Source organism: Giraffa tippelskirchi, chromosome 2 (genome assembly GCF_054371585.1).
Source record: "Giraffa tippelskirchi isolate mGirTip1 chromosome 2, T2T-mGirTip1v1.2.pri, whole genome shotgun sequence".
In the NCBI taxonomy this organism is placed as follows: Eukaryota; Metazoa; Chordata; class Mammalia; order Artiodactyla; family Giraffidae; genus Giraffa; species Giraffa tippelskirchi.
The window spans coordinates 48,146,732-48,218,820 of record NC_137276.1 but is presented as its reverse complement, the minus strand read 5'-3'; the positions used below and the strand labels follow the sequence as shown (position 1 = coordinate 48,218,820).

General features: G+C 41.7%; 1 long non-coding RNA gene across 1 annotated transcript; it reads right to left on the bottom strand.

Annotated features, from left to right (window-relative positions):
- Positions 1-15,970: 15,970 nt before the first annotated feature.
- On the bottom strand, positions 15,971-24,147 carry LOC145533264 (uncharacterized). Its single transcript, XR_014073956.1, has 2 exons — positions 23,218-24,147; positions 15,971-17,872 (listed from the first exon to the last, which is right to left on the bottom strand). It is a non-coding gene; the product is annotated as an uncharacterized LOC145533264 (long non-coding RNA).
- Between the last annotated feature and the right edge of the window lie 47,942 nt (positions 24,148-72,089).

Genomic DNA, 72,089 nt, shown 5'->3' with positions numbered 1-72,089 from the left:
ATGTAAAATAGATAACCAGTGGGAATTTGCTATACAACTCAGAGAACTCAGACCGGGGCTCTGTGACAACCTAGAAGGGTAGGATGGGGTGGGAGGTGGGAGGGTAGTTGTAGAGGAAGGGACATATGTATATCTACGTCTGATTCACACTGATAAATGGTAGAAACCAACACAATATTGTAAAGCAATTATCCTTCAATTAAAAATAAATAAATTATTAAAACAAAGAAATAGTGCTTGACAACAGTATACTCAATGTAAAAGAATAATTTCAGACCCCTAACTCACACTGTATGCAAAAATTAACTTATAGTGGAATAAAGAGCCAAATATAAGACACAATCCTATAAAATCTTGGAAGAAAACATAGGTACAAATATTTGTGACCTTTTATCAGGCAATGGTTCATTAGATAAATTACCTAAAGCACATGTAACAGAAGAAAAATAGGTAAATTGGACTCTAATAAAACTAAAAACAATTTGTTTCAGAGTGTTACTAGAAAGTGAAAATGCAATTCACAGAATGGAAGAAAATATTTGAAAATCACATATCTGATAGGTGACTTTTATCTAGAATATATAAAGAACTCTTACAAGTGAATAATGAAAAGACAAGCCAATTTTAAAGTGAGCAAAGTATCTAAATAAACGTTTCTCCAAGGGAGATCTAGAAATGGTCCATAACCTTATGAAAGCATGTGAAACATGATTAACTATCAGGAAAATGCAAGTCAAAACCACAGTGAGATACCACTTTACATTTATTAGGATAGCTGTAGCCAAAAAGTCAGAGAAAAATAAAAGTCAGACAAGGATGTAAAGAGTTTGAAACCTTCATACATTGCTGGTAGGAATGAATGTAAAATGTTACAACCACTTTGCAAAACAGTCTGGCAGTTCCTCAAATGGTTAAACACAATTACTATCTGACTCGGAAATTTCATTCCGAAGAGTATACCCAAAAGAAAGAAAAGCATATGTCCACACAAAAACTTGAATGTTCACAGCAGCATTATTCATAATAGCCAGAAAGTACAATCAACCAAACATCCATCAGTTCATAAATGAACATATGATATATACTATATCCTTACAATGGAATGTGACTTGACAATAAAGAGTAATAAAGTATTGATACATGCTATAATATGAATGATTTTTAAAAACATGACATGAATGGGAAAGCCAGTCACAAAATACCACATATTGTATAATTCCACTTAAATGAAATTTCCAGAACTCACAAATAAAAAAAAAAGTAAATAAGTGGAAGGAAGAAGGAAGGCAATGGAAAGTGACTGTTAACAGGTGTGGTATCTCTTACTGTGGTAAAGAAAACATTCTAAATTTGATTGTGGTGCTAAGTGCATAATTCTGTGAATACACTAAAACCCACTGAACTGTACACTTTAAATGGGTGAATTTTCTGATGTGCAAGCTATATCTGAATAAAACTGATATAAAGTTTTTCAATTGATTAAAAAATGGTGCCCCTAATACAACTGTGCTTTGGGGACTATATTCACAATTAAAGGATATGCTAACTCTCATTTAGCAAAAATGATGGCATACATCTATTTTTTCCCATCAGATTCACTGAATTCAGTTCAAGATTCACTGCTTCAGAAGAATGGTTCTCAAACTCTAGTTGTACATCAAGGGCTTCTTATAATGCAGATTTCTGGGCTCCATACCCAGAGTTTCTAATTCAGTATGTCTGGGATGGAACACAGTAATCTGTATTTCCAACAAGTTCCAGATGATCCTGATGCTGCTGGTTAAAGATCCACACTTCAAAAACCAATCCTCTAAAGGAAAGGCGAGGAGGAAAAATATTTAACCTTCATTTGCTATAGAAAGCTTTTCAAAGGAGACCATCCCATTTTGAAATACTGGCTTTGTCTGGCTTTCATCTCTCAAGAACCACCCACTCCCACCCTCACCACTTTTTTTTTTTTTCTGTGAGTCTATTTTATCTAAAGGATCATGAACACAGACTGCCAGAAGGGGTGAAATTAGCCAATCAGCCTTTCTGTGAAGTCAGTGAAAATTAACAACCTCCCTTAAACATTGAGAAGTATACCAGTACTATGAAATTTCCATAGTTTAGTTCACACAGTTAGATATGAATTTTCATATTCAGCCAAGACTTAAAGGATTTTTAGGCTTCACTTATCCTGCTTTGATCAAGGAAAATACGCACACACACACACACACATACACACATGCACAAACACACAACTTGTCATTCCAAATGACTTCTGCCAAAGAGCTTCTCTCATCAATTACACAGGTGTATCCTGCTGTCTGAATCTCCCTCGCCTCTTCATACTCCCCCACCCCAATCCACACACACAAAGCAGGAGTGATATGATAAAGGAGATGGCAGAGAGGGTTTGCATCATCCAACCCCAACATGATGAAACAAACACAACTGGACACTTCTCCTTGCCCTGTTTTGGATCTGTTCTCATCTCCAGAGCCCTTAACCATCTCCCCCAATGGAGTCAATATTTCTTTTTCTCTCTTGCTCCTTCATCTTCCCTCCTGGTTTTGTCTCTGTAGGAACATCAGATTCCTCTCTCTCCCATTTATTAGGCAGAGATTTTTTTTTTTTTCCTTATGGAAACTAGGCACCAGCCCAAGACCCAGGTCCTAGAAGCTTGTTTTTATCCCCTCAATAGGCTTATAAAGCAAATTTCCCAAAAAGGCCAAGTCCCTACTGAGTAACGAATTCTTGTAATAAGCTCTAAGAAGAGAAAACATTTCTTCACTTTATGACATGTGAGTCTCAGAAGAGACATCTGTTTTCAGGTTCTAGGGACATTTTACTTTAGTCCTCAGTGTTCTATCAGAAGTGAAAACCCAATACAGCAAATTCCACTGGGAGTGTGGAGTTTATTGTAAGCATTGTTTCCTCTAATAGATTTTTGGGGTTCCCTGTGGTCTGTCTTCCCTCTACTCACTAAGAAGAACACATTGCACTATGTGGATTGTGCAGAGTCCCAGGCTAGTTTCTCCTTTCCCAGCTTCTCCAGTAAAACATCCGTGGGAGCAGTCAGTCCTACCCCTTTAACTGAGATGAACAAATTGCAGGCTTGCACAATTTCAGCCAACTTCCATACTCAACAATTTGAAAGGTTTCACCCTAAAGTTACTCAATGCCAGTAGGTTGAGGGTACAAAGCACCTGTATCTCAAGTGAATTCATCAAGTAGCCCCAGGAAAACCATGGCGGGCCTGGAAAGAACTATGGCAGTGGAAATTCCCTGTGCCTTGTTACCGATCTCACAAGCCTTGTCCCTACAGTACTCTATCTTGTTTAAATGGCTTCCCTACTATATTCTCAAGTGTGACTCTGACCTCCTACTCCCACCCCCAATCCCTGTGGCTTCAGTTCATAAAACGGGGCATAGGTCTTCAGTCTTTTCCGATTTCTTCTATTAATTCCCTGGTTCTTTAGCCCATGTGAGGACTAATGTCCTGTTCCACTCTTACTGGACTAAATGGCTGGGAGGAGGCATTGACTGGGAGGTTTTTCTATCCCCAGATGTTAACAAATGGTGTAAGCATTACAGTGGAGAACAGGGGTATTCAAGGCTATGTTCAAGGCAGTCCTGGTCCTTGACCTGAGACTACCACTGTCATTCACTTGTCACCTATTGTATGCTACAATTACCAAATAATTATTACTATTATTACCTTACACAATTGTATTTTAGATAAATTGAAAATAAGAAAAATTAAAGATTCTATTCTACCTCTATTTATTCCCTCTGCAACACTCTTCTTTATGTAGATCAGTTTCTTACCTGAATCATATTTCCTTTTACCTGAAGAATGAACATTGTTTGCAGGACAGATCTGCCAGTGAAGAATTTCTCAGATTTTTGTTTTTTCTGAGAAAATTTTTATTTCTCCTTCTCTTTTGGAGCATGATTTTGCAGGATATGGATGGTAGGAGACAGCTTTTTCACTAGCGGAGTGTCAGTTAACAGACTTTCTAGAGAAAGAGATCAAACTGTTCCATGCTGTAATGGATTAGAGTTGGGTAAATAGTAGAAATTCATGTTTAGATTAATATAAATATAGATCACTATACATAAGTATATGTGGAACATATATGTATGCATATGTACATGCATACATATATATGGGTCCATATATACACATATATTTCCTTCCTCTATTCCCTGAGAGGACCTGGAAGCAAGGGCATTTGAAATATGTCGATGAGGTCATCCCATGGAGTATAAACAAATATATTTTATTATTTCTAATAACTATATAAGTATATAACACAAACTTGCCTAAATGTACCTTTTTTTCTGCTATTTTCAATTAAATATTATTTGAAACACTTTTTGTTATTCAACATAGTTTTATAATTTTAGAGGTTAGACAAAATTTCATTGCACTGAAGTACCATAGTTTATTAAACTCTAATGTTGGGTATTTAAGTTATTTCCAATTTCCCTTGGATTTAAGTACAAATTTGTGGCATTGTGCACCATCTAGAACTGGCAACAAAATAAAGTCCAAATTTTCAGATTCAAATGAAAGGACATACTAATATCACTCAATGGTGAATTTTCCATATATGGCTCTTTGTTAGACCCCAAAGCTCAAGTCCCACAGCAAAGAGCTGGTGTATAATGATTTTTTCATCTACTTCTTTATCACCTATATATTCAGTTTATCTGAATTTTTATTCCAAGTATACTGTGTTCTATGCACTCTTCTGGGTTCCAGTGATATGGGTAGAATACCTCCTCTGACCTCGTGCAACATAATATAGTAAGGGATACAGACAGCACAGCAGTAAAACAAGAATACATGAGGGAGAGAACACATGTGGAAGGAGACTCCAGCTATATTTAAGTTACTTACTATGTATTTACTCTGAGAAAGTTATTTAACCTCTCTGTAATTTGGTTTCCTCATCTGTAAAATAGAGAATAGTTAATGTGTAAAATACTTAAAAAAAGTCCTTGGTGGATGTTAAGGACTCAACACATTTTAGCTATTATTGCTGTTTGTATTAATTGTTCATTGTTACATAACAAATTACCCCAAAGTTTAACAGATAAAATCCACAAGCATTTATCGTCTCATATAGCTTCTGATCAGGGATCTAGAAACAGTTTAGCTGGGTGGTTCTAACTGAGGGTCACTCATGCTGCTGCTGCTAAGTCGCTTCAGTCGTGTCCGACTCCGTGCGACTCCATAGACGGCAGCCCACCAGGCTCTGCCGTCCCTGGGATTCTCCAGGCAAGAACACTGGAGTGGGTTGCCATTTCCTTCTCCAACGCACGAAAGTGAAAAGTGAAAGTGAAGACGCTCAGTCGTGTCTGACTCTTCGCGACCCCATGGACTGCAGCCTACCAGACTCCTCCTTCCATGGGATTTTCCAGGCAAGAGTACTGGAGTGGAGTGCCATTGCCTTCTCCGGGTCACTCATGAGGCTGCAGTTATTTGACAGCTTGCCTGGAGCTGGAGGAGATCTTTCAGGATATTCCTGCACAGGGTTCTTGGCAGGAAGCCTCAGTTCCTCATCGTGTGGATTTCTCTACAGGGCTGCTTATTAGTCCTAACACTATGACTGCCAGCTTTCCTTGGAGCAAGTGATCTCAGAGAGAGGAAAAGGATGCAATGCCTTTCATGACCTAGTCTTGGAAGTCCTACACACCACCAACTCTACCCAAATCTGCTTCTTAAAGGTGAGTCATCAAGTCTGCTTTCACTGAAGGAGAATAGAAATAGAGTCCACTTTTTGAACAGGGCCAAAGAGTTTGTGGAAACACCACGCATATGCAGAAGGAACACTTGGTGCTGGACAGGCAGAAAGGGTCCTCTCTCTTGACTCTGGTGACTCAGTACGATGGTGTAGTTGGCTCAGCCACTCCATAATTTTCACTTACTGAGATGGGTTTTGTAAATCTTTTTCTATTTCTACAAGCCAGATCATCTTCATCACCATTTATACATAGTAACTCTTTTGGTCTGATTTTATGTTACATCAAAACAATGGCTCTTTCAAATCCAAGTAAGCTTCAATTTCTTTCAATACATTTCTCTTAAATTTCTTTATTTTAGTAAAGTAGCATCTGTAATGTCCTGAGAGAGGTAGAGTCAGTAAAAATCCACAGCAGCAGACAAAAGGCAACTTCCAAATACCCTGGGACAGGTCAGGCTACACCCAGAAAACATCTAGTTCTCTCCACAGCTGTAGGTTTCCCTCAGCCTTTGGTTTGCTAACAGATCTATTCTCTTCGATCTTATCAGTCTTCTCTTGAGATTTTGACCAGTATTACTGGATTACTCCTTATTGCCAAATTCAGACTTAAATTGAAGAAAGTAGGGAAAACCATTAGACCATTCAGGTATGATCTAAATCAAATCCCTTATGATTATACAGTAGAAGTGACAAATAGATTCAAGGGATTAGATCCAATAGACAGAGTGCCTGAAGAACTATGGATAGAGGTTTGTGACATTGGACAGGAGGCAGGGAGCAAGACCATCCCCAAGGAAAAGAAATGCAAAAAAGGCAAAATGGCTGTCTGAGGAGGCCTTAAAAATAGCTGTGAAAAGAAGAGAAGCAAAAGGCAATGGAGAAAAGGAAAGATATTTGAATTATTTGAATGCAGAATTTGAATGCAGAATTCCAAAGAATAGCAAGGAGAGATAAGAAAGCCTTCCTCAGTGATCAATGCAAAGAAAGAGAGGAAAACAATAGAATGGGAAAGACTAGAGATCTCTTCCAGAAAATTTGAGATGCCAAGGGAACATTTCATGCAAAGATGGGCACAATAAAGGACAGAAACGGTATGGACCTAAGAGAAGCAGAAGATATTAAGAAGAAGTGACAAGAATACACAGAAGATATGTACAAAAAAGACCTTCATGACCCAGATAATCATGATGGTGTGATCACTCACCTAGAGCCAGACATCCTGGAATGCGAAATCTAGTGGGCCTTAGGAAGCACCACTACGAAAAAAGCTAGTGGAGGTGACAGAATTCCAGTTGAGCTTTCAAATCCTAAAAGATGATGCTGTGAAAGTGTTGCACTCAACATGCCAGCAAATATGGAAAATTCAGCAGTGGCCACAGGACTGGAAAAGGTCAGTTTTCATTCCAATCCCAAAGAAAGGCAATGCCAAAGAATGCTCAAACTACCACACAGTTGCACTCATCTCACAAGCTAGTAAAGTAATGCTCAAAATTGTCCAAGCCAGGCTTCAACAGTACGTGAACCATGAACTTCCAGATGTTCAAGCTGGTTTTAGAAAAGGCAGAGGAACCAGAGATCAAATTGCCAACAACCACTAGATCATCGAAAAAGCAAGAGAGTTCCAGAAAAACATCTCTTTCTGCTTTATTGACTATGCCAAAGCCTTTGACTGTGTGGATCACAATAAACTGTGGGAAATTCTGAAAGAGATGGGAATACCAGACCACCTGATCGGCCTCCTGAGAAACCTGTCTGCAAGGTCAGGAGGCAACAGTTAGAACTGGACATGGAACAACAGACTAGTTCCAAATAGGAAGAGGAGAACGTCAAGCCTGTATATTGTCACCCTACTTATTTAACTTATATGCAGAGTACATCATGAGAAACGCTGGACTGGATGAAGCACAAGCTGAAATCAAGATTGCCGGGAGAAATATCAATAACCTCAGATTTGCAGATGATACCACCCTTATGGCAGAAAGCAAAGAACTAAAGAGCCTCTTGATGAACGTGAAAGAGAAGAGTGAAAAAGTTGGCTTAAAACTCAGCATTCAGAAAACTAAGATCATGGCATCTGGTCCCATCATTTCATGGCATATAGATGGAGAAACAGTGAAACAGTGACAGACTTTATTTTCTTGGGCTCCAAAATACTGCAGATGTTGACTACAACCATGAAATTAAAAGATGCTTGCTCCTTGAAAGAAAAGTTATGACCAGCCTAAACAGCATATTAAAAAGCAGGGACATTACTTTATCAACAAAAGTCCATCTAGTCATAGCTATGGTTTTTCCAGTAGTCATGTATGGATGTGAGAGTTGGACTATAAGAAAGCTGAGCACCGAAGAATTGATGCTTTTGAACCGTGGTGTTGGAGAAGACTCTTGAGAGTCCCTTGGACTGCAAGGAGATCCAACCAGTCCATCCTAAAGGAAATCAGTCCTGAATTTTCTCTGGAAGGACTAATGTTGAAGCTGAAACGCCAATACTTTGGCCACCTGATGTGAAGAACTGACTCATTTGAAAAGACTCTGATGCTTGGAAAGATTGAAGGCGGGAGGAGAAGGGATGACAGAGGATAAGACGGTTGGATGGCATCACCGAGTCAATGGACATGAGTTTGAGTAAACTCTGGGAGTTGGCAATGGACAGGGAAGCCTGGTGTGCTGCAGTCCATGGGGTCACAAAGAGTCGGACATGACTGAGTGACTGAACTGAACTGAACTGGATTTTTTAAAATTCATGAATTTACAAGGTGCCACATCCTTAGTATAAATTGTCTTCAATTTTTACTTAAACTTTGAAAAACAAATATTATCAGTCCTGATCGTGGATGAAGTGCCCAAGTCTCAGAAAGTCAAAGTACTTGCATGAGATCACACAATGATAGCACTAAAGTTCAAAGCTAAGCTGACTGGACCTCATATCCGGCTCTTTCTATGGATGCTGCCATTCCTTGGGGTTTTACTTCAGAACCACATGACTACAAAACCCTGCCGTCAATCACATCATCCCCAGATATACCAGTTCATTGGTCAAACATTTTCCAGAAGTTTCTTCCACTCCCATGTATGACAATGAGATGTCACGCACACATGAGGTTGCTGGGTAAAACACAGAATGTCTAGTAAAATGGTATTTTAGAGAAACAGCAAATAATCTTTTAGTGTAAATCTGTCTCATGCAATATTTCTACAAATTTAACTGGGCATGAAGTGATAAGGGACTAAAATGCTTACAATTCTCTCTTTTACCATGCTAGATGTGGAGGTCCAAATAGATTCTAAGGTTTCTGATTTCTCCACAAAGTCAGAATGGGATTGGCACCTGGGTTACTGATGCCTTCAGTTCTTCCATAGGGAAGAACAGAGCAGAATCTTGGGGAAGCTAGAGTATCTGATAACAGATAAAATGCCCTTGAATGCTCCATCTCAAGTAAATGCAAGGCAGGTGTTTCCCCTCTGTTCAGTCAGAGGTGGGTTTGCATGTGGATATCAGATTCTGTGAGGGTTGCTTGTAGCAAAGTTGTCACCATGAATTCATTCATGTTCTTTCATCACCCATGTGCCATTAAAGGGCCCCACTGCCATTTAGTTAAGTAACAATCTTGGGTGTGAGCCACGGCTGGGAAGACTCTCCAGCAACCCCTAATAAGGCAGGCTCTATGGAATTTAAATTCATTCTTATTGTCAAACAAAGTTGGCTAGAACAGATGGACACCAGTGTTGTCCTGCCCTGTCCTTGCCCAAATCCTGGCTGATCTGTGCATTGTCCCAGCATGCGGCCACGGCTGGAGTAGAGGATGTGCTACCTCTCAGATGGCTCTGCACTCTCAGGGCATATGCATGTCTTCAGGAGCAAAGTCCACCAAAAATCCCTTGGGATAAAGTGCCAAAATCTTGGAATGTGCACCGCGCCCTGTGTGACTCTCCCTACCTACAGTGTCTTCATTGTCTCCTGCTTAGAGTCTCATTGGTCAATCAGATCCCCAGATGAAGACAATGCAAGATGAGGGATGTTAGCATAGGATGGGAAGGGTGGTGACCATCTGTTCAAGGGCAGAAAATATGGATTTATGGAAAGAAGGGGGACACATTCCAATATAGCTGAAAGGAAGGAAAAAGACAAGCCAGACAGTTTTTGAATGTTTGGTGGAGATTGAAAGCCATAAATAAATGAGTAGGGGGCACCAGTTTCTGTAGATGGGCGCTCAGAAGCCTGTGTGCAGATGTTGAGAGGCAAATACTTAGACGGGTTGAGATGCAGCATGGTCACACATCTTAACTTATACTGCAACTCCTAGTTTTTATTAATATAGTTAAATTGGCTCTTTCATGACCCTCAACTGCTGGTGAGTGAGGAAAGCAATTATCTATGTATTCAAACTAATTTATTCTGATATTTTACTCAAAACAGTCTTTATGGGGTGGAGGGAAAAGCTGAGCCTCTTAGATACCCTCACACCTCTTCATTCCCTGAAATGACGTTTGGGGTAGGAGGTGAAGTGTATGTGGAGGAGAGGAACCTTAATAAAAACAGCTTTGATCCATAATGCCAACACCCATATTCTCATATTTCAGGCTTCTTTGCATTTTGTTCAAAAGAAATCTCATGATTTGGTTTTTGGTTTGTTGGCTAGTGGATAAATGCTAGACAGCTTTCCATTCTGTGACAAAAGGTAGAGGAGGAATTAAAACTGAGTGTGCTGGAGAGAGGGGTTGCTAGAGGCAGTCAGGGTGCTGAGAGCTTAGGGGTCTCCTGTGAGGACGAGGGGTTCCCGCCTTGGCTGCAGTCTCTTCTGTGACCACATTCTGGTTTTTGGCTCCCCTTTTTCTTTCACAGGCCTAGATGCTGCCATTGCCTTCCCATTGCCTTAAATTTTTCTGCAATCCCACATTAGATGATGACCCGCCCTAACCAAACCCATTCCATCCCCTTCATTTTAAAGGATTTGTTCTCTTTGGGTTTCATTGGTTATGTGGAGAAGAAAAGACAAAAAATATTCTTGCCTTCGATTTTTTGCTATTATTTACTAAAAGCTTTGAAAGTCATAAAATATCCCTGGTAGTGATGTGCAGGCTCCAGCCCACAGATGTAGCTGTGTAATGTTCAATTTTGATTTCTGCTTTAAGCCAAGAATTTGATATAAAGTTGTTTTAGTTTTAAGTTTCTAAATGGTAAAGATTATTTTGTTTTTTATTTGTTTTGTTTTCTGGGTTTTTTTTGGAGATGAATAAGGGTGATGGGAGTGGGTATTTAAAAAAATTTTTTTTTCTACAGATACATAACTGTATAGAATCAATGGATATGGAGTGTGTTCTGCTTTGAGGATTTGCTGCCCTACCTATCAACTGATGGAGGTATCCTCAGTGTCCTAATCATAGTCTGTTTGTGAGTGTTCCTGGGGTATCTGGAAAAATGTGTGCTGAGCTGTATATTTTATGTGTAAAATCTTTCAAAGCTCTCCCTCTGAGGATTCTGCTTTGGCGGTCATGTTTAGAAATTCTATCTCCTTGTCAGGATTATATAAAAACTCATCTATATTGTTTGGGGACATAATGTTTTCAGGTTTTATATTTAAAATTATAGTCAACCTGAATTAAATCTGGCAGGAGATAGGGGTCTACATCAGTTTCTGTTCTTTCCAAGAGATTATCCAGTCAGTCCTGGTTTCTAAATAACCAAGCCATCTTTCACCTCTCACCCAACATCATACTAAACTCCATCAATATGCTTGTGTTTATCTCTGAACCATACTATGTTTTTACATCTGTTAGTAAAATTCTTCCCCATGATTCATCTTATATAACAATTTATCTAGTTAAATTCATGTTTTTCTTTTTTGCTAGGTTTTTAAAAAGTGGGGTCATGTGGTGTATTTGATTGCAATTGTTCTAAATACGGAAAAGTTAGGGGAAATCAACATCTTTCCATAATATCTTCCCGTTGAGGCATTTAATATCAAATCCCTAGTCACTAATGCATGTACATAAAACTGCCCTTGAATATGTCTGAAACAAATATGTTCTATAAGAACATTATCAATGAGGTAATATTGTATGATGTGGTAAAAGAGGAATGTGCTTTGTACTGACTTCTCTTTAAATTTTACCTAAGCTGTTTTTAGATAAACTGTAACTATTCTTTCAAAAATGATCATAAATGTAGCGGGCCCCCAACAGTTCACTAAACCTTGTATCTAATTTCAATCTGAAAGAATGAATTAAGATCTGTTTTTCTAACCTCCACATCAGCCACCTGCCAACATTTAATTGGATCCTATCTGACACTTGTGCTCTGTGGGTCAACTCTGTAGTTACCTGAAGGTATACTTTTGCAACTGATTTATCTTGGAAGTTACATTAGAAATGGCACTGGTTAAAATTAATCATTTTCTGGGTAAATTATTGGAAAGTTTTATGGTCACGGTGGGTGATTGTAAATTCTTGGGCCATTTTCAGAATCACCAAGGCTGCATTTTATGGCTCAGAACTGGAGGCACTGGTCCTGAGTGTCCTGCGTTTCAAGCGTATCAGGACTGTTTTCTTAGCCTTGTGCAAATGTGTTTCTTTTCTACCTATGTGTGAAGACTGAATGGCCTTCTTTTCAGAAACAAGTCTTTTCAGACATTATAGTTTTTCTCAAGATAATTCAGTCTGCCATTTGTGTTTTTGAACATTTGGATCTGATCATCTTTGGGACACATTAATTTCGCTCTACATCTTTTCTTACATAACCCCCACTTGTTATTCAACATTTGTCCAGAACACTATTACGAGACGTGTTCCCTGAGCTACAGCCATCTTCTATGACATCTTTGTGTAAATTAGACAAAGAAGACTCTCTAGGTGGACATAGGTCTCCAAAAGTGTGGCTGGAGAGAAAACTACCTTTTAAAAAAATTGCAGTAAAATGCATAGTGTAACATTTGTCATCTTAAACCATTTTAAGAGTACAGTTGGACTTTCTGGTGGTCCAGTGGTTAAGAATCCTTCTGTCAGAACACTCTTTGACATAAATCACAGCAAGATCCTCTATGACGCACCTCCTAGAGTAATGGAAATAAAAACAAAAATAAACAAATGGGATCTAATTAAATAAAAGCTTTTGCCCAATGATGGAAACTATAAGCAAGGTGAAATAACAACCCTCAGAATGGGAGAAAATCATAGCAAATGAAACAACTGACAAAGGATTAATCTTCAAAATATACAAGCAGCTTATTCAGCTCAGTACCAGAAAAACAAACAACTCAATCAAAAAGTGGGAAGAAGACCTAAATAGACATTTCTTCAAAAAAGACATACTCTTGGCTAATAAACACATGAAAAGATGCTCAACATCACTCATTATTAGAGAAATGCAAATCAAAACTAATATGAGGTAGCATCTCACACTGGTCAGAAAGGCCATCATTAAAAAGTCTACAGATAATAAATGCTGGAGAGGGTGTGGAGAAAAGGGGACCCTCTTGCACTGTTGGTGGGAATGCAAATTGATACAGTCACTATGGATAATAGTATGGAGATTCCTTTAAAAACTAGGAATATAACTATCATATGACCCAGCAATCCCACTACTGGGCATATACCTTGAGCAAACCAGAATTGAAAAAGACACACGTACCCCAATGTTCACTGCAGCACTATTTACAATAGCTAGGACATGGAAGCAACCTATGTGCCCATCAACAGATGAATGGATAAAGAAACTGAGGTACATGTATGCTATGGAATATTACTCAGCTATAAAAAGGAACATATTTAACTCAGTTCTAATGAGGTGGATGAACCTAGAGCCTATTATTCAGAGTGAAGTAAGTCAGAAAGAGAAAGACAAATATCATCTATTAATGCATACATATGGAATCTAGAAACATGGTATGATTAACCTATTTGCAGGGCAGCAAAGAAGATACAGATATAAAGGACAGACTTTTGCACACAGGAGGGGAAGGAGAGGGTGGAATGATTGGAATGAGTAGCATTGAAACATATACAGTACCATATGTAAAATAGCCAGTGGGAATTGCTATGTGACACAGGGAATCCAAAGCCGATGCTCTGTGCCAACCTAGAGGGGTGGGATGGGGAGGGAGGTGAGAGGGAGATTCTAGAGGGAGGGAACACATCCCTATCTATGGCTGACTCATGTTGATGTATGGCAGAAACAATCACAATATTATAATTATCCTCTAATTAAAAATAAAATTTAAAAAGAAGGAAGCCTGCCGATGCAGGGGACACCGGTTAGATCCCTGGTCCTGGAAGATTCCATATGCCACAGAGGAGCTAAGCCCATGTGCCACAATTTCTGATGCCCATGTGCTCGCCTTACGGCAGAAAGTGAAGAAGAACTAAAGAGCCTCTTGATGAAAGTGAAACAGGAGAGTGAAAAAGTTGCTTAAAGCTCAACATTCAGAAAACTAAGATTATGGCATCTGGTCCCATCACTTCATGGGAAATAGATGGGGAAACAGTGGAAACAGTGTCAGACTTCATTTTTTTTGGGCTCCAAAATCACTGCTGATGGTGATTGCAGTCATGAAATTAAAAGATGCTTGCTCCTTGGAAGGAAAGTTATGACCAACTTAGATAGCATATTAAAAAGTAGAGACATTACTTTGCCAACAAAGGTCTGTCTAGTCAAGGCTATGGTTTTTCCAGTAGTCATGTGTGGATGTGAGAGTTGGACTATAAAGAAAGCTGAGAGCTAAAGAATTGATGCTTTTGAACTGTGGTGTTGGAGAAGACTCTTGAGAGTCCCTTGGACTGCAAGAAGATCCAACCAGTCCATCCTAAAGGAGATCAATCCTGGGTGTTCATTGGAAGGACTGATGTTGAAGCTGAAACTCCAATACTTTGGCCACCTCATGCAAAGAGTTGACTCACTTGAAAAGACCCTAATGCTGGGAAGGATTGGGGGCAGGAAGAGAAGGGGACGACAAAGGATGAGATGGCTGGATGGCATCACCGACTCGATGGACACAAGTTTGGGTAAACTCTGGGAGTTGGTGATGGACAGGGAGGCCTGGCGTTTTGTGGTTCATGGGGTTGCAAAGAGTCGGACACGACTGAGTGACTGAACTGAACTGAACTGATGTGCTCTAGGGCCCATGCTCTACAACAAGAGAAGCCACCGCAATTGGAAGCCTGCACACTGCAACGAAGAGTAACCCCTGCTCACCACAACTAGAGAAAACCCAAGTATAGGCGAAGACCCAGTAAAGGCAAAAATAAATAAAAAAAAAATAAAAAATTTTAACAAGTGTACAGTTCACTGATATTAAGTATGTTTACACTGTTGTGTAACCAATTTCCAAAAATTTTTTTTCTTGCAAAATTGTTGTAAAATTCTGTACTACTAAACAATTTCCCATTTTTCCTTCACCAGCCCTTGGCAACCACCATTCTGCTTTCTGTTTCTACGAATTTAACTGCTCTGGATATCTAGTGTAAGTGAAACTATGTGGTATTTATTTTTCTGTGACTGGCTTATTTTACTATGCATAATATTCTCAAGATTCAATCATGTTGTAATGTGTATCAGAATCTCTTCCCTTTTAGGGCTAAATAGTATTTCATAATATGCATATATCACATTACATTTTTCCATTCAATTGAAGTAAAATGCATAGCATAAAATTTGCTCAATTCTTCTCTTTAAAGAAGCCAGCTTGTCAGAACTGTTGACTGTTCCTTCAGTGATTAGATATTGAATGTATAGTGTTGCTTTGATGTTGTACAGATGAGGTCACATCTCCCTTTGCTTTCTGGAGTACTCAGTTTATGGCAAGGGATACTATGAAGAGCTACAGACAGCATTTATTAACTGCTCTTATTCTAGGGGATTGTTCTAAGGTCTTCAGCAAGACCCACTGGAGAAACAAATATTATCCCCAAGCACAGTTTATGTTACATGAACACTGCAACCAGTCTTTGGCTGGTGTTTTAAATAACACTCTTTTTCTGTTTCAATTGACTCCCGGAAAACTTCAAAGTATATGTGCAACCCGGCTTTAACAGTTGTGCAAGACTTTCTGGCATGTATTTTTGAGTAACAACTTTAGCTCACCCTATCATATTTATAAATGGCATCTGTATACTTGGAATGAGAAGAGGTTTACACATATACTTCATTTCATGAAATATCTCTGTTTGACAATTGAGATAACATATATATAATTAAAGCTCATTTGGTTGCATTTAACAGAAAACTGACTCAAGCCACGTAAAGTGAAAAATGGAGTTTTATTGGCTCATAAAACTGAGAGGAATGGCTGAATCTAGGGCCTCAAAAGATGTTATCAGGACAGTCTCTCTCATTTCCTGTCTCTGATGCTAGCTTTTGTTTCTCTGCACTGGCTGCAGTCTTAGCAGGCTCTTCTTTCAAGTGAAAACTTGGCACCAAAAAGTCTACCTATAGACCATCTTCCTAGGAATCCCACTGGGCCAAGAGCATCTCTCCTCAGTGATTTCAGCTTAAACCCTGGGAGGTTTCTCATTGTCCTTTCTTGGCTCATATGTCCACCCCTGAGCCAATCACTGTAGCAGGAGGAGACAGTGACCTGGGTGGCCAGGTGTGAGTTACATGGTCCCCCAACAGCCAGGGATTGAGTCATGATAGTAAATTTCATGGACTTGAAATTGGAGTCAGAAAATTGGGATGCTATTTCCAAAAACAGTAGAAAAGGATTCCACACAGGCAAAAATGACTCATTTTCTCTACAACATACCTAAAAGGATTCCTCAAGAATAGCAACCTCATTCCCCTTCATTCAGGAATCTCTTCTATAATGTTCTTTCCAGATATTCCATCTGGTTTCCCTTTGAACACATCCTAGAATGAAGAACTCACCACTTCCCATTGTCTTCCATGTCAATTTCAGACAAATCTAGTAGTAAGAAAAATATTCTTTGTTTTAGTCACTCTGAGTTTTCCTGTAATTTCTAAAGAATTGTCTCAATGCCACCCATTAGAGCGCCATAGTTTAAAATTTTAATCTCATCTTTCTAGAAGAATACTTTAAATGTTTGAGTCAAATTTCAATACTTTTAAAATACTTTATATTCTCTTTTCCCAGTGTCTTTTAATGATTCTTGATATAACCTCCATTTCGAATCAAGAATATTGTTTACAGATCCAACAGACTCCAGCGATCTTTTGAACTTCATCATTTGCTAGAGGCTTCCTCCTTGTATATCTTATACATCAAATAATGTAATGGGTCAAACACTGAAAATAGTTTCCAAATACTGATTAAAATCTGCTTCTGACTCTGAGAGGAAGCCTCAAAATGGCATATTTTTTTACCAGTCACATCACAATTTTGGTTCATATTAAGCTTGATAATAGTAGCTACCATTTATTATCGGATTTCTTATATTATTTACAATCCTCATAATAATTCTAAAAATTAATTACTATTATTGCTATCCCATCTTACATATGAAGAGCTGAAACTCAGTTTAAGTAACTTGAAAAAGGTCTCAAAGTTGGTTGGTGGTTGATTAGTATTTGAGTTCAGATACCTTTGACTGCAAAACCAAGTTCTTTTCATCATACTCATAGCTTCGCATGTGAGGTCAACTGAGATCATCAGATATTTCATTCAGACTCCTGTCAATCACTTGATCCACACTTCTACTGTGGAAAATGAATTTGGTCCTCATCTTAATGCCGAGCTGGGCATAAAACAGTTAACATGCAAGCCTGAGACTGTTATTTTTACATGGTCTGTTTGTAGGGTTAGCACTTGACCAGCACCTGGGAACTTGGATTTTGGGAGAGTTCCTGCCATTCCCTGATAAGAATGGCTTGCTACGCCCAAACTGTTTGTGCAGACAATATAATTTATACTGGATACATGCTTTCCTTCTGGGAGCATGGAGTTTTGGTACATGTTAGAGGGTGCCTCCATGGCTAACCCACAATAAAAACCTTGGGCACTGATTCTCTAATGAGCTTTGCTGGTAGATGTTTAACATATGTTGTCACAGCTCATTGCTGGGAGAATTAAGCACATCCTGTGTGACTCCCCTAGGAAAAGACTCTTGGAATCTTGCACCTGGTTTTCTCTGGACTTTGCCCCATGTGCCTTTTCTCTTTGCTGATTTTGTTTTGTATCTTTTCACTGTAATAAATCATTGACATAAGTAAGACATATGCTGAATGCTCTGAGTCCCCATAGAAAATCACCAAACCTGAGGGTGGTCTGAGGGACCCCTGACATAGGACCTTTATATTTGCTTCTATTATACGTAATCCTGATATGGTAATTTTGACTCCTGATCCTCTCTTTCTTTTTCTTTTTTTTTTTTTTGTTGTGGTTAATGTTTAATTCCATATACTAGGTTTTCATTCCAGTCCCTGATAAAAATTTCAAATGAAAGGGTCAAAACATAGTATTGTGATTGTTTTCTGAACCCTCCCTCTGTGATCCGATTAAGCTATTAATCAAAATGCTATGGCAGAGCTAAGGCAAAGGAAACAAAAGCAAAAGTAAACAAATGGGGCCTAATTAAACTTGAAAGCTTTTACACAGCAAAGGAAATCATGAACAAAACAAAAAGACAGCCTACTGAATGAAAAAAAATTACATGATATGACTGATAAGGGGTTAAGATCCAAAATATATAAACAGCACCTACAATTCAATTTAAAAAAAATTTAAAAATAGGCAGAAGACCCAAATAGACATTTTGCCAAAGAAGACACACAGATGGCCAACAGGCACATGAAAAGATGTTTAACATCACTAATCACCAGAAAAATGCAAATCAAAACCACTATGAGATACCATCTCACACCTGTCAGAATGGCTATCACCAAGAAGATCACAAATAACAAATGTTGGAGAGGAAACGGAGAAAAGAGAACTTTGGAACACTGTTGGTGGGAATGTAAATTGGTGCAGTCATTATGGAAAATAATCTGGATGCTCCTCAAAAAATTGAAAATAGAACTACCATATGATCCATCTGGGCGTGTATAAGAAGAAAAGAAAAATATTAATTTGAAAAGATGCATTAATCCCAATGTTCATAGCAGCATTATTTACAATCAACAAGATGTGAAAGCAACCTAAGTGTCCATCAACAGATGAATGGTGATACTCAGCCAAAAAAAGGAAATGAAATTTTGCCATTTGCAACAACATGAGTGGACATGGAGAGTTTTATGTCAATACAGAGAAAAGCAAGCACTGTATATTATCACTTACATGTGCAATCTGAGAAATAAATGAACAAATAAAACAAATCAGAAACAAATTCACAGATATAGAAAACAAACTAGTGGTTATCAGTGGGGAGTGGGAAGGTAGGAGGGGCAAGATTGGATAGGGGATTAAGAGATAACAAGGACTATGTATAAAATAAGTAAGCTAGAAGAATATATTGTATAGCACAGGGAAGATAGCCAATTTTATAATAATTTTAATCTATAAAAATTTTGAATTATTATGTTGTACATGTGAAACTAATATTGTAAATCAACTATACCTCAGTAAAAGAAAATGTTAGGGCAGAGTTTCTAAACCAGCTATGTATCTTTTACAAGTGGCATACTTCATTATATTATCCTCTAAAATTTCCTAGGATATTTTGTCATTCTCAAAATTAAGACATATAGTCCTAGACATTCTCATTTTTTCATATGTAGTTACAGTTTATTTTAAAAATAACTGGAGATGGAGATATTCTGGTATTATTTACTTTCACTGAACCTATATTCGTCTCTTATAATCATCTCCTTCTTATTACAAGTGATAAATAACAATTTGTTTATTTGTATTTTGAGAATTTTTAGATTGTATCAAGGACAATATTTGCATCTTATAGTTTTTAAAGTGTATTGATTTTTCCTGTTTAACTATCAGGCCATATCTCTCTTTCTTGTCTTCTGCATTCTTTTATGGAATTGATCCATTTCACCTAAGCTCTCAAATTTGTGGACATATAATTGTTCATAGTATTCCCTTTTTATCCTTTTATGTCCATGGGGTTAGTAGTTACTGTGCCTGTCTCATTTCTCACACTAGGATTTTATGTTTCTCACTGTTTTTCTTGGTGAGCCTGGCTAGAAGTTTATCAATTTTACCTATTTTTTTTCAAAGAACTAGATTTTTATTTTGTTGAATTTATTAATTGTTTCTGCTTGCAATTTCACTGATTTCTGCTTTAATTTTTATTATTTCCTCTCCTCTGCTTTCTTTAGGTTTATATTGCTCTTCTTTCTCCAGTTTCCTATGGTAGAAGCTTAGATTATTGATTTTGTATCTTTCTTTTCTGGTACACACATTCAATGCTATAAATTTCCCTCAAAGCACTCCTTTTGCTGCATCTCACATATTTTAAGCTATGTTTTTGTTTTCATTTAATCAAAATATTTTAAATATCTCTTGAGATTTCTTCTTTGACTCACATGTTATTTTAAAGTATTTTGTTCAATCTCCAAATATTTGGGGATTTTTCCAGCTATCTTTCTGTTATTGTTTTCTAGTTTATTGTGGTCTAAGAGCATACTTTGTATGATTTCTATTCTTTTAAATTTGTTCAATTTGTTTTATAGCCCAGAATATAGTCTGTTTTGGTGAATGTTTCTAATGAGCTTGAGAGAACTTTGTGTTTTTGTTTTTGTTGGATGAAGTAATCCATAGATGTCAATTAGATCCAGATGGTGTGGTTTAATTAAACTATGTTCTTACTGATTTTCTTCCTGCTGGATCTGTCAATACTGATAAAGAGGTGTTGAATTCTTCACTATAATAGTGGATTCATCTATTTCTCTTTGCAGTTATACCAGCTTTTGTCTCATATATTTTGACCCTCTGTTGTGAGGTGTATACATATTATGTATTGTGTCTTCTTGGAGAATTGGCCCTGTGTTGTTGTGTAATATTTCTCTTCATCCCTGATGATTTTTCTTATTTTGAAGTCAGCTTTGCCTGAAATTAACACAGCTGCTCCAAATTTCTTTTGATTTTTGTTAGAATAGTGTATCTTTATCTCTCCTTTTACTTTTAATCAATCTGTGTCTATTTTTAAAGTGACTTTCTTATAGACAACATAGAGATTGTTTTATTCTTATTCCATTGTGTCAGTTGCTGTCTTCTAAGTGGTATATTTAGATCACTGACATTTAAAATGATATATTTGGATTGCTGTCTATTGTATTTGTTACTGCTTTCTATTCACTACATTTTACAAGCTATAATCACCCAACACGTTGTTATGATTATTTTGAGCAGCTATTTATTAGAACAACAGTCAGCAAAAACAAGACGGGGAGCAGACTGTGGCTCAGATCATGAACTGTTTATTGCCAAATTCAGACTTAAATTGAAGAAAGTGGGGAAAACCACTGGTCCATTCAGGTATGACCTGGATCAAAACCCTTATGAGTATACAGTGGAAGTGACAAATAGATTTAAGGGACTAGACCTGATAGACAGAGTGCCTGATGAACTATGGACAGAGGTCCGTGACATTGTACAGGAGACAGGGATCAAGAAAATCCCCATGGAAAAGAAATGCAAAAAAGCAAAACAGCTGTCTGAAGAGGCCTTACAGATAGCTGGGAAGAGAAGAGAAGCCAAGAGCAAAGGAGAAAAGGAAAGATATTCCCATCTTAAGGCAGAGTTCCAAAGAATAGCAAGGAGAGATAAGAAAGCCTTCCTCAGCGATCAGTGCAAAGAAATAGAGGAAAACAACAGATTGGGAAAGACTAGAGATCTCTTCAAGAAAATTAGAGATACCAAAGGAACATTTCACGCAAAGATAGGCTTGAAAAAGGACAGAAATGGTATGCACCTAACAGAACCAGAAGATATTAAGAAGAGGTGGCAAGAATACACAGAAGAACTGTACAAAAAAGATCTTCATGACCCAGATAATCACGATGGTGTGATCACTCACCTAGAGCCAGACATCCTGGAATGTGAAGTCAAGTGGGCCTTAGAAAGCATCACTACAAACAAAGCTAGTAGAGGTGATGGAATTCCAGTTGAGCTATTTCAAATCCTCAAAGGTGATGCTGTGAAAGTGCTGCACTCGATATGCCAGCAAATTTGGAAAACTCAGCAGTGGCCACAGGACTGGAAGAGGTCAGTTTTCATTCCAATCCCAAAGAAAGGCAATGCCAAAGAATGCTCAAACTACTGCACAATTGCACTCATCTCACATGCTAGTAAAGTAATGCTCAAAATTCTCCAAGCCAGGCTTCAGCAATACGTGAACCGTGAACTTCCAGATGTTCAAGCTGGTTTTAGAAAAGGCAGAGGAACCAGAGATCAAATTGCCAATATCCGCTGGATCATTGAAAAAGCAAGAGAGTTCCAGAAAAACATCTATTTCTGCTTTATTGACTACGCCAAAGCCTTTGACTGTGTGGATCACAATAAACTGTGGAAAATTCTGATAGAGATGGGAATACCAGACCATCTGACCTGTCTCTTGAGAGACCTATATGCAGGCCAGGAAGCAACAGTTAGAACTGGACATGGAACAACATACTGGTTCCAAATAGGAAAAGGAGTACGTCAAGGCTGTATATTGTCACCCTGCTTATTTAACTTATATGCAGAGTACATCATGAGAAATGCTGGGCTGGAAGAAACACAAGCTGGAGTCAAGATTGCCGGGAGAAATATCAATAACCTCAGATATGCAGATGACACCACCCTTACGGCAAATAGTGAAGAAGAACTAAAGAGCCTCTTGATGAAGGTGAAAGAGGAGAGTGAAAAACTTGGCTTAAAGCTCAGCGTTCAGAAAACTAAGATCATGGCATCTGGTCCCATCACTTCATGGGAAATAGATGGGGAAACAGTGGAAACAGTGTCAGACTTTATTTTTTTGGGCTCCAGAATCACTGCTGATGGTGATTGCAGCCATGAAATTAAAAGATGCTTACTCCTTGGAAGGAAGGTTATGGCCAACCTAGATAGCATATTTAAAAGCAGAGACATTATTTTGCCAACAAAAGTCCATCTAGTCAAGGCTATGGTTTTTCCAGTGGTCATGTATGGACGTGAGAGTTAGATGGTGAAGAAAGCTGAGCGCCGCAGAATTGATGCTTTTGAACTGTGGTGTTGGAGAAGACTCTTGAGAGTCCCTTGGACTGCAAGGAGATCCAATCAATCCATCCTAAAAGAGATCAATCCTGGGTGTTCATTGGAAGGTCTGATGTTGAAGCTGAAACTCCAATACTTTGGCCACTTCATGTGAAGAGTTGACTCACTGGAAAAGACCGTAATGCTGGGTAGGATTGGGGGCAGGAGGAGAAGGGGACAACAGAGAATGAGATGGTTGGATGGCATAACCGACTCAATGGACATGGGTTTGGGTAGACTCTGGGAGTTGGTGATGGACAGAGAGGCCTGGCGTGCTGCAATTCATGGGGTCGCAAAGAGTCGGACACGGCTGAGCGACTCCACTGAACTGAACTGAACATTTAAAAAATAAGTTTTTATTTTACCTTCACTTATTTCTTCTATAAGGAACCTCCTTTCTTTTCATAGATCTGAATTTCTATTTCATCTCTGCAAAACTTCATCATTAATGAAAGGCAAATTTACTAGGGACAAATTCCTTCAACTTTTGTTTGTCTGAGAAAGTCTTTATTTCTTCTTCACTATTGAATAATAATTTTGTTGCTTACAGAATTCTAGGCAGAATTTAACACATTAAATATTTCATTCTTAATAAAAACAAGGATAATTTCTGAAAAGAAGTCTAACATAATTCTTATCCTTACTCCTCTAAAGGTAAGGCATTTTTTTTTTCTTCTAGCTCTTTGTCTTTGATTTTCTGCAGTTTGAATGCAATATGTCTAGGTATAAAATTTGGGTATTTATCCTGTTTGCTATTCTCTTATTTTCCTGGATCTGTGGTTTGGAATCTATCATTAATTTTGTAAAATTTTGTCATTATTACTTCAAATATGTCCTTTACTTTCTTCTGGTACTCCCATTATGCACATACTGCACTTGTTTTAATTGTCTCCCAGTTCTTGAATGTTCTGTTCCTCTTTAATTAGTATTCTTTTTTCGCTTTGTATTTCAGTTTGGGAAATTTCTGTTGACATATCTGAAGCTCACTGATTATTTTCTTAACTATGTCCAGTCTACTGGTGAGCCCAATTTTTTGTTTAAAGGCAGGCAAAGTACATTGGCTGTAGAAATTGAGGTCAATAGGCTTTTATTGTAAGAGTTTATTTTTCATCTGACTAGGAGTTTGTCCTTTGCTGTAACTGTAGATGTCTAAGGCTTTAATTTCTTCTAGTGTCCTTGTTTTTGTCTCCCTTATTATCTTTGGGTTTCCCTGGGCACTCCTTCTTAAATTATTTTAGCTGTAATCCTTTTATTATACACAATGCCCATTTCTGACTCCACTTCCAGTTATTCTCTGTATTACACTCTTTCTCCAATTTTGGAAGTATCATTTTGCTGTGACTTCAGTTCTTTGCTGGACCTAAGGAAAAAAGTTGATTTTCTTTCTTCAGCTTTTCACTTGTTGTGAAGATAGCATTGATGAGTTTTGCACATGTCCCAGCAGAAATTGGAACCTGTCCCATTATGATTCCCCTGTGATAATAGACAATACTTTGCTCTAAGATCATGCCTGTGGTTCTTCCTACACTTTCAAGATATAAAAATATATAACTGAGTATATAAATTCATGTAAATAGTTATACATTGTCTTTCTAAGTTCTTGTCATAAGCTGAAGTATTCTACTGCTTCCAACTTAGCAGATAGCCCATGGACGGGAGCTTGGAGAACAAGTGATAGAAAAACAAGTCATAGGAGAAGTAATGTGGTGGCAGTGATAGATTCTAGTAGGACCACTTACTTAGTGCCTGTCACCCCTAGTGACCTACAGAGCTAACCATAATACCGAAGCCCCACTTCCTTCTACCTTACTCCAAACTCTACCTTACTCCAAACTTCCTTCTACCTTACTCCAAACTCCAAACTCTAATAGCTATGCCTTAAACATTGTTTTTAAAACTAGAAAGCCACGAATTCCTCCAAGTTTATCCCTGTCATTACAAATGGCAAATCTTCGTTCTTTTTTATGGCTGAGTGATATTCCATTAACTGAAATAAGTCAGATTGAAAAAGTCAAATACTGTATGATATTCCTTTTATGAGGAATCTAAAAAATAGAACAAACTAGTGAATATAAGAAAAAGGAGCAGACTCACCGATATAGAGAACAAACCAGTGGTTATCAGTGACGAGAGGGAAGGGGGAGGGAAATATAGGGGTACAGAAGTAAGAGGTATTAACTATTAGGTATAAAGTAAGCTATAAGGATATATTGTACAATGTGGGAAATATAGCCAATATTTTATAATAACTGTACATGGGATATAACCTTAAAAAGTAAAATAAAACTGGAAACCCAAATAGGGAATCCTTTGATGATTTTGGATGAGCCTTGGTATCTAAGATTGTGCTATTGGCAATAATTCCTATTTCATTAGTTGCAATCCCTTTCTAATAAAGATATTTAGATTTCTGTGATGCCCAACAAGAGCCTGGAGCAAATATCTGGACACAATGCCAGCTCAAGGGCTTGGGCCAACATGGTGGAAAGTCCAGCTTTGCCCAGGCATGTTTTATTCTTCCTAACTCCCTTCCCAGACTGTGGGAACCCTAAGAATTGGATGTGAGCTTCAGCAGAAACGGAAACTGAGCCTGTACTCAGCTTACTGACAGAAATTGATGTCCATGGCTAATTTGCTCATAAAGCAATCAGTTAGCACATTTGGCTGTAAGCTGAAAGGATGGACTCCACCCAAGGGTGAGAATTTATCTTTTCCTCCTCTAACATTTGCATTGACTTTTCTTGCCTCTGTCCCTTGGCCTCTGCTGTTCTCTCCATTTGGAACACCTAGACCTTATTCCTTCCCTCAGTTTATCTCCTCCAAGACTGTGCCAAGCATTTGTTTACCTGTGTGAAGCCCTTTCTGGTCACTCAAGACTGATGCTGATCTTCCTGAGGAGAAAGGAGTTGAGCATCTTGCCCAATATCATCTCTCCTGTGTCTAAAATGATGCTCACCTTTCATAGTTGTGTGGATGAACTAATGAAATATATGCTCCAAATGTATGCTCTTGGTAGGAACTAGTCTATGTTTTCCTATCTGCCCAATTAGATCCCATTTCAAGCTCTCTGAAAACAAGAACTAAGTCTATTATCTTGGTTCTCATAGCCTAGTCCAGAATCGGGCATGTAGTGATGACTCAGTAACTATTTGTGAAATAAATACAAAGTGAATGAATGAGATAGTGCTTGGCTACTTTGAGATAGCTCATATCATAGACAAGCCCTGGAGACATTTCAGTGCTTCCCTGCCCTTCCTGCTCTTTAATAGGACTAAACGGCTGCTTTCTTCAGACATACTACTTTCAGTGAAGGGCCAATAGCCAAGATTAGATTCCCATTAGCCTGAGGTGAACATGAAGTCATTGTTATTGGTTTGGCCTCCTTAATTAGGCCTCCTCACTAAGACAGGGAGTGTCTCTATTTCAGTTAAGCAGGTAGGAAGAGAGACTGAGCCCAGAACAGCCTACAAACCATACAGAGCCTCTCCTTGGTCGGACACCATCTCTCCACACCTAGGCAGCTCACACCTGCACAATACAATGCTACACTGTGGGAGCACTATCTCTTGAACTTCCCCATGAGAATTTGAATGTAAGTGTCCAGACTAGAGCTCTCTATTCCAGGCCCTGAGCAGGCATGCGCACAGGCTAGAGCCTGCTTACACTTGTTTTGCTTGAACAATTATTAGTCATACCCACTTAACCCCCAAGTGTTCTAGCTCTTATGATATGTCCACCCTATATGCCTCACACACATTTTGCTTACTACCTCTATTACATACTGGAACATTCTAAAGCAAATTCAAGATATATTTTATCAAGAACTGCTTGTTTTTAGCCTCTACTTGATAAGAACACAGTAAATTATTACAATCTCTTTATCCTACTTAACAAAATTATCAATAATTCTTTGATATCATCAAATGTCTACTTGATGTTTAAATTTATCAGACTGTCTCCATAAAAATGTCTTTTTATATATGACTTACACGAGTTAGAATCCAAAGAATATCACACACTGCATTGGTCAACATATCTGTTAAGTCTCACTTCTTCCCTCCTCCTTATTTTTTACTTCACCTTCTTTTTTTCTTACTATTTATTTATTAAAGAAAGTAAGTCAATTGCCCTGTAAGTTTTGCCACATTCCAAATTTGACATCCTCGGGTGCCACTGAACACATTCTATCCTCTGACTTCTTACAGACGGTAGCTAGAACAAGAGGCTTAATAATGTACCAGTTCAAGTTGTTTGGAAAGAATATTTCATGTGTTCCTCATTATATCACATCAGAAGACATTACATATCTGATTTGATTTCTTTTTGTGGGACGATGATTGATCAGTAGGTCAGATATTGCCACTCTTCCCTCTATTATAATATTTCTCAACAAAATTTCACTGAAAAGTTTTGATAGCTATGGATAATATTTGCCCAAATCCATCATTCATTAGGGGTTACAAAGTCATAATTTTTTGTTTTTATCATTTCTTCTATTTACATTAACCAGAATTGTCTGTAAAGAAGCAATTATTTTATTATAGTTTATGTAGGAGCTAAATGGAGGATAGCTGTTTTATTCTTTTCCTTTATTTATAAATTTTAAGAATAAGGAATTAGTAATCCAGAAATATTGAACCTTTACCAATGAGGGTTTTGCTCTTTTCAAATATGAAATTAGAACTCAAACATTTTAAACATAAATATTGGATTTCAATCCATTTTAGCATTATGACACTTGTGCTCAAATCATCCCATCTCAGACCAGTAGGATCCTTCGAGTTGAAAGCACATAAAAGTTCATCCTTTAAATTTCTTGTTCCAAACTTAGAACCAGCAATTTCTTCAAGAAATCTTGAATTGCTTTAGTGGAAAATTGTGTCTAAAGTTCATGAACTGGATCCTACGAGTACTAATTGTGATAGGGTTGTCATTTCTTTTAAGTATTTTCTGTGGACAGAACTACAAAATGTATCTCCTTTTAAGAGAAAAAAATATGTCATAAGTTCTCGGTGTTTTTTACAATTTAAAATCACAGAGCTTTTATTTAACTTTGGTTTTCAAATACATTTCAAAGTAAAACTGGATAAATGATAAAATGGACTCTATTATAAGATTCTAATATAGATATTATCTCTTAACACTTAGAAAAGTGAACGAATCTGGACAATAGACTAGAATGAACTAATTTCCTTTACTTTAAATCTGATTATTTTGTACATAGAAAACCCTACTGAATTTACCCAAAAAAGGAAATTTCTAGAATCTGTAAGTCACAAGATTCATGACTTCCATAAAGTCACAAGATTCAAGGCTAATATAGAAAAGTATCTGTAGTTCTATCTACCATCAACAAACAATTTTAAAAATGAAATCCAAGCATTATTTTTAAACATCAAATAGGTAATAAATCTAATAAAATATGTGTATGATCTCTACACTGAAAGCTAAAAATATTGTTTAGGGCAATAAAAGAAGACCTAAGAGAATGGAGAAACACATCATGCTCATGCTCATGAGAGACAATATTGTGTGTGTATGCATATCATATTCACAAATATGAATACTCTACTAACATAGGAAGCACCAACACAGATGGATCATAGAACCATGATGCTGAGTAAGTCAAACTACAAAATAGTACATATTGCATAATTCCATGATTAGAAACCATATAATGGGTAAAACAATTCTATGGAGTTTGAAATCAGAAAGTGACTGTCTATAAATTAATTGGAAAGGGGCATAGAGGAAATTTTTAGGGCAATAGAGATATTTTCGATCTTATTTTAAGTAGTGGTTACATGGATATATACAAATAATTGTTGAACTTCATTGCACTGAAAATTTTAGATATATCCATTTCAATTGTAAATTGTATATCAACATCCACCACTACAACAAAATAAGAGGTCAAAAAAGGACCATCTATAGTATATATATATTGCTATTTTGTAATATTATGTCAAGTTCAAGGGACTTGAACTTTTGCTTTCAGATATAATCTTTAAGGAACAATAGTAAAATTATTTGAGAATAAGGTATTATGAAAATTAGTTAATGGCTAGCTATAATGTGATTCTTAGTCATTGATAGACAAATGTAATATTGATGCAACAGTGATATACTATTTAGTATATTACATGAATTTAATGACTCTTACTTCAAATTACCTACAACATAACACTTTAATGGAGAAGGAAATGGCAACCCACTCTGGTACTCTTGCCTGGAAAACCCCATGGGCAGAGGAGCCTGGCGAGATACAGTCCATGGGGTCACTAAGAGTCGGACATGACTGAGCAACTTCACTTTCTTTCGTTAATGCTTTAAACAATAACAATTTTTTGTGTTATCTTTGTCTGGTTTTGGTATCAGGGTGATGGTGGCCTCATAGAATAGTTTGAAAGTGTTCCTTCCTCTGCAATTTTTAGAACAGTTTGGATTGGTGTTAATACTTTTCTAAATGTTTGATGGAATTTGCCTGTGAAGATATTTGGTCCTAAACTTTTTTTGCTGGAGTTTATTAACCACAGATTCAATTTAATTACTTGTTATTTGTCTGTTTGTATTTTCTATTTCTTGATAGTTCAGTCTTGGGAGATTGTACATTTCTAAGAATTTGTTCATTTCTTGCCATTCCCTCCTCCAGGGGATCTTCCCAACCCAGGGATCAAACCCAGGTTTCTTGCATTGCAGGCAGATTCTTTACTGTCTGAGTCACCAGGGAAGCCACATTTCTTCTAAGTTGTCCATTTTATTGGTATATAGTTGCTTGTACTAGTCTCTTATGATCATTTGTATTTCTGTGGTGTCTGTTATAACTTCTTTTTCATTTCTAATTTTATTGATTTGAGCCCTTTTTTCTTAATGAATCTTGCTAAAGGCTTACCAGTTTTGTTTATCTTTAAAAAACAGCTTTTAGTTTCATTGATCTCTTCTATTGTTTTCTTCATTTCTATTTCATTTACTTCTGCTCTGATACGTGCACCTTTACGTTCACTGAAGTACTATTTACAACAGCCAAGACATGGAGGCAACCTAAATGTCCAATGACAGGTAAATGGATAAAGAAGATGTGGTACACATATACAATGGAATATTACTCGGCCATAAAAAAGAATGAAATATTGCCATTTGCAGTAACATGGGTAGACCTAGTGGTTAGCATACTAAGTGAAATAAGTCAGACAAAGAAAGATAAATATCATATGATATCACATGTGGAATCTAAAAAATGATACAAATGAACTTACAAAACAAACTCATAGACTTAGAAAACAAACAGTTACAAAAGAGGAAAGATGTGGGGGAAGGGATAAATTAGGAGTTTGGAATTAACATACATATACAACTAAATATAAAATAGGTAATCAACAAGGGCCTACTGTATAGCATGAGGAATTCTACTCAATATCCTGTAATAAGCTACATGGGAAAAGTATTTGAAAAAGAACAGATATATGTATATATATATAACTCCTGCCTGCAATGCAGGAGACCCAGTTTGAATCCTTGGGTCAGGAAAACTCCCTGGAGTAGGAAATGGCATCCCACTCCAGTATTCTTACCTGGGAAGTTCCATGGACAGAGGAGCCTGGCCGGCTACAGTCCATGAGGTCACAAAGAGCCAGACATGACTGAGCATGCACATGCACATATTTATAATGGAACCATTTTGCTGTACACCTCAGACTGAGACAACACTGTAAATCACCTGTAGTCCAACATAAAATAAAAATTTTTAAATCCATGTACTAAAAAAAATAACAAATTTAACCTCTAATGCAATTGATAACTTAGCTTCTGATATCAGTACTCCAAGGCTCTGTGTGTGTGTGTGTGTATGAATGATAGAGAGATGAGAGAGGAAGAGAGGGAAGAGGGGAGGAAGGAGCTAGAAAGGAAGGGAACAGAGAGAAACAGACACAGAGTAAAACACAGTAATCTGGCAGATCAAAGAATTTTAAAATTGAATTTTTTTCCTATACGACAATCCACACAAAACCACACATACATGGTTTGTGTTCTCAAAACCATGTATGTGTGCAAATACATGCATAAATTCTCCTTTTTCTTTTTCTATTTTTGCATCAATTGTTTCATTCAATTTTATAGATGAAAAGCCTTGAAATATTGCCAGAATCAAATGCAGACTGGTATCAGAGCTCAAGCTCATACCAGGTCTTTTCATCCTTACTTAGACTTTAGCCTATACTCCTTCTGATCCATTGGGGCAGTGGGATGGGGAGTGGACAGGTATGAACAGACTTGACTCAGGTTACAAGGAAGTCAGAGGTTCGGTGTTTGCTGCTTCTAGTAATGCCAGATTATGAGGCACAAATATTTCTAAAATCCTCATGAATGGATAAGGCAGAAACACAGGGCCCATTGATTAAACACATGACTTGTATTATTTGTGAACAAGATACAGTACTTGGTGATAGAAACCTAAGAAAATAGAAACATCTAATTTCAAAAAACTAAAATGCCAAAGCAATTTCTCAAAGTCTTCATCGAAGACATAGAAAAAACACTTATGAAATTCTGATAGGTGAAAATTCCAGATCTAAACTCTCTCCTCTACATTTGGAATCAGTTAAATTAGTAAACATACCAAAAAGCATTTGCACTTTGTAGCATATTCTGCCAGTGACAGCAGAAAAGGTGAAGAACACCAAGGGATTAATCAGAGACAGACGGAATTGAAACCAGAAGGGCTAAAATGGCCCACAGGTCAAAGGGAATTAAAATCTGGGCAAAATTTCCACGTAAATGAAAAAATTGCAATATATTCTATTGGGACATTTAACTGAAAGTATATTGCAGTCACCAGACAGGTTTCAGCTAGCCTCTTCAGTCTGCAAACCTTGGAGGAGAAGTGTATAAGTGAACTTGACACCACGTCTTGCTTGTCAGACAGCCCATTGTCCCAAAGTTTTCGTTGAGACTGGAAGTCTTTTCTTAGTCCACAAAAATAAACTTCCTGGGAAAATTCTCTACTTATTTCTGTATTTGTTCTCCATAGCACTTTTATAAACTTGACTCAATGCTTTGTGATCATTTTAATTCAGAATTCTTTGCCGCATTCTGAGGAGATAAGCAGTGACTGTGTCCACTTTGCAAATGATAAGGATGAAATTCCACAACTCATTTTTCTGGGTTGCTCAGCATGAGAACAGTGGTGCGCCAGGCCTGGGAACACTGTGTGAGCCTACTCTCCACACAGCCCAGCTCCTTGCTTTGGAGCTCCTGTCTGAAAACTCTGCTTTTCTCTCCACCTATGTTCCCAAACCTTGTGTGCTGTGGGTAGTCACCCTCTGCATGTATCTGAAAAATTTCTGAGAGCCAATAAAATAATTGCTTTCTATCTCTTCTTCCAGGTCCCCATGTCACAGCCCAAAATGGGGAGGTCTGCCGAGTATAAAGAGCCCAGCTCACGACCTGGGGCTGACCCCTGGACCCAACAGTTCACCTGCCTGTCCTTTAACTGCTCTGACCTTCAGTTTTCTCCATCATGGGGTTGGGGTAATGCTTCCTCTTCCAATTGTTCTGAAGACTGTGGAAAAGACAAATGCCAAGTGGAGGGGATTGTCACTGCCAGGGATTAGTTTCTTCCTCACTCCTTAAACACAACACACCCTATCACCTCACTCTATACACACACACACACACACACACACACACACACACACACACACACACACACAGCTACCACAGGTTTCCAGAAGTGACATATGCTCTATGTTTCTAAGCCAGTTTTTATTTTTTAAAACATTTCCCATAGATAACTTCAGAGGTCTGGAAGACAACCAGCTGCCTCCAGCTCTCCTCGTCTCACATCTTCCTGCTTCCTCCTAGACTCTACAGCTGGGCTGTTACCAGGCACCTGGCCATTCTGGAGGAAGAGCCCATGCCAGAACCCAGTTCATCCTGCTGCATAACTGGAGCGTGATGTCTAAGAGAGACTCCAAGGAGAGATGCACAGGAAGAAGTAAAGCAAAACCTGAGGACCCATCTTCCCCTTGTCCCTAAAGGAGCACCGATCCTGCCCCACTGAATGAGAGTCACTGGACACCTGTGACTGACCTGCTCATTTGGGCCTTTCTCAGAGGCGGGAGAGCAGTAGAATGGTAGAAGGCAGGCTTTGGTGGGCTGATTTGCAGGCCAGCAGCCCAGGCAAAGTTACATCTTCAGCTTGAGCATAAGGGATGGTCAAGCCCACTGACTAAGCATCAGGGTTTCCACTCTAAGCCAGACCACCCCTCAGAGAGAACATTCTGTGCTTCCCACCTCCCTTGCCCACCCCACTCGCCCCCCACTCCCGAAGCTGGAAGGTTTGGGGATTTGTCAAAAGTCCACTGAGTGAGTGCTAGACATGGGGCCAGCAAGGACAGTGGGTATAAATCTCATTTGAGCCACAGTATATGAAATCTTAACCACACAAGAACTCACCTCATATATTCTGGAAGACCTCACCCAGGTCTGATGCAGTTGGCAGGGTAGCTAATTCTACTGATTCCACTACTTATGCTGTGGTCTTGAGGCCTTGAAACAAAACTCATAGTGTATTTTTTTTTTCCCTTGAGGGGCATTTTGTTCCCATGTTTAGCATCTTGATATATGCTCGATCTTTTTAACATGAAGGTTCATTTCTTACAACATGAAAATTCCCAAACAGAATCAGGCAAAATGATTCTCAAACAAAATTCTCTTATTTGAACTTGGGAAAGACAGCAAGGGGGTGAATAAGTGAGAGCAAAAAGAGACAAAGAGGAGGTTTCTATGAGCATGTAAGTAATCCCCGAGGGTTTTTTTAAATGCCCTGCATCATCTTTGGTCATCGTTTGAGGAATGCAGCAGTGTGGCACTGACAGCCACAGAGGCATCAGTCAGGCAACCCAACCACACAGACCCGCCAGCAGAGGGTTGGCAGAGGAAACACTGGAAGGTACAAAGGGCTGCGTACAAGACAAAAGTTCTGTTTCTAGGAGAAGCTGATGCCTGAGCAAAGCTCTGTGAGGTTGCCACCATGATAACGGGGGTTTAAGGACCCCACATCTACCAGGAAAGGCTCTGGAATCATATGAGATGGGACTATCCCAGCCCATTCCTTCAAATGCCCCCTCGTGAAGCCACATTCCATCCATAGTCACTCCACGCGTTAGGATCATGGCTCCAAAGGCAACCAGCAATGATTCTCCAGCCTGGATCTGTCTTCCTAACTCTATTCACATGTGTCAACAGTTGGTTGCATGTCCCCTTGGGGAGTTGAAGAGGCATCGTGAATTGGCATGTGCCAGCCCCGGCTTCTCACGTGGCTGTCCACCAGCCAGTCTTTGATGTTATCTCACATCCAGGCTCAGCAAGTGTCACTGGCTCCATCTCAAGAACTGCATCCAGAATTTGGCCACTTATGACTGCCACTACTGTCCCCAACGAGGCCAAGGCACCGTCTCTAGCAGGTGTTATTGAACAAGTCTTCTCTTTGCTGTCCTCATTCCTGTCAGTCTCTCTCTAGTGCAGCAGCAGATTGATCATTTAAAAATGCTGTATGACCCCATCCCCGCTCTTAGTCACTGGAGGCTTTCTGATTTGCTCAGGCATGGTCACATTGCACTCGTTCCCCCTGATCTCCCGTCTTAGTGGTTGCTCTGCTGGCCCTTGACCCCTCTGAACACACTCCCATCTCAGGTCTTTGCACTTGCTGTTCCTTTGGCCTGAAACTCGGGTCCCTCATTTCCTTCAGTTCTTTATTCAAAAGTCCTCCTCTAGATGAGGTTTTCCTTGGCTACTCTGTTAGAAACCCCCTTCTTCCCCAACACTTTATAGCCTCTTCCCCTGATTTATATCTTGGTGTTAGCTGTTACTAATGCCTGTAGCCCTCTCTACTCTGTGGTTTTAAAAGTGCACACTGAAAATTATATTAGCTTTGATAAGGAATATAACAGGGTCTTGGTTTTTTGCAGCCATGAAATTAAAAGACGCTTACTCCTTGGAAGGAAGGTTATGGCCAACCTAGATAGCATATTTAAAAGCAGAGACATTACTTTGCCAACCAAAGTCCGTCTAGTCAAAGCTATGGTTTTTCCAGTGGTCATGTATGGATGTGAGAGTTGGATGGTGAAGAAAGCTGAGCATCGAAGAATTGATGCTTTTGAACTGTGGTGAGGGAGAAGACTCTTGAGAGTCCCTTGGACTGCAAGGAGATCCAATCAATCCATCCTAAAAGAGATCAATCCTGGGTGCTCATTGGAAGATCTAATGTTGAGGCTGAAACTCCAATACTTTGGCCACCTCATGAGAAGGGTTGACTCATTGGAAAAGACCCTAATGCTGGGTAGGATTGGGGGCGAGAGGAGAAGGGGACGACAGAGGATGAGATGGTTGGATGGCATCACCGACTCGATGGAGATGGGTTTGGGTAGACTCCGGGAGTTGGTGATGGACAGAGAGGCCTGGCGTGCTGCAATTCATGGGGTCGCAAAGAGTCGGACACGACTGAGCGACTGAACTGAACTGACATACCTACTAAAAAGCTAAAATGAAAAATAATGACAATACAAAATGCAGGCAAGGATGTATAGAACTACATCACTCCTCCACTGCTGATGGAAATGTAAAATCTCACAGTCACTCTGGAATATAGTCTGGCAGTTTCTTTAAAGACTAAACATTGATTTGTCAGATGACCCAGTATTGCACTCCTGATCATTTGTCCCAGAGAATGAAAACTTACAAAAGCCCGTACACAACATTCAGAGCAACTCCATAATAGCTAACAGCTAGCCCCCCAAACTGTGGTATCATAGAATATTATTCAGCAATAAAAAGGAATTATTGATACACGCAACTTGGATGAATCTTATGGGGTCTATGAGTGAAAAAAGTCTATCTCAAAAGGTCACATACTCTGTGATCCCATACATATAACACCTTTAGACTGACAAAATTATAGAAATGGAGATCAGATTAGTGGTTGCTGGGGGTAGATATGGTGGATGAGGAGTGAATGTGACCATTGAGAGACTTTTGTGGTTATGGAACGATTCTCTGTCATGACCTACAGGTGATAAAATGACACAGAACTCCACACACATTCTGGACAAATGTCAAATGTCTGGTTTTGATGTTACACTGTATCACATAAGATGTAACCACTGGGGGAAACCAAGTGAGGGCCATGGAGAACCTCTCTGTACCATCTTTGAAACATCCTGTAACCTGTAATTATTATTTTTTTAATGTCAGTGGAAAAGCTTTGGTTTTTGTCTGAGAGATGCTATGAGGAATAGTTAGTGGGTAAGAGTATTAAATTATGAGCTCTAGCTATGTCTTATTTGAAGAAATTTTGAACATATCAAAAGTAGAAATAAAACTAAGTAAGAGGCAATTGTGCATGAGAAAAAGATACTTTTCACCTACCTGAGTGTTTCAAAGAGCTGGCTGCTCAAGGATACCCCCAACTGCACACAGTTAAGGTTGTGACCTGCAAGTGAAGTCCCTGTTCTGGGAGTTAGGAGACTTGCACTGGGACCCCCTCTGACCAGATCTCCCTCTGCCTGTGGAAACATCTTCAGATGGCCAGCCTCAGAGGCCAGCCTCCTCTGTACTTGGAGGCAAAGGAGCACCAAAGCCCCATTTTGCCTTCATCTGTGTCTGCCTTCCCAGACTCACCCAAACAGCACCAGGAGGGCCCTGCACACATCAGCTGTGCCAAGGAAGGATGCCTACCTGATGCAGAAAATAAATGTACTTAGCAACAATGGCTGGGCTGGAAGGCAGGGTATGTGTCATCTCAGAGCTTTGGTTGCCAAATACAGTGCCTCTGCCCAGCAGTCCCATGCCATACAGGAGTAAGAGAAATCCCCATGCCTGCCAGCGAGGGCCTTCAAAGTCACCTCAGAGATGAGGAGCGAGCAGCCTCTCCCATGGCAGAGTCAGGCTCTGTCACGTGTCCATGAAGGATTCTCCAGAGGCAGCAAACAGAGCTTTATCAGCACAGGTGGCTGATAATACAGGTTAAGGCCAGCTGGCAGCAGCTGCCAGAAAGGGGGAGAAGATGAGTAGGGCAAGAGGGTGGGGGTGGAAATGCCTTTAACAAGCAAACAAAATGGTGCTCCTTAGATGAACATCCAGGACAGTTTTTCAAATTGTAGTAAAATGCATATAATGTACAATTTACCATCTTAACCATTCTAAGTGCACACTTTAGTAGCATTAAGTACATTTGCATTATTGTGCAACCATCACCATCATCTGAGCACCAAAGAATTTTTTCCTTTGAACTGTGGTGTTGGAAAAAACCCTTGAGAGTCCTTTGAACTGCAAGGAGACCAAACCAGTCAATCCTAAAGGAAATAAACCCTGAATATTTATTGGAAGGACTAATGAATATTCATCAGCTAAAGTTCCAATACTTTGGCTACCTGATGTGAAGAGCTGACTCGTTGGAAAACACCTTGATGCTGGGAAAGACTGAAGGCAGGAGGAGAAGGGGGCGATAGAGGATGAGATGGTTGGATGGCATCACGGACTCAATGGACATGAATTTGAGCAAACTCCAGTTTCCTAGAGTGAAGGACAGGGAGCCTGGTGTGCTGCAGTCCATGGGGTCACAAAGAGTCAAACACAACTTAGCGACTGAAGAACAACAACAATCACCACCATCCACCTCCAGAACTTCATCTTCCCAAGCTGAAATTCTGTCTCCATTCAACACTAATTCCCCATTCACCTCTCCCCTCAGCAACCACGATTCTACTTTGTGCATTTGGTGTCTATTCTAGGCACCTTATATAGGTGGAATCATGCAATATCTGTCCTTTTGTGTTTAGCTTATTTCATTCAGCATGTTTTCAAGTTTCTTGCATATTGTAGTATGTGTCAGAATTTCATTCCTTTTTTAGGGTTGAATAATACTGCATTGTGTGGATATATCGCATCTTTTTATCTGTTGATCCATTACTGAACGTTGTTTCCAACCTTTTGGTTCTTGTGATTAGGGCTGCTGTGAACATAGGTGTATAGACACCTTTTCAAGTTCCTATGTTCAGTGTCCAGGACATTCTTAACCACGTTCTTGTGAAAGGAAGTCAAGCTATGCTCTGGCTACATCTGGTTGCCCAACCCAGGCTACTCTCAAGAGACAATGGGAACTTTCTTCTTTAATCTGTCATGATCTAACCTCTAAAATGGAACTCATGTCACAGCAGGTATAAATAGTAGGGACAAGAGTAAGGGTGCTTTTTGGTTTGCTACTGAGAACACTCAGTTTTCAAACCAGTGGAGGTTCATTCAATTCACCGCTGTATCACTAACAGGAAGGAGTTGTTTCCAACAGGCAGCCGCTGTGTGTGTGTAGGTCCCAAATGGGTCTGCACAGGAGCAGTGGTGAGGGCAAATCACCTAAAGTGAAATCCAGAAGATTGTAGGAGACCACATAAGACAAAAACCGAAAAAGCAAAGTCCGAGCAGATCTCAGTCCTGTGTGAATGGAAGTCTCTGTGGACCTTCGCGATTCCTCAGTGGGATTCAAGGGTCAGATAATGAATTGTTAGTGATTCCAGATCAGGACAGCTGTTTGGACATCTGGAAGAGGAAAGAGGGGGCTCAGGGTACAAGTAGAACTTGAGGGCCACCATGGTGGGGAACAGGGTATGGCATGAACAATCCAGAGCCCAGGTTCCACAGTACCTGAACTATGAGGTCAAATTTATGTCCGTGTCTCCCCAAAGCAGTTCCAGCATAGGCCTGTTGCTACGGTTTAAACACTTTCAAAAGTGCCCCTTTGAAAGATAAGCCATATGGTCACTCTAGGTATTAAGGGGGTTACCAGTTCAGGGGTCAGTGTAGGGAATTAGGTCAAAGGTACACAGCAAGGCTGATATCACCAGGGAGTCAGGAAAAATGCCTAGACTGAGGCAGAAGGAGGGCCCTCCTGGAATGAACACACTTGACCCTCACAATGGTGGTCATGGTGGATTGAGGGGCGTGGGAATAGGTGTTGACAGCTGAGGGGATTGCTTTCCTGCAAAGTGTTTCATTTCTGTTCAATGAAAGTTGCTAAAAATGTTTATCTTGCTACTAAAAGGGTAGGAAGGTTGACTCCTTTGGATTTTCTGTGGATCTTGTTTGCCATCTAGCATGGAATGCAGTCTCAGTGCACTATGGTTGACATCTTCCCTTGAGAATCACACAAAGCCTTGGACCTTTTTGTTTGTTTGTTTTTGCAAGAATGAATGGCTCAGATGAGAACAGTCAGCTTTGTCCCTCATTCCGTGTTTTCATTCACCACATTGGCGCAGAGTCACAGCAGGATTCCTCATCCTGTCCAGGATGAGGCCCAGACAGCCAGAAACTTCCTCAATCCAGGGTTCGCCCACAGCTCAGGTGAAGACCCCATTCTGAGTTCTCCTTTCCTTCTCTCATCGTTGCAAAAATCCTTCAATTATTAGCAAAGAGAGTTCAGAAATATATAAAAGAATATACGTCATGACCAAGTGCAACTTATTCCAGGAATGCAAGCCTATTTCAATATTGAGAAATCAATCCATGTAACCTGCCAATGCAGGAGATGCAGGAGACGAGTTCCATCTCTGGGTCAGGAAGATCCCCTGGAGGAGACAGTGGCAACCCACTCCAGTATTCTTGCCTATAGAATCCCATGGACAGAGGAACCTGGAGGGCTACAGTCCATAGGGTCACACTGAGTCAGAAACAACTGAAGCAACTGAGCATGTGGGCTTCCTTTATGATAAGGAAGAAAAAGGCGATGGCCTCAAGCTGAGCTATAGAAAGCCAAGGGTTCCTTCAAACATCTCAGCTTGTGACTTTTTCTAGGGATCTTATAGCTCAACACTATATAACAACAAGGTGGGTAGGCTTTTGATCAATCAGGCAATTTCCAGAGAAGAAAAAGTGGCATATGGTCTTTTCTTTCCCTTCTTCTTTGTAGCTTAAGCCATGATCTGGGGAAATATTCCCAGTCCTCATCCCCACTTTCTTGTTCTCCACCAAACAGATTTTTCCCACTGATCTGAAGTGGCTTTATTTTCCTCCTTCCATCCATTCCTCTCTCTCAGGCCTCTCCTAGCCTCACTTCCCACATGCCTATCATCTTGACTTTCCACATTAAAATCTCCTTGTAACTGACATAGACTCCTGTGAAACTTCCAGGCAATTAATCTAACTCAGCAGAGCTTTTGGAGATCTCTGTTTAAAAAAAAAAAGGCCACAAGCTCATGTTTCTCTCACATACCATTTAAGTGGAACCAACAGAGATCCATGTTGAGCCAAGAAGTGAAGAAAGCCACCTTTTATTATTTTATTTAAGCGAGAAATTAAAAATTCAGCTCGCACAGTTTGGAAACAAACACTTTTTCCCCTTAAACCTTTCTCCATGTTTATTGCCCACTATAAATTGGAAGGGGAAAAAAAGCAACCAATGTAGTAAAATCACCACAACAAAGCTGGAATAAATATGCAAGCCTTGGCAGAGGCCAGATTTATGGTCAGAAATATAGAGTGCGTCTCAGCAGGGGCAGGTCATGAAATAGTATGAGCTAATTTCAGGGGTGTGAAAACAGGCATTGTTGTTTAGTTAACGAAAGTCATACAATTAAGCGATTCTCAAAAATCAATTAGCCAGACGTTATAACCAAGATGACATGTTTTTATAACTTCTCCCTGAATGTTTTACTGCCAGAGGATGCTCATGTGGGCACTAGAACAAAAAAATAAAACACCAACCCAAGAGTAAAAGTGCAGAAATCCAGCCATGGTTAATTAAAAGAGTCCAATCTGGAAATGACGGAGTCACTGAGCAGGCCTCACAGAATTGGAAAGACTCCTTCCCGAGGCCTCCATTCTGTTGCAAAAAGCCATGGGTCATTTTTTTCTTTCTCTTTGTTTTTCTGTCCTTTTAAATTTAGCACAGATACAGCTGTGAAAACTGAATATTCCATTTGAACTCCCATATTTGTGCTTATAACTCATGGTTCCAAGAAAACGTCATTTTAAAAGCTTTTCATGGAAAATGAAAAACGTCCTTCTCAGGCGGACATCCTGGTGGCATGCTGTTGTTAATGGCAGATTTTGTTTTCCTGACTTCCACAACAGGAACAAAAAGTGAGCGTAGAACTGTACCCCTTCCTCTCTGTTACTTGGGAGCCAGTAAGAAATAGACCCAAAGATGATTTACAGAGTTCATGATATAGAACAGACAGTAGGGGCCATTTCTAAATAGCCAAGGTTCTTCCCCTTTCTGTATCCACCATCCAAGAGTGGGATGTATTTTCCACCCCATGGATCTCAGCTGGTCTAATGCTTCAGTTAGTAGAATGGAGCACAGGTGACATGTGTTGGTTCCCTGCCTGCCTGAGCACCCAGTGCAAGGTTCTGCTCTCTCCTGTGGAGCTTCCAGCATCCATGTGAACAAGCCCAGGTTGTTGCCTAGATTATGAGACACCCATGACTCAGCCTCTTCTCTTCCTAAACCAACATGAAGCCAACCACCAGACAAGCAGCAGAGGCCACCCAGACTGGCAGGCCTTACCCAACCTGTCAGCCGACCACACAATATCAGCCCTGCTCCATCAGTTGAGCTAGCCCTGAGCAGCAGAGCAGCCTGTCAGACCTATAGACGGGGGAGTACTATAGGTGAAATTGGTGAAGTCACTAAATTGTCGGGTGGTTCCTTTCAAGAGAAAAATTGATGGATGGATGCAGTCAGACACCCAGAGGGCAGGGTTAGCTGTGACAATTCCAACCACACAGTCTGGCAAGATTATCACCCTCCCTTCACATACAATGCTGGACATCACAAGTCCTGCAGCTCTACAGTTTCTTTGATTTACATACAGAGTCCTTGACTTAAAATGGTTTGACTTAATGATTGTTCTGCATTATGATGGTGTGAAAGCAATTGCATAAAGTAGAAGACTCAGTACTTTGAATGTTGATCTTTTCCTGGAGAAGCAATATGTAGTTCAAAATTTGGACAATCCTGAGCAGTGGAGCTTCAGCTCCCACTCAACCACAGGATCATGAGGGTTAATAACTGACACATTGAAAACCATCATACAGCCAGAAAACCCATTTTGCTTTTCCCTTTCAGTATAGTATTCAATAAATTGCATAGATCATGCTCAGTCGTGTCTAACTCCATGACCCTGTGGACTATAGCCTGACAGGCTCCTCTGTTCTGGAGTTCTCCAGGCAAAGAATACTGGAGTCAGTTGCCATTTCCTCCTCCAGGGGATCATCCCGACCCAGGGATCAAACCCATGTCTCTCCTGTGTCTCCTGCATTCCAGGGTGATTCTTTACCACTGAGTGTTCAGGGAAGCCCATTCAATAAATTACATGAGATAATCAACACTTTACTGAAAGTAGGCTTTGTGTTATATGATTTTGCCCAACTGTAGACTAATGTAAGTGTCCCAAAGCACATTTCAGGTAGGCTAGACTAAGCTATGATGTTTGGTAGGTTAGGTGTATTAAATGCATTTCCAAAAAAAGCTTCACATCCGGGTGTATCCCCAACAGAAAGGGGCTCTTGTGTCCACCAAAGGCACATCAAACATGTTCCCAGCAACTTGATTCATCAGTTCAGTTCAGTTCAGTTCAGTTGCTCAGTCATGTTCAACTCTTTGCAACCCCCATGGACTGCAGAACACCAGGCCTCCCTGTCTATCAACAACTCCCAGAGTTTACTCAAACTCATGTCCATTGAGTTGGTGATGCCATCCAACCATCTCATGCTCCATCATCCCCATCTGCTCCCACCTTCAATCTTTTCCAACATCAGGGTCTTTTCCAATGAGTCAGCTCTTTGCATCAGGTGGCCAAAGTATTGGAGTTTCAGCTTCAACATCAGTCCTTCCAATTGAACACTGAGGACTGATCTCCTTTAGGATGGATTGTTTGGATCTCCTTGCAGTCCAAGGGACTCTAAAGAATCTTCTCCAACACCACAGTTCAAAAGCATCAATTCTTCGGTGCTCAGCTTCCTTTATAGTCCAACTCTCACATCCATACATGACTACTGAAAAAACCATAGCTTTGACTAGATGGACCTTTGTTGGCAAAGTAATGTCTCTGCTTTTTAATATGCTGTCAAGCTTGGTCATAGCTTTTCTTCCAAGGAGTAAGCGTCTTTTAATTTCATGGCTGCAGTCACCATCTGCAGTGATTTTGAGCCCAGAAAAATAAAGTTAGCTACTGTTTCCACTGTTTCCCCAACTATTTGCCATGAAGTGATGGGACCAGATGAAATGATCTTAGTTTTCTGAATGTTGAGTTTTAAACCAACTTTTTCACTCTCCTCTTTCACTTTCATCAAGAGGCTCTTTAGTTCACTTTCTGCCATAAGGGTGGTGTCATCTGCATATCTGAGGTTATTGATACTTCTCCCAGCAATCTTGATTTCAGCTTGTGTTTCATCCAGCCCAGTGTTTCTCATGATGTACTTTGCATATAAGTTAAATAAGCAGGGTGACAATATACAGCCTTGATGTACTCCTTTTCCTATTTGGAACCAGTCTGTTGTTCCATGTCCGGTTCTAACTGTTGCTTCCTGACCTGCATACAGATTTCTCAAGAAGCAGGTCAGGTGATCTAGTATTCTCATCTTCTTCAAAATTTTCCACAGTTTGTTGTGATCCATACCATCAAAGGCTTTGGCATAGTCAATAAAGCAGAAATAGATGTTTTTCTGGAACTCTCTTGCTTTTTCGATGATCTAGTGGTTGTTGGCAATTTGATCTCTGGTTCCTCTGCCTTTTCTAAAACCAGCTTGAACATCTGGATGTTCACAGTTCACGTATTGTTGAAGCCATAACAGTCAAAAATTGGGGCAAACCAAAAGTTCAAATTCAAATTATCTTTCTGAAGTGATTGTACCAGTTTGCTCTCCCACTAGCAACAGACAAGAAGTCCAGTCACCCTGCATCCTCCCCAGCACTTGGTTTTACCAGTTCTTTTTTTTTTTCTTTTTTTAAATCAGTGTAATTTTATCTCCATGTGTTCTTTTTTTTTCCAGGTGTTCTTAATTTGAATTTCCCTGATATGTTATGGGGCTTCCCTGGTAGCTCAGACAGTAAAGAATCTGCCTGCAATGCAGGAGACCTGGATTCAATCCCTAGGTTAGGAAGATCTCCTGAAGAAGGAAATAGCTACTCGCTCCAATATTCTGGCCTGGAGAATTCCACGGACAGAGGAACCTGGTGGGCTACAGTCCATGGAGTCACAAAGAGTTAGACACGACTGAATGACTTTCACTTCCACTTGATGACTTATGAAGAACTAGTTTTTGAAATCAGATCTATTTAATTGCAAACCTAGCCCTTTCCACTGTTCTGTTTTGTAAGATTACAGTGTGCTATAACCTCCTTAGCACTGTTCATGTAGCCTTTCTTATATCCTCCAGAGAAGCAATGATGTGCCCGGTGCTGCAGGCTGGTGATAACTTCCACATCTGGGTACTGGACATGGCAGGAGAGGGCAGGCTACTGATCCTGGCACCCACAGCACAGAGCCCACGATGAGAACATCTCTGGGATTCTAAGTTTGTCTGCGACTGTAGTTCAAGGTTAATTGCTAATTGTGGTCAATAAAACCCAAAGGAGTGCAAGTCAAGTGAGATGCCTGTGGCTGCATCAGGAGAACAGGCTTCTCAGAGGTGAAGTCAGAACCAAGGCCCCGAGAAAACCTGGGAATAAGAATTGAGTGTCATATGCAAGGAAGCCGGGGAGGCAGAGTGAGTTGTGACCAAACAAGAGTCTGTGCTGGCTTTGGTGAAACCAAATCCATGCTTCTGAAATGCTTTCACCACCTCAGTCATTAAGACATCCCTGATTTCTGCAGGGCCCAGACTTGGCTTTCTTCTTGCTAAAAAGGAAACTATGAGGTTTGCCCTCAGGTTTCTTTAAGAGTGAACTCTGAGACTTTTTAATCCAGGTGAGACAGGTGAGCAGGAAACCAGGCTGTGACCTGAGCGCTGGGAGGCATATTTCAAAGGTGGGGAGAGCTTGGCATCTGAGGCTCCACCAGTGGGAACGCCCCAGCTATTCTACTGAGAGAGGCTTCTGGCAGGGTTAGTACAGGATCAAACCTCCTTTTAGGAAGGGCCACAGGTGTAAATATCCTAGTCAGAGTCAAGGCCAGATGGACATTTTTGAGTATCCTTTTAAAAATGTGAGTTATGCAAAGAACTTCACCATTTTGTTGTTTCTCTAGTTGTTAGGGGCTTTTTTCAAAATAGCATCAGAGTGTATGTCCAGTACAGTAAAGAAAGGGCAAGTTTGAAAAGTGAGATTTGTGGAAGAAAACTGGCCTTGGAACACCTGTGAGGAATATAATAAGAAAGTCTTTCTGAAAGAGAAAAAGAGAGGAACAATTCAGAAACGAAAGGACTCATGAGAACCTCCAGATCTGAGCTTAGCTGCTGTTAGGACGGATAGACACTGCCCTCCCTCAGCCATGAGATTGGTTCTGTCCCACTCTCCACAGCCCTGGCTGTTAAATATTCACAGTGAGATGTGTGTAGCTGTAAGATGTTCATTCCAATTTCCCTGCTCTAGAACATTCTACAGTATTGCTCCCTACTGCCTGTAGAAACAAATCCAAACTCTTCATCAGAGCACATAAACCTCCATGTTCTGGGCCCTTCCCACAGTCTCATCCCTGCCCCACTGCTCCCTGCCCTCCAGCCCTTACCCTCCAGGCACTGGGATGTCACACTCCTGTTAATTCTGCTGGAAATACCCACCCTCCTTCCCAGCCTGGGAAACTACTGCAGAATTGCCACCCTCTCTCTCAGAGCCCAGCAGAGCTCCTTGCTGTGGCTGCTACCACCTTAAGGTGTAACTATGTGTCTATATATCTCTCCCACTAAACTGAATTTCCCAGGAACAGCAATGAAATACTACTTCTTTTTATAGCCTTTCCTCCTTCCACTATTTAGTGCCTGGCACACAGTAAGTGCTTAGTAAATGGTGATTGAAGATTTGAAATATTTCCCTTTTGAAATAATGAGCAGAATTCTAAACCCCACTTCCCACACCCCCCAACCCCTTTGCTTTCGGAGTCAGCAAGGGGGCCCTGGGCCAGCACAGCTGAAGATACAGCCTTTAGCGCATTCCACCAATTGCTATATTCATCCCTATTTGCATTTGGGTGGATTTGGCAGCGCTTTAATTGCATGCACGTACTTTCAGGGTAGAGAATGTGGTCCTGAGCTTTCCTTCTCTGCTGGGATCTGCTGGTGTGATCCCTCCTCCCCTCACTCTGAGGACACAGAGACCTCCATGTGCACACAGGCACATGAGGTCATTAATCACTTCCACTACCTGATTAAAGGAATTCTCCAGACCCGGGTGGGGGTGGGGGGAGGAAAACCTATGCTATAAAAAGCCTTTGAATTATATAGAGTCCCTCTGCACCAATATTTCCAAATCAGGCAATTTGTTGCAAACAACCAAAATCTCATTCTCAGGCCATTAACTAAAATAGGAAAATATCATCTTAAATTCTAAGAATAACAAGGGACACATAGTAATAGGTTTCCAGTTCTGGACAAGTGGATGGGTGCTTAGCATGATGAAAACCTCAAGAACTGGGAACGTGACTTTTTCTTTCCCAAACCATCTGACTCCTCTCAAGTAGGAGTACAGTCTCCAGTGTGCTTGACCATGACTTCTGTCCTTCATCTTTCAGATTTCATAGCTGCAGTGCTGCCCAGTAATCAGAGAGTCAGGAGTGAAGCCAGGAAACAAAATCCTTTTTATTTAAATTAAATAAATAAATGTGCTCAGTCACATTTGACTCTTTGCAACCCTATGGACTGTAGCCTGCCAGGCTCCTCTCTCCAGGAGATTCTCCAGGCAGGAATACTGGAGTGGGTTACCATTTCCTTCTCCAGGGGATCTTCCTGACCCAGGGAATGAACCCATGTCTCCTGTTTCTCCTGAATTCCAGGCAGATTCTTTACCACAAAGCCACCTGGCAATTGATATTTATAAGGGATCTGCAAAAGGCTCCTTTGCTGTGTGTTGTTGTCTGGTTTGTTCTGTTTTTGTGGGAACTGGAGAGAGTTATAAATGAGCATCAGAGACTGGAGTTGGACCATGTGGAATATTTCTGCCCCCACTCCTGAAACTCTTTACTCGAGACCCATTGATGGGTCTGTAGTGGCAAAGCCAGAAGTCCTCACTGCTCTCAGTCTGGGCCTGGCTTAGTCTTGACCTGTTAGCAAGGAGAAGGCAGCAGGGATATTTGGGTCCGGGTGTCTGCATCCAGGATTCACCAGATCAGGAGGGCACGGCATGACCTGGACTTGACTGATGGGAACCGACACCTTGCAGCCCTGACACTGGGTACATCTGAGATAGAAGGCTTAGGGAGGCAGGGTATCCTACCAACCTCGGGTACAGGGCCTCCCTGGGGGTCTGAGGGCTGGTACCCCCCACCATGAACTCCTTGGGGGGTCTGGGGGCCAGCACCCCCCACCATTGTGAACATCTCAATCAAGCCCTCTGACCATTGTGTTCCCACAGCTGACCATAGCTCTGCCTCCTTTCTCTCCTCTTCCCTCTGGGATCCCCCAAGGACATGGTCTATTCTCTGGGGACCTGAAGCCCTTTCCCCTCAGATATAACCTTTGAGTTCCTTCACCAAGGCCCTTCATCCCAGTAGGTGGTAGAGCTAAAAACTTACGGAGCAGTTGATCCAATGTGTCTGAGAAATAAATGGGTGATTGGCGCTCTGAGACAGAGCCTTCTTTATAGACATGGCTGGAATGGTGGGGATTGTTGACTATTTGAGGAGAGGGTGTCAAGGGTCTTTTCCCTCACTCCCATAGGGAAATCCTTCTCTGGAGAGAGAATAATTGAAGGCAAGCATTATTTTATGATCCTCCCCCTACCAGGCCCTGAAGAAGGAGTGAGTCCTGTTCTCTCCCTCAGCCCCTGGTTTCTACTAAATCATAAGCTTTATGAGTGCAGGGCAGGCCTGACCTGTCAGTTCACCATGGTCAGTAAATCTCACAGTGTCATTGATTCAGCATTGAGGCTAGGCTGCAGGCCCATCTGCTCTCCTTCCTGAAGAGGAGAGGGAGGTGCAGGGATGGGCCGGGAGAATGCCTGGGCAGCGGACCACCTCTCAGGCTGTGTGAGCCCTGGAGTCCCCGGTCAAATACATTTTCTCCAGAGCTCTTTCTGAGTGCAAACTCAGTCACATCACCCTCACTTGAAGGCTTTGTTTTAATGACAGCTTGTTATTTTCAAGATAGAACCCAAATGCATTATCTTTTCAAGGTTCTGGTGATCTCACTGCTGGGGATTCTCTAATCTCACCTCCCAGCAGCCCTTGCCAAATGTGCTGGGCTTCAGCTACAGTGAACACCAATAGCTCTCACTCACCCATGGCTCTCTGCCTTTCCACATTCTCCTCAGGAAGCCTCAGAGCATCCCAGTGGCCAGGCTAACTCCCACTCACCCAACTCCAGGTTCACTCAGCTGCAGCTCTGCATGGGCCTCATGGCAGTGCCTTCCCCTCCTAGGGCCCAGCATTCCTTTCATCACAACAAGCTTCCCTGTGACACCAAGGCTCAGACCCTGCTCAGTGCCCATGACTGCATCACCTGGAGGTACTGCTGCTGCTGCTAAGTCGTTTCAGTCGTGTTCGACTCTGTGCGACCATATAGACAACAGCCCACCAGGCTCCCCCACCCCTGGGATTCTCCAGGCAAGAACTCCGGAGTGGGTTGCCATTTCCTTCTCCAATGCATGAAAGTGAAAAGTGAAAGTGAAGTCGCTCCGTCGTGTCCAACTCTCAGTGACCCCATGGACTGCAGCCTACCAGGCTCCACTGTCCATGGGACTTTCCAGGCAAGAGTACTGGAGTGGGGTGCCATTGCCTTCTCTGACCTGGAGGTACAGGGGAATCAATATCCCATAGAGGAAACTTTGACCAATAGGAGATCAGAGTTTGAGAATAAATCACCTCCCTTTATCCTTTACCTCTCAGTGGAATATGACTCTATGTGTCAAGCCTCTTTGAGAATGGTACCCACTCGGCTGAGCTGTTGCACTTAGCTGTGGTCACACTGATAAGGCACCCCTCCTCTCATATGTTCTCCTTCCCATCCCCATTCACTCCTGCTTCCTTGGATGCATTTCTGTACTAGTTTGCTATGCTTGTCATGGCAAAGTACCACATACCAGAGGGCTTACAATTTCTTTTTTTACAATTCCCAAGACTAGAAGTCCAAGATCCAGGTGGTGAGCAGGGTCTTGAGGCCTCTCTTCTTGGTTTGTAGAGGGGCACCTTCTCTCTGTATCTGTACGTGCTCTTCTCTGTGTGCATGTGTGTGTCCTAATCTCGTCTTATAAGGACACCAGACTAGGGCCCACCCTACAGACCTCATTTTACCTTAATTATCTCAATAAACAGCCATCCCCAAATACAATGATATTCTGAGGAACTAGGACTTCAACATATGAATTCCGGGGAATACAATTCAGCCCATAACAATTCTCTAATATAATAATAGCCCTCAAATCTTCTGCTTTCTGGGAAACTAAGACCTTGTTAATTTGCTCAGCAAAACTAAAAAACATCGAACCACAGGAATCAGGACCTCTTTCATATTTGTTTCTTTGCTGCATTAAGCAAAGCACAGAGAAGGCACTGGACAAAAACATCAAGAGGAGTGAGTGACATTATAGAATATAATTCTGAATGCCCAAAGTTTACCTATCCATGTGTATCTTCTCTTGGGATGAATTGATCCCAGTGTGTGTACAGTGTTCACCCTCAGCAAAATCCAACATATTATAGAAAAGTGTTTATTACTTTCTAAAAAGATGCTGCTGCTGCTAAGTTGCTTCAGTCGTGTCTGACTTTGTGTGACCCCATAGACGCAGCCCACCAGGCTCCACCATCCCTGGGATTTTCCAGGCAAGAACACTGGAGTGGGTTGCCACTTCCTTCTCCAATGCATGAAAGTGAAAGTGAAAGTGAAGTCGCTCAGTCATGTCCGACTCTTCACGACCCCATGAACTGCAGCCTACCAGGCTCCTCCATCCATGGGATTTTCCAGGCAAGAGTACTAGAGTGGGTTGCCATTGCCTCCTCCGTCTAAAAAGATGACATAGGCATTATTTTATTTAGTCTGTGCAACCACACCCTAAGAAACAGGTGTCTGAGAGCTAAAAGACAGGAAGCTGAGTATAGAGGGGACCGGCTCAAATTGCACCCAACAGAAGTGGCTGATACCACCAGTTTGGGTCTGGCATCCACCAGGCCCTTTCCCCAGCTGAGACTTGAGTTTGCTGAGTGCCTTCGGCTCAGGCCTGAATGATCAACCCTTGTGCCATGTGCTCCAGTCCACGGGGCTACTGATAACTCACCACAGAAAAATCCAGAACAGGGAGAAAAGCCTTTGGGGCTCAGGACCCTCCAAGGCACTACCATGACAAAATTTCTGCAGTTAACTGTGCTGTGAGTATGTGTCTTAGTTGCTCAGTCGTGTCTGACTCTTTGCAACCTCATGGACTGTAGCCCGCCAGACTCATTTGTACATGGGATTCTCCAGGCAAGAATACTGGAGTGGGTTGTCATTCCTTCTCCAGGGGATCTTCCTACACAGGGATCAAACCCAGGTCTCCTGCATTGCAGGCGGATTCTTTACCATCTGAGCCACCAGGCAAGCACCAACAGTGCTGAAGTTCACTGTAACCTGTAGAGGCACTGCAGGGTATTGACACAGATTCTCTAAATAGACCATGGATGGGCACCCATACAAATGGCATCCTGAAAATCTAGTCACCAGCAATATCACATCATCGTCATCATCAACATCATGACCCAGCCCTGCCACACATGCATTTACATTCACACAAACACATGCACATACAAACACACACATGTCTGAGATCTTCCCAAACCATTTTGAACCTTCAGCCATCACCCATCTCTTTCACCCTGACCGACACTGGGCTCCTAGAACTGTCCTCTGCCCTTCCCTTTTGGATACTTATTCAAGCTGGTCTGAGTTTTTCTCACTTTCTGGCCCCAAACGCTTCAATGCAAAGGCCAGACAACAAAAACAAAGCAATTCAAATATTCTCAGACAACTGGTTTTATCGGTAATACCTTCTAAGTGAAATAGCAAACATGAGCGAGGGTCAAACATTAATTTGGAACTTCTGCCAGAAAACACAGAATGATAAATGATCAAAAAGAGATGCTAACATTTGAGGCTCTCATAATAAAGTAGAAGATGGTTAGATCTTAGAGAGCTGTTTCAATCATCCCAGCAAACTTTTCATCCAACAGATTATGGATTGATTGAACTATTAATATAGTTCAATCTGTATTATTCAATCTGTCTGTGTCTGTCTGTCCAGGGAGACTATTTGAGTCATAGAAACCTGCCAGCTTTGCTCGAAAGCAGAAACTAAAGAAGCCACATGTTTTGGGACTTTTAACAGGAAATGTTTTCTCTTCTGTATTATCTGCTTTTACGAGAAGATACCCAAGACAAGGCAGTGAGGGACAAAATAAGTAACAGCCAAGGTGAAGGGGCTTTGGTATAAGCGCAACCAACTTGGTAGCAAACGTAGAAAGATGAGCTGCTTATTTGAAACTTATTTGGGTTTTACGACCCTGAGCACACCTGGTCGCCCTGTTTTCCTGCCCATTAAACTCCCCCTTTTCCGAGCGCACAGACATGGTCTTCGGTGGTCCTGGGATGATGGGAGTAATTTGGACTAGGCAGGCCCCTCTTTCCCACGCTGTGGGGGAGGGATCCCCGAGCTGGCTTAGGATGCTAAAAGCCTCTGAGCAGTCTGCTCCGTGGCTCCTTGCTCAGGAGGGGTCAGGCAGGCAGGCTGGGCTTTGAAAATGCAGGGGGCTGTCTGCCCATGGAAGGTGAGTTCAGCCGCCAGGGAGACAAGCCAGCTGAAAGGATTTCCCCAAACTCACACCAGTGCATTTTCTCCCGGGTCCTCTTAAAATGCAGACTACAAAAAGATGGTGGTGGTCTGACTCCTGTTACACATTCAGGACAAACATTTATCACGCTGAAGGGCCAGCGAGGCCATTGTTTTGATCTCGTGTTTACATAGTCCTGGCCTCTGCAGCGTTCCAAGGAATCAGTGTCCCCTGTAGCCTCGGGGACGTCCTGGGGCCCGCATCACCTCCTTGTGCCTGTTCCCCCCGCATATGTTTTTGCAGCTTTCGCCGCCTCCGCTCACGTGACTCAGTGGCCCTGGCTGGCTCTCGCTGGGTAGCAAGTGCACTTGCCCGAGGAGTGGGCCCCTCACATCTGTGCCCAGCAGGGAGCCGGGGCTGCTCGTCTGAGTCGACTTCCACTATTCTAAACAGCACTCTGGGGTGGTGTTTTTTCTCTTCCTTTCTTTCAAATTTCAAAGCATTTAGAGTCATGCTATCTACCCAGATGGAGCAAGCCAGAGTTATATTATAAAATAATGGCCAAATGCCATCGAATGGAAAGTCATAGGCACTGTCTTAAATGCTTGGCCTGTGGTATCTCAGTAAACCTACATTTGACAAACAAGGAACCAGCAAGCTTCCCGAGGTCACACAAGGGCCAGTGAGTGGAGTTACCAGAATTACCACGCGAGTCCGATTCTGATTCCCAGCCTCTCCTCTTAACGACAACATTAACCCATGTTTCAAACAATCATCTCAGACTCCTGTCAGATCCACTTTCCCTGGGTTTGCATCTCCGCCTGCTCCATTTCATTGGTTCTGAGAGGCCCCAGTGGGCTGCAAAGTCCTCCACGTGTGGGGCCTCAGAGACAAAGCTCCAGTGTCTTTTCTGCGGCCACGGGGCTTAGCTGGTCTCCCATTGTGGGAACATCCAGACCTGCAGACAGGCTTAGTGTTTCCTCCTTCAGATGGCGTCCTGCCCTAAGCCCAGTGCTCAGAACCCATGCAATCAAAAGCAGATGTGCTACCCTGGAATCCGCAGCTCTGGGGTTAGATATGACCTTTACGATCACATCAAGTTCATCCCTGAGGGCCCTGCTCCAGGCCGTTCGGTGAACCTCCCCCACCTATTCACCCAGACAAGTTTTAAATATCTGTATTACAGACATTTCTATTCCAGTCCAGAAATGAGGAAATGCTCGAATTCCCTTAAGAGTCTGATCACTTACCATCTTCAACCTGATTTCTCTGTCTCTTTGAACTTCAATATCCCCTCTGCTCCATAGAGTCTATGTGTTTAGGAACACCATTAAAAGCTGAATGCTGGTGAAATCTGAAAAGACTCAATATTTCTCTGAAGCACATGAGTCCTTGTTCCTGAAAATATAGTGAAACTTGTAAACTACTTATCATCTTTGTCAATTGCAAACATTTATTCAGCACCTATTATATATTTATTAGTGTTAACTCTGTGAGGAGAGAGGGGTACAAATATACAAATACATGTAAAAATATCATATGTGACCTCAAGGAGGACATGAGATATAGACAGACCTGAACACTCTAAACACTAATAAAAAGCAAAACCTGAGAGTGATGAGCTATGACAAAGGCAATGATTTCTGTGTGTGCTCAGTCACTCCGTCATGTCCAACTCTTTGCAATCCTATGGGACTGTAGCCCACCAGGCTCCTCTGTCCATGGGATTTCCCAGGCAAGAATACTGGGACAGGGTGCCATTTCCTCCTCCAGGGGATCTTCCTGACCTAGAGACTGAACTCGTATCTCCTGCCTCTCCTGCATGGGTAGGCGGATTCTGGGTGGAAATACTTCATAGAGAAAGGGACCTTTGACATTTTGAGTGAAGATAAGTGAGACCTTGATGGGTAGAAAAATTACCATGGAGAATGCTTTCCAAACAGGGAAAGGACACCATCCATGGAGAACCTAGGAGTCAGAAACACTCTGCCTTAATCAGGAATTAGAACGTGTCACTGTGCCTGGAAGGGGGAGGTGGCATGCAGGGAGATGATGGGGCAGCTGAGTCATTTCCAGATTGTGGGGGGCTCACGGTTTGGGGATCTGGGTATTTGTCCATTGCTTTCAATCTTCAGATGGTGGGCTTACCCAAAATGTGACAACCATGGGAATAAATGGTCAGGTTGACTTGGCAACAAAGTGGATGCCACAGCTTCCTTTCCTGGTTGTGTGTGTGTACTCAGTTTCTCAGTTGTATCTGACTCTTTACCATCCCATGGACCATAGCCCTCCAGGCTCCTCTGTCCATGGAATTTTCCAAGCAAGAATACTGGAGTGGTTTGCCATTTCCTCCTCCAGGGGATCTTCCCGACCCAGGGATCAAACTCACATCTCTTGAACTCCCTGTTTTGGCAGGAAGATTCTTTACCACTAGCATCACCTGGGAAGCCCCCTTCCTGGCTACACATTCCCTTAGGTGAAGAAAGAACCCATTCTAGGCACCATTCCATTTGATGATCTTCTGTGCCTCCATTAAGGCAGGCAAAATGAGGCCTTCCCAACTCTCCACCCCTTTCCCTACAGCCAGCCCCAGTAACAGTTTCTTTCTCTCCACTCTCACAAACACTCCGTGTACATTTCTACTAAGACATTTAATCCATCTATCAGGATGATTTATGGGCCCACCTGCCCTCCTCACTGAAGTGAGAGCTTGTAAAGAGAGGGATGGTTTCTTATTCTTCACACCACACAGGGTCACTTGGGACAGTATTAGAGAGACCCATTTATTCAGAATCACGTCTGTATGTGAGCAGAGGACAGAGGCTGGGTGGGTGAAGGGCACACCATTTTCCATTTTCAGTGGGGCCTCAAGGCCATAAACAACGTGAGAAGCTGCTGGAGTCTCAAGGAGACAAATAACTGACAGAAAAGGGCTATTAATGAGGTGCTGGCCCTCCTTCCATGAAGCCAGGCCCTGAAAGCACATATGACCACTCTTCCCAAACCAAAGATAAACATGGTGGAGTGAATGCCTGGAAATTCAGCTTAAGATTGGCTTCAGTGGCTCTGGATGGATTACAAACTCTCATAAAGTAGTTTCTAGGGACAAAACACTCAACTGGCTGCCATGGAGGATGGGAGATGAATAGATCAAGCTCAGATGAGACAAACTGTCAAAATCCCTTGGAGGACAGATAGAGTCCTAGGTAGCACCAAGGAGGAAGAGCTTGCCTACAGCTTGGGAGACAGAGTTGGGCCCTAATCTCTGGGAGAATGTGCCCAAGTATTTCTAAACCATTCTCCTCTTATGCCATGACATTATTATATTAGCTGGGAAGTGGCTCTGTAAAGCATGAGAGAATTAATCTCAAATCAAGGTGGTACAATCAAAAGCTATACATGAACACTGACATTGTATGCTGATTTAGAGGCTAGAATCTGCCTTCCAATGCAGAAGATATAAGAGATGCAGGTTCAATTCCTGGGTTGGGAAGATCTCCTGGAGGAAGGCATGGCAACCCACTCCAGTATTTTTGCCTGGAAAATTCCATAGACAGAAGAGTCTGGTGGGTTACAGTCCATGGGCCTGCAGAGAATCAGACACAGTTGAGCAACTGGGCACATATTGATTGTTTTTAAACAGTCACGAACTGAAGCCAGGGTTTCCTAACCTCGGCACTACTGATATTTTAGTCTGGGTGATTTTTTGTTGTGGGGAGCCACCCTGCACATTGTAGGGTGTTTGGTAGTATCCCTGGCCTCTACCCAGGAGATGCCAGTAGCAGCTCACACCCTAACTCAGACAACCAAAACAGACATTGCCAAGTGTCCCCTGAGGATGCCAAATCACCCTGGGTGGAGAACCACGGCCTTAAGCCCCGGCCAAGTAGCACGCCCACCTCTCCAGATGCCTCCCAGTCCTTTCAAATGCCAACTTCTATACAATCTGGCTCAGATGAAGCACAACAGATGCTGTCCCCATTCATTCTGTGGGTGCTATGACCTCTCAGATGTCTCTCCTCTCAGTCATGACAACCAGGGTGGCCCATGGTGCACGCAGCCCTCAGTGGATGACATTGTGAACATCCTGACATCACCACCACACTTAGAGGTCATACACACTCACCACTTGCCCCCCCCCCAACACCACTGTGCTCACTTCTGTACCACATGCCCATTTAGAGGTGGCCTTCCTCCTTTGGATGCCTCTCAAATTGATTTTGTTTTACCTTAGAGAGAAATGTATTCCATAAAACAACTATGAAAGTGCGCGTGTTAGTCGCTCAGTTGTGTCCGACTCTGCAACCCCATGGACTTAGCCTGCCAACCTCCTCTGACCATGGAATTCTCCAGGCAAGAATACTATCAACTATATTCCAATATTGGAGAAGGAAATGGCAAGCCACTCCAGTATTCTTGCCTAGAGAATCCCATGGACAGAGGAGCCTAGCAAGCTACAGTCCATGGGGTCGCAAGAGTCAGACACAACTTAGCGACAAAACCGCCACCATACTCCAATATAACCAACTATACTCCAAAATAAAATAAAACTTTTAATAAAAGAAATGCATTCCATGTCACAAGTTCTCTCATCTATAAAAGCACAATGAGAAATATCGTATTAAATTCCTATCAAACTGTTTTCTGGTTCTAAAGGCTGCAAGGGAGGAAAGGCGGCAAGCGTGCTGTTGCAAGACCAGATTGTTCCCTGCAGTGGCTGCTCTGAGCAGTTGAGCTCCCCAGGAAGAGGAGTTCTGGGTGGCCCCTCAAAGAGAGGAGTCCTTAAATTCAGTCTATTTCAGAGCACCTGAAGATTCCACACATCTGTTTGGTGCTTAGATCTGCAAATCATACCAGTTTTCATGCTAATATATTAAATATTAACATATATAGTATTATTGTAATATACTATATATTATTATATATACTATACAATATATTGTATATATTATGTATACTATATAATATTATGTATTTTATATATATATGTATATACACACACACGCATATATATAGTGCTGGTGAGGGCTCCAGCTGGTGTGCATACATCATCCGTTTGTTCTATCAAACCTCCCAAACAAGAGAAGCCATGCCTTCCTGTCATACTTTGACATTTCAATGGAGCATGGAGACTGAAAAGCCCTCAGTGTGTTTGCCAAGGACAGAGATTTATATCACAGATCTTAAGGGGCCATGAAGAGAACACTCAATAACCCTTAACAATTTCACACCGTGTGAGATGAAGTCTACAGTGCTCTTAGAATTGAGTCGCTGGTGCTTACTCAGCTGAAATGAGTTCAGCACCGTGAGTGCCAACAATAACAAAGACTGTGTCATCTTCTAAAAAAATCCCCGCACTCCCCCAGTCCTCCAGGTGAACAGCTACCAAGAGTCACAGATTCCTAATCTCCAAAGATGAGGTGGCTTCTCTTTCTGGGAGCCCCAATGCTTCTAAATGTGGTCACCATCAACGTAAAGGTACACCCCAGGAGAGGAAGGAGCAATGGCCCAGGCCACATTTTGTGTCAGGGTGGCTCAGTGGTAAAGAATCTGCCTTCAGTGCAGGAGACCCAGGTTCAATCCCTGGGTCAGGAAGATCCCCAGGAGAAAGAAATGGCAACCCACTCCAGTATTCTTGCCTGGAGAATCCCATGGACAGAGGAGCCTGGCAGGCTCCTGTTCATGGGGTCGCAAAGAGTCAGACATGACCAAGTGACTAACACTTTCCTTTCAGTCCTGGCCTGGTCCTAGGTGTTGGGAATGATGAAAGCCATAGTCAAAGGCAATTCTATAAGCAAATGATGCCACGTGGGTCTCAAGCACTTTGTTCAAGGCCCTTGTTGCAAAAGTGACTCTTCAAACATCATCTGGGAAGTGAGGTCATGCTGCTGTTAATAGTAATCTGTACATCACAGAGCTGTGGAATGATTAAGTGGGACATTACATGTGTGAAAAAATAGAAAGAAAAAAAGAAAAAGTTATCCATGGGTCAGATGAGCAGAATTGCATTTTGATGATGCTCCTTGAACTACAAATGATCCAGTGTCCTGGAGCCAAACTTGCAGTATCTTCAAGGTCTGCCTGTGTACAGTGTGAAGGGTTTGGACATATGCAGTCTCATGAAACCATCACCATGATCAAGTTCAGAAGAGGAGTTTGCCTCGCTGCTCAGGGCCCCAGTGTCCTCTGGACTTCTGGGACCTACTGAATTCAAGACATGATTTTGCTGCCTGTTGCATTCCATTTTGGACACATGGCAGGGCTCTTGAGTGACTTCGCTGCAATCAGTATTACTGACTAATGCCTGCATCAATACCTATGCCGCCGCCACCAGAGCTTTGGCGCTTTTACATTTAGTTTGATTTCTTCAGACAGAACTTTTCCACATCATTGGAACTAATTGAAGTCACCATAGAGCACTGAGTAGAGTTCCCTGGCTGCACAGTCCTGGAACGACTGTGAGGAGATACCCCATGTGCAAGGGCAAATGAGAAGCCCCAGCAAGATGGTAGGAGGGGTGAAATCATGTTTAGAATCAAACCCCATACCCGCCAGAGATGCTCAGAGGGCTCAAACATATCTTGCATGCACCAAGACCCAGAGACCCCACGGAGACTGAGACAGAACTGTGCTTGAGTGTCTCCTGAGGAAGTACAGGTCAGCAATGGACTGCTGCAGGGGCAGGGGCTCTGAGTGTAGTATACCTGGGTATGGTATATGTTCTCTTGGAGGAGGTTGCCATTAACTCTACCACAGAACCGCCAGAACTTACACAGGACTGGGGAAACAGACTCTTGGAGGGCACAAACAGAACCATGTGTGCACCAGGACCCAGGAGAAAGGAGCAGTCACACCACAAGAGACTGACCCAGACTTGGCCATAAGTGTCCAGGAGTTTCAGTGGAGGCATGTGTCGGCAGTGGCCTGCTGCAGAGTTGGGGGCACAGAGTGTAGCAGTGCGTGCATGGGACCTTTTGAAGAAGGTTGCCATTATCTTCATTACCTCTACCATAGTTTGGCCTCAGGTCAAATAACAGGGAGGGAACACAGTCCCACCCTTCAACAGAAAATTGGATTAAAGATTTACTGAGCATGGCACCACCCACCAGAAAAAGACCTAGTTTCCCCCTCAGTCAGTCTTTCCCATCAGGAAGCTTCCATAAGTCTCTTATCTATCTCCTTCAGAGGACAGACCGACTGAAAACCACAGTCACAGAAAACTAACCAATCTGATCACATGGACCGCAGCCTTGTCTAACTCAATGAAACTATAAGCCATGTCATGTAGGGCCACCCAAGACAGATGGGTCTTGGTGGAGAGTTCTGACAAAACGTGGTCCACTAGATAAAGGAATGGCAAACCACTTCAGTATTCTTGCCCTGAGAACCCCATGAACAGTATGAAAAGGCAAAATGATAGGACACTGAAAGATGAACTCCCCGGGTCGGTAGGTGCCCAATATGCTACTGGAGAACAGTGGAGAAGTAACTCTAGAAAGAATGAAGAGACGGAGCCAAAGCGAAAACAACATCCAGTTGTGGATGTGACTGGTGATGGAAGTAAAGTCTGATGTTGTAAAGAGCAATATTGCATAGGAACCTGGAATGTTAGGTCCATGAATCAAGGCAAATTGGAAGTGGTCAAACAGGAGATGGCAAGAGTGAACTTGACATTTTAGGAATAAGCAAACTAAAATGGACTGGAATGGGTGAATTTAACTCAGATGACCATTATATCTACTACTGTGGGCAGGAATCCCTTAGAAGAAATGGAGTAGCCATCATAGTTAACAAAAGGGTCCAAAATGCAGTACTGGGATGCAATCTCAAAAATGACAGAATGATCTCTGTTCATTTCCAAGGCAAACCATTCAATACCACAGTAATCCAAGGCTATGCCCTAACGAGTAATGCTGAAGAAGCTGAAGTTGAACAGTCCTATGAAGGCCTACAAGACCTTCTAGAACTAACACCCAAAAATGATATCCTTTTCATTGTAGGGGACTGGAGTGCAAAAGTAGGAAGTCAAGAAATTCCTGGAGTAACAGGCAAATTTGGCCTTGGAGTACAGAATGAAGCAGGGCAAAGGCTAATAGAGTTTTGCCAAGAGAACACATTGGTCATAGCAAATACCCTCTTCCAACAACACAAGAGAAGACTCTACACATGGATATCAGCAGATGGTCATAACTAAATCATATTGAATATATTCTTTGCAGCCAAAGACGGAGAAGCTCTATACAGTCAGCAAAAACAAGACTGGGAACTGACTGTGGCTCAGACCATGAACTCCTTATTGCCAAATTCAGACTTAAATTGGAGAAAGTAGGGAAAACCACTAAGCCATTCAGGTATGACCTAAATCAAATCCCTTATGATTATACAGTGGAAGTGAGAAATAGATTCAAGGGATTAGATCTGATAGACAGAGTGCCTGATGAGCTATGGACAGAGGTTCCTGACATTGTATAGGAGGCAGGGATCAAAACCATCCCCAAGAAAAAGAAATGCAAAAAGGCAAAATGGTTGTCTGAGGAGGCCTTACAAATACCTATGAAAAGAAGAGAAACAAAAGGCAAAGGAAAAAGGAAAGATACACTCATTTGAATTCAGAGTTCCAAGGAATAGCAAGGAGAGATAAGAAAGCCTTCCTCAGTGATCAATGCAAAGAAATAGAGGAAACAATAGAATGGGAAAGACTAGAGATCTCTTCCAGAAAATTAGAGATACCAAGAGAACTTTTCATGCAAAGATGGGCTCAATAAAAGACAGAAATGGTATGGACCTAACAGAAGCAGAAGATATTAAGGAGAGATGGCAAGAATACACAGAACTGTACAAAAAAGATCTTCATGACCCAGATAATCACGATGGCGTGATCACTCATCTAGAGCCAGACATCCTGGAATGTGAAGTCAAGTGGGCCTGAGGAAGCATCACTATGAACAAAGCTAGTGGAGGTGATGGAATTCCAGTTGAGCTATTTCAAATCCTCAAAGGTGATGCTATGAAAGTGGTGCACTCAATATGCCAGCAAATTTGGAAAAGTCAGTAGTGGTCACAGGGCTGGAAAATGTCAGTTTTCATTCCAACCCCAAAGAAAGGAAATGCCAAAGAATGCTCAAACTACCACACAATTGTACTCATCTCACAGGCTAGTAAAGTAATGTTCAAAATTCTCCCAGCCAGGCTTCAACAGTACGTGAACCATGAACTTCCAGATGTTCAAGCTAGTTTTAGAAAAGGCAGAGGAACCAGAGATCAAATTGCCAACATCCGTTGGATCATCAAAGAAGTGAGAGAATTTCAGAAAAACATCTGCTTTATTGACTATGCCAAAACCTTTGACTGTGTGGATCACAACAAACTGAGGAAAATTCTGAAAGAGATGGGAATACCAGACCACCTGACCTATCTCCTGAGAAATCTGTATGCAGTCAAGAAGCAACACTTAGAACCAGACATGGAACAATAGACTGGTTCCAAATAGAAAAAGGAATATGTCAAGGCTGTATATTGTCACCCTGCTTATTTAACTTGTATGCAGTGTACATCATGAGAAACGCTGGACTGGATGAAGCACAAGCTGGAATCAAGATTGCTGGCAGAAATATCAATAACTTCAGATACGCAGATGACATCACCCTTGTGGTAGAAAGGGAAAAAGAACTAAAGAGCTGCTTGATGAAAGTGGAAGAGAAGAGTGAAAAAGTTAGCTTAAAGCTCAACATTCAGAAAACGGAGATCATGGCATCTGGTCCCATCACTTCATGGCAAACATATGGGGAAACAGTGGAAACAGTGGCCGACTTTATTTTTTTGGGCTCCAAAATCACTGCAGATGGTGACTGCAGTCATGAAAGTAAAAGACACTTGCTCCATGGAAGAAAAGTTATGACCAACCTAGACAGCATATTTAAAAGCAGAGACATTACTTTGACAACAAAGGTCTAATCAAAGCTATGGTTTTTCCAGTAGTTATGTATGGATGTGAGAGTTGGACTATAAAGAAAGCTGAGCACCAAAGAATTGATGCTTTTGAACTGTGGTGTTGGAGAAGACTCTTGAGAGTCCCTTGGACTGAAAGGAGATCCAACCAGTCCATCCTAAAGGAAATCAGTCCTGAATATTCATTGGAAGTACTGATGCCGTAGCTGAAACTCCAATACTTCGGCCACCTGATGTGAAGAACTGATTCATTTGAAAAGACCCTGACGTTGGGAAAAATTGAAGGCAGGAGGAGGCGGGGATGACAGAGGATGAGATGGTTGGATGGCATCACCAACTCAATGGATATGAGTTTGAGTAAACTCAGGGAGTTGCTGATGGACAGGGAGGCCTGGTGTGCTGCAGTCCTTGGGGTCCCAAAGAGTCAGACACGACTGAGCGACTGAACTGAACTGAACTGAACTACATATGTGATATGTTTAAAACTCCAGAAGCATCAGTGTTTGTGCATTATGTACATGCAGGATGGGATTTTTTGAAGTCCCGTTGATTTATAACAGTGGTAGTTTCAAGAATAAGATTCTTTTCCATTGTTGTTTATTGCAAATTACTGAATATAGTGCCCTGTGCTATAGGAAGGTCTTTATTGTTAATCTACATTATATACAGAAGTGTGTATCTGTTAACCCCCAAAGTACATAATATTTTCAGGTGGATAATAGCCTTAAGCTTTCTTATATGATTCATTTTCTTGTTCAGGACTGAGATGAAGAATTCTCCAAGCAGAAGGAGAAGCTACTCAGTGCTGGATGGCACATGCACTCCTGCGCCTGCATTCTCAGCCTAGTAGGTTCCTGTCTCCAGAGCAAACTGTCTAGCTGATTCCACCATAGCACAGAAACCCTTTCTCCTCTCCTCTTGCTTTTGGTTTGGGTTTGTTGGACCTTAAAGAAGGCTGAGTGTTGAAGAATTGATGCTTTCAAATTATGGTGTTGGAGAAAACTCTTGAAAGTCCCTTAGATTGCACCGAGTATGAAACAGTCAATGTTAAAGGAAATCAACTCTGAATATTCATTGGAAGGACTGTTGCTGAAGCTGAAGCTCCAACACTGTGGCCACTTGATATGAAGAGTTGACTCATTGGAGAAGACCCTGACGCTGGAAAGATTGAGAGCAGGAGGAGAAGAGGGAAACAGAGGATGAGATGGTTGGGTGGCATCACCAACTCAATGGATATGAGTTTGACCAAGCTCCAGGAGACAGACAAGGACAGGGAAGTCTGGAGTGCTGCAGTCCATGGCGTCACAGAGTCAGACATGACTTAGCAACAGAACAATAACAACAATCATTAAATGAAAACAAAATAGAAATTATCACTGTTTATTGTTTCAAGTTAGGAGATATAATGACTCACTTCAAGATTGGAAATTGAATCTGATTCTGCTTCCCAGTGGAAAGATCCACATACTATTGGAGTTTTGTTTTTCCCTCACCCTGACTTGGGAAAATTGCCAGAACATTTGTGCCCATGTGCCTTTATCTACAGAACTGAATTTAAAGCCTTGGCCATTTTCACTCAAAAACTGGGAAATTTGTTTGGAGGGGAGTACCTCACGTTCTGGACTAAAATTTTACATGCCCTTTATGGGTAATTTCATTACAATATTGAGGCAAAAATCTCCCAAATAAAGTCCTTTCTCTTTCTCTTTCTATCTGTAGAACATCTGCTGGAACTGCCCTTTCTTCATAAGACTTTACACCTACACTGAATAAGCCATTTGGAAAGCATTCAGAGAACCACGTGCTTAGTCACTCAGTTGTGTTCAATTCTTTGTGATCCCATGGACAGTAGTCCACCAGGTTCCTCTGTCCATGGGATTCTCCAGGCAAGAATACTAGAGTGGGTTGCCATTTCCTTCTACAGGGTCAGAGAACCACAGAGACAACAAAAGGTCTATATGTATTGATAGAGTGAGAATCCATGAAACTCAGCCATGGTAGTTTGCCTGAGAAGAAACACACTTACCAGTGTGGATGATATCAGCATTAAGAAGGAAGATAGTGTTTCAGGACGACCTGTGCAGATGCAAGCAGAAAGAAGTAAATTAAAAGGAAAGCAAAGAAATCAGGTGTTGGATGACCTAAAGAAGTGTTTCCGTATCAGGGGCCAGCCTAATCCTCTGCATTGCTTGGTCACAAGCAGTGCCGAGGGGGTGACAGGGGATTTGATGACAGAGAGCCTGACTGCCAGGTTTGGAGCCTTGCTGAGTGGGATGAAGGTGGGAAGGAGGCCATAGAGCCAGTCTGTTTCATTGGTTAGAGGCTAAAATCCAAAGATGAGTTGTTAGAATACCTGAGCTACACTAGGATGTACATGAATATCTTTTGAGTAGACCATAGAAATAAAGCTACTGCAGTCTCATTGCTGGTGGCCCCAGCTGGAGGAGCTGTGGGAGGTGCCTGGGTGCCCAGCATGTGAAAGGGAATGAACACTCATTCAGAGTTAGTGGATCCCTTCAGTACACATGACAATCCTCCCCACACACCCCTGACCAGAAGGATATCCACAAGGCTGTTCTTTCTCTCCACCACCTACGTCTCCTGGGCTGAGGGGTGGAAACAGCCCCTGCCTGTCTCTCCTTTGCACCTGCGTGGAAACACCTGGGATCTAGAACTTCAGGAGAGGTAATTCTATACCTTGAAGGAAAGGATGTTGGACATAACCCCAGATTTCCAGCCAGATCTGCCTTGAGCTAAAATATCAGAACAGAAAGGTTCCTACAAGTGTCCCTGATCTCAAAACGTGTTTCATTTGAAATAATAATAACAAGGTCTTTGGAGAATATTACAAGGATGTAGTTCAATAGCAAAAGAGTTGACTACCATAGAACTTCAAAAATCAAGAAACACAGGATAGAAACACTGAAGCACTCATGCAGTTTCTCTGTTTTCTTTTTTAACAATAAATCTCCAAATTATACATTAAAATGGAGCAAGGATAAAATACGATTAAGAAAAACAATTTCCAAAGAGCATATCATGTTGGATATGGCATAAGATCAGCAGCAGTTCACGGACTTATAAGCAACCAGCTCTTAGGAGGTGTGCTATGTTTGTTCCAGGAATGTCGTCAAGGGCTATGCCATGTCGTGGTTTTTGTCAGAGGACTATGGGAAATATTTATCTCAGGTCACAGCACCAGGAATAGCTATAATTGTCCCAAGTCACTGACTAGTGTTTCCTTTATGTACCTAGACACATAAATGATTATATTACCATTTTTCCATTTGCAGCTAGGAAACTCAGAGCCAAACTCAGAGCCTAGCCTGCCCCAGCAGGTTTACAGGATCTCCTGGAATGCATTTTACCTGCCATTATAACTTTTGGTTCTCTCTTTTTTCCCTATTTGTACTAGTTCTTTGATAGATTCTTTAACTAATATTTTTATATGTTGTCATATTATATTCTGAAAAGCCATTTTAAATCTTTTTAGAAATGAGAAAGTCAAGACATCAACAGTTGAATAAGTAAATACAAATAACGGTTTATGTTTACAAAACCACAAACAAAAGAGGACCCACGAATGTGTAAGTTTGAAGTGTACACATAACGTGAGTCTGATTGTGCCAGAAATCTCTGATGATACTGATCAGATCACTGTTTGGAGTATTGTGGCCCATTCCAGACATGATGTTTTAAAAGTGATGACTGACAACCTTGAACACATTGGAAGAAGAAAAGATAGAAGTGTCTGGAAAGTTTGAGGAAATGTGGTTAACCTGGAAAAATGAAGACTAGGAGAATATTCTAGAAGACTACAGATTTTTAAAGAGCCAACATATGGAAAAAGGAATGCACTCATTCTATTTCAAATCAGGCAACAGAATTAGAACCAGTGATTGGCAGCCAAAGATGGATCAGGGCAGATTTGAGATGGATGTAAAGAGAAGTTCTAATCAGGATGTCTCTGGAATGAAGGCATCACTGCTACTGGGAGGATGAGGAACCCGAGCCTGTACTCCGGGGGGGGGGGGTGCTCCCGCAGTGCCTGGGTTCCCTTTCCAGTGGGCAAAACCAGACTCCATCACTTTTCCAGCTTGGTGACCATGGGCAAATTACTTCCCTTTCTGGCTCTCATTGTCCTCATGCCAAAAGGCAGGTTGGTGACTTCAAAGGCTTGAAAAGCTAGATGTCCCTTATTCACAGGTAGTGATGCACCATTTTCTAAGGTAAACATTTACCAAAGAATGAAGCACTATTATGAGAACTAGACCTTCCTATGACAGAGTGATTGATGTGTGTTTGATTGGCCAGTTGTGCTGTCTGCTGCTCAGCCTAGTCCCCTCCACTCCACCAGGAGAAGGAAGAAAAACACATCCTTCCTGGTCATATTGCAGATGGAGGCAAGGTTCACTCCTAATTGCAGTGAGACTGACCTGGTCCAAGATGGGCCAGGGGAGTTAATGAAAACAAATTGAGGAAAGACGGGCAGCACACTGATGAAGAAACCGAGAGGAAATGAAGTCAGCGAGGGTTCCTGCATGTTTATTTCAGAGTTGACAGAGCATAGACCTAAACCGGATGCAGTTCCTGATTTATAAAATATTTTTATTATATTACCTATTTCACATTATATTGGAGGCTCTGCTCTTTGAGTCAGAAAAATAAACAGCAGCCCCATAAGAGCCTTTGGTCTAGATAGAAGAATATAAACTCTTATAACCTCCCCACTTTGAACCAAGATTTCTGCCAAAAATTGTTCTGCGGGTTTTGAACTTCTGGGATTGGCTTGCGTTTTGGGAAAGTAAAGTCCACACAGAATATAAATGTTTCTATTCTATAAGTTTTCAAAAGGTTTAAGGGTTTCAGATTTGTTTGACAAAAACCAACAAAAACACTATTTCCTGCTGCTATAGAAAATGTGTGTTTCCTATTTCGTCTGTGTTGATGGCTAAACAACTCCACTTTGGCATAGGCAATTCCACGAGTGGACAAGATTTTATCAGTCAACGTAATCTCAGGACTCTCTGCCTTTCTTCAGGAATTGCAACCTGGAGGCATCAGGAAGGCAGATCTGCCTTCTATTCCTCACGTGTGTTTTCTTTTTTTCAAAGAAGCAGTTTTTCCACTTGAGCAGATGCCAGTTCCAAACGAAAGCTCGCCGGGGGCTTTTCTGGCTCCAAATACTGTAGCTGAACTGAGTCATTGTTAGCAGAAATTTAGAAAGGTTTTATGCTAAACATATGTTACCAGCTTGGAGCATGCCCCTCCCTCAGTACATACCTGGAAGCACTGCTGCTTGCGTGCTCTGGGTCAGCGCCCACTGTGAAGAGGTGCCCAGGACCCCACTGACTGTTCAGCCACACTACCCCCAGAGCAGGGAGCAGGGTTGCTGATGAAGTAGCAATGATTTTCATCTGCAGGTCTCCTCTCAGAGACCTACATGCACACATGCTTTCTGCTCTTCAACCTCATCTAGTAAAGTCCTATTTATCTTCTGTGAACAGATTAAAAGCTCAGTCAGAATGTTTACAAACTTTAATGGGATGAGTGCAACTCAGGTTCAACATTCCTTACAGCCTGGGACATGGGCATTTCCCTAACACAGTGCTGGCCCTAAACCTGTTCCCAGTAAAACTTGTTAATGGTGAAGGAAAGAATGGGAAAGTGAGTAAAGAAAAGCATAACTGATTCAATTGCATAACAACTGGCAGCTCACGTGAAGGCCAGAACATTGAAAAATCTGACCAAGCGCCGTTTCCTGTCGTAGTGATGCTTGCCCTTTATTTTATGACAGAATCGTGAATTAATATTCCTGAGGAATGAAGAGTTACACAGTCAACATCACCATGGGGAAGAAGACAGAGGCAGGAGATTCCTCCACTGCTACAGAGCTAGAGCTTCAGAAAGCCAAGTGGCATTTTCCCCACCCCTCAGTAAAATGGGGTCTGGCTGTGCTGAATCCTCTCCTTTTTATAAATTGTGATAAAATACATGTAACATAAAATTTACCATCTTAACCATTGTTAAACGTTACAGTTCAGTAGTGTTAAGTGCATTCACAGTGCTGTGTATCCGTCACTACCATCCATCTCCAGAACTCCTTCTATCCTGCAAAACTGAAGCTGCATACCCATCAAACACTAGCTCTTCATTCCCCTACTCCTGCCTCTAGCAACCACCATTCTGCTTTCTGTGTCCAGGATTTTAACTACTCTAAGTGCTTCATATGGGGTTTCCCTGGTGGTTCAGTTGTAAAGAATCTCCAAATTCCGGAGACTCGGGTTCGATCCCTGGGTCGGGAAGATTCCCTGGTAAAGGAAATGGCAACCCACTCCAGTATCTTGCCTGGGAAATCCCACGGACAGAGGAGCCTGGCAGGCTATAGTCCATCGGGTCACTAAAAAGTCAGACACATCTCAGCGACTAAAACAACAACAAAATGCTGCATATAAGTGAAATCATACAGTATTCGTCCTTTTTGTGACTGGCTTGTGTCACTAAGCACAATGTCCTCAAAGTCCATTTATGTTGTATGAACCTACCCTGCTAACCCCACTTCTATTCTATGAAGGCTGGAAACAGTACCTCCCACTCCAGGGCATCGATCTTCTAGAACGCTCCCCTCAAACAGGAAGGAAGCCTGGCTGGCTTTTTTGGATGGCTGAATGGTACCTCATTATGCTGTGAGCTAAACTATGCTTATAAAAATGGGATTTTGCTACATAACTATGGAAAATACAAGCTTAAGCAAATAGGCATTTCCTCATTCATGTTAGAAGGTCAAGTTGGTTAAAAGGAAAAAGGCTGTGGCAGATCAGTCAGTGGCCCAATTAGAAAGCTCAGAGACGTTCCAAGCCCAGGTTTTTACTCTCCCAAATGAAGGGAAAGCAAAGCAGCAGCTGAAGCTGTGCGTAGCCTGAGGGTCTGGGAACAATGCACAGACCATCTGGACTTGCCTCTGATGGGAGACTGGGCATTTTATTTCCTGAAGCCCCAGGATTGAGGAGATTCACAGAGGAAATGTGTATTTCTACAGTCTCTGGGCCCCACCATCGCCCACCCAGCTGCTTGTGGTCTGGATGGGACTTAGCAGATGGTGGGTAAGACCAGAAGCCTCCTAATTACATTCCTGAATCTGCCCTCTCTTTTCTCTTTTCTGCCTTGGAGGAGTCCTTTGATTTCTACCAGCTGAGGTGGTAAAAGATCCCACCACTGCACACCTTTTCTCTGCTGTAGCCTCTGAGCTGTGAACCAAGGGCAGCATCACTAAGGGCCTAACACAGATGGATGATCTGGGGGAGAAAATCCCACCCATTTACAGCATCCTGTGAACTCCAAGTGGTCAGGGTAGCCACCCCTGGAGCTCTGAGTATCACAGCATCAAACCCCAGGGTGGCTGGTGAGTCGATGGAATCAGCAAGCTCTGGTGCATTGGTGTGACCCAGTGTGATCCCTGGGCTCACCCTGTTCTCTGTGGGTGACTCATAAGGGAGATACCCCTGGAGCAGAGGCCTCCAGATGCAGAACCCTATTTCCCACCATGTTTAAGCTTTGAGAGAGATGTTGACAGGAGCAAATGCCAGGCAGAGATGGCAGGCAGGGAAATACCTGAGAAAACCTCCCAGGTTCTATAATTAGCTGACAAAACGCCAGGGAAGGCATGGAGGAAAGACTGGAGCCCAAGCACCTCTCAGCCCAAGTCCTTATACTGAACCAAGTTGGGCCTCTATCGCTGTTCTTCTCAACCAAACCCACAAATTAAATTAGGCTTAACTAATGTCCCTAATATCCAAAAATCCACCAACGAAAGTTAAGCTGTTGTTTGAAAATCTTTCCCCCAAGGGAGTGGGTGTGCTTAAAAGTGCTTCCTAAATCATCTAAAAGGAAATCTGAAGCTTTCTAGTTCTTGGAGAGACCTACAAAGACAGCAGGACCCATATGGTGTCACGCTGCATATGTGCATGAGTGTCTATGGAAGCTTCACCCTTGGCCTCGGTTCTGTTGGTCAGCATTTCAGGAGAAAATTTGACCTTCCCTGTGGCCATTTCTCTCTCCTCCTCCCTGTACTGAAATTTTCACCAGGCAAATTTGCAGGATCTTTTTTCTATGATTGTTTTCTTGATAAACAGTCCATGCATAGTGTTCGAATTTTTTAATAGTTTCATTGCTTCATAGTTCCTGGGAAAACAATGCCATAGGGGGAGCCTGAAAAATGAAGCTGGAAATAATTGTGGAGTGAATAAGGAGTCGGTTTTATTCTTACGCCTTGAATTCCAGGAAAGCGGGGACGTGGCATAGGCCTGTGCAGAGGGAGTGTGTGGCAGCCCGCCAAGCACACAATGGGCCCATGGAAGGGTCACCGGCTCCCTTGGCAAGAAGGACAATGGGAAGCAGCAGCCATCCAGGCCCCGAGGAGAGCTGAGCCATGGGCAACCGGCAAGACGGGTAGTGAGTGATAGTCACTCAGTCCGACTCTTTGCAACCCCATGGACTGTAGCCTACCAGGCTCCTCGGTCCATGGAATTCTCCAGGCAAGAATACTGGAGTGAGAGACTCTTGTATTTAACCCAGAATAAGGACTCGAAATGGGTTTCCCAGGTGACTCGGTGGTAAAAAATCCACCTGCCAATGCAAGAGATGCAGGTTTGATCCCTGGGTCAGGAAAATCCCTTGAAGAGGGAAATGGCAACCCACTTCAGTATTCTTGCCTGGAGAATTCCATGGACAGTGGAGCGTGGAGGGCTATAGTCCATAGGGTTACAAAGAGTTGGACATGACTTATCGATTAAATAACAACAAAGGATTCAAAATAGAATCTGGGCAGGAAGGCGAAACTGAAGGCCACGTTTTCATCAGGGCATTTGCTGAATCAGTTCCTAAGAGTGTTTTACTTCCCTCTGCAGTGTGGGTCCTGGGTCTGGGAAGAGAAACCACAACCCAGGAGCCCCAGGGCACACTAGAGAATGGTGGCAAGGAGGGAACAAGGACCCAGGAGGTTGGGCTTGGACCTGCCTCTGTCTCTTATCAGAGGTGTCACTGGGCTTGGGGGTCCTCCCATTTGACCCTCCCATTTGACCTTGGGAGCATGCAGGCAGTCATGGGGGAAATGTGCTAACTGTGAAAACTCAGAACTGAACAGATGTATGGACAAGGTATTGAGTCAGGATGGGGCAGTGGCCCCTGCCCAGGGCTCCCTGATGCTAAGGCCTCCTATGAAGTCAGACACACTACATTGTGTAGTACATATGGGTTACATAATACAAGCCCAAACATCCTTTCTTTGACTATACCAGAGCGCCCCAGACTTGGGCACACCTCATCACTGGCCTAGGTTTTATGTCATGCACATTTCCTCCACTTATATCTTCAAAGACCTGCCAAGTGCTTTTGGAGGAGCCTGGAATGCATGGATTGGGTCCAAGCCACCCCAGGCACAGAGAACAGAACTAGAGTAGGAGCAGACAGTGCAGGGAGAAGGCTTCTGCAGTGGCATTCCAGTGACAGAAGACAGAAGCGATGTGATACAGCCACCACTCACACAGGGCTGAGCGCTGCAACCTCACCAGCTGCTTGCACAATCACTACAACCAGACTTTTGTGAAGATCTTGGAGATGATACAGAAACGGAATTCCCAAGAAAATACCTTGGATGCTTAGCCTAGTAGGTAGGCAGACAGGGCCTCCATAAAAATTTGAATCAGATACAAATTGCCATCTCTCTACCACCCAATAGTCTATGATTGAATGACTTAGAGCCATTACTGAATTTGGGTATATTCCTGAGAACTGTTTTCATAGTAAAATCACACTGTTGGATCACAATGCACACAAAGGACATAGATGCACATATATCTGTGTTTAAGCTTCATATAGGGACAAAAGTGAAGCGATCTTAAGGCTATGCACTTGAGTTTGAAATATACTCATTTTTGGCTTATTGACTCTTTGGGGCTTTCTTTAGGAAGAACAAGAAAATGTTATTTTAATATCTCTTAGGACAATACAATCACACAGCAGCTCTAGGCCCTGTTGGTTACCTTGGCAAGCTGCTGATATTTCCTTTGGCATTTCCATGACTGAATTAGGGGTGGACAAATTGAGATCTACATTTAGCTCAATCCATATTTGGTTAAACGAAGGTTTAGGAGAATTATAATGGAATCAATCCAGGTAGAGTATTAAATGAAGAGACCCAAACTAAGCATACAATCTCTTCTAATAAAATTTTACTTTGCATTGGTTTAATTGATAAGTAGGTTAAGCTAAATTGTATTTTTCCTAATGTGTATCTATCATTTGTCCTTTATTTTAAATAAAACTTCTTGCTATATTCTTTAACTTTTCATCTA